The sequence below is a fragment of the Musca vetustissima genome, unplaced genomic scaffold (assembly GCF_032173495.1).
Source record: "Musca vetustissima isolate MV318-11 ecotype Yass unplaced genomic scaffold, APGP_CSIRO_Mvet_v1 utg15310, whole genome shotgun sequence".
NCBI classification, from domain to species: domain Eukaryota; kingdom Metazoa; phylum Arthropoda; class Insecta; order Diptera; family Muscidae; genus Musca; species Musca vetustissima.
In genome coordinates, this window is record NW_026873325.1 from 1 (window position 1) to 61,807 (window position 61,807).

Here is a 61,807-nt window from a genome sequence, read left to right on the forward strand (position 1 = left end):
CCTATTTGATCTGATATGCTTTAAAAATCCACGCCTATTTGATCTGATATGCTTTAAAAATCCACGCCTATTTGATCTGATATGCTTTAAAAATCCACGCCTATTTGATCTGATATGCTTTAAAAATCCACGCCTATTTGATCTGATATCCTTGAAAAAATATTATTTAAAAATCCACGCCTATTTGATCTGATATGCTTTAAAAATCCACGCCTATTTGATCTGATATGCTTTAAAAATCCACGCCTATTTGATCTGATATGCTTTAAAAATCCACGCCTATTTGATCTGATATGCTTTAAAAATCCACGCCTATTTGATCTATGCTTTGATATGCTTTAAAAATCCACGCCTATTTGATCTGATATGCTTTAAAAATCCACGCCTATTTGATCTGATATGCTTTAAAAATCCACGCCTATTTGATCTGATATGCTTTAAAAATCCACGCCTATTTGATCTGATATGCTTTAAAAATCCACGCCTATTTGATCTGATATGCTTTAAAAATCCACGCCTATTTGATCTGATATGCTTTAAAAATCCACGCCTATTTGATCTGATATGCTTTAAAAATCCACGCCTATTTGATCTGATATGCTTTAAAAATCCTTGAAAAATATGCTTTAAAAATCCACGCCTATTTGATCTGATATGCTTTAAAAATCCACGCCTATTTGATCTGATATGCTTTAAAAATCCACGCCTATTTGATCTGATATGCTTTAAAAATCCACGCCTATTTGATCTGATATGCTTTAAAAATCCACGCCTATTTGATCTGATATGCTTTAAAAATCCACGCCTATTTGATCTGATATGCTTTAAAAATCCACGCCTATTTGATCTGATAGTCCTTGAAAAAATATTCTTTAAAAATCCACGCCTATTTGATCTGATAGTCCTTGAAAAAAATATTCTTTAAAAATCCACGCCTATTTGATCTGATATGCTTTAAAAATCCACGCCTATTTGATCTGATATGTTTTAAAAATCCACGCCTATTTGATCTGATAAAATTTTATCCAATGAATTACAGAATGTTGGAACGGCAGTAAAGGTCCACAACCATGCCGACCAAGAGTCACGATCGACCAAAAATGCAAATGTAAAGAGAAATACCAGAGATTCGGATACCGTTGCCACAATTATAAATAATATAATACGATATTTTATGACGCTGTTGTTGCAACGAATACCCTGTTCCCAAAATTCCTCTTCAAGTTCTTGCAGATTTTCAAAGAGTTCTATAAATTTGTCCTGATTTCGTAAGCCAGTTATGCGATCAACCAGAAATATAAAGAGGCTGAAGTAGGTCAAAATGAAACCAATTGCCACCGTTAGGTTATCTGAAAATCAGAAAGGAAGAGGGTGAAGGTTATATGAGGTTCTCCTACAGGTTAGTTATTATTCGTACAATAAATACGGGATCATAAATTAAAAACAAAAAATGGGTCATAAAGGTCCGAACATAAATTTAAATTAGCCCTAGTAATTTGACATTCATTCTTATTTTTTTATTCTGAATTAACTCACCCTTTTCTACCGAATATTCGGGATCATGAAACACCCATACCATTAAATTGAAATTTATCACCACCACGACAATGCAGACTGTGGCATAAAAATCTCCCGTCTGTGATCTTTCTAAACGACGATATTTACGAAATTCTCGCCAATCTTGCGGATTAATGGACAGAATTTTTCCAATATAAAATAAAATGTAAAATTCTTCCAATAAAGGACGAGGTGGATATTGTTGTTGTTGTTGCTGCTGCTTTTGTTGTTTACGGTTAATTGGTTTTAATGTTTCCGTTTTACGTGTCATCCTGCTTACGAATTAAGTACTCAAATGAGAAAGCGTAGTTGTCGTTGTCCGGGAAACAATCAATTAACGACTTAATAGTCAATAAAATAATTTATTGAATTTCACGCCGTGTGCGGGTGAGGGTGACGTGGCGATGGATGAGTGACGCATTGTCCTGATAGAATTGTAACTAACTTGTATGTTGGCTTAATTAAGTAATTAATTTGAATAACTTTTGTTTGATACGTCCCAAATGGTTTGTTGATGAATTATCATTCGCCAGGGTTGTGAAAGTGTTGGACAATTAAATTAGAGTTTAATTAATTTAAATAAATACAATTGAAATGTCCATGAAATACCTAAAATGGGTTGTGACCTTTCTGAAAAATGTTCTTTAAAAACTCCACTCTTACATCTTTTAAAAAATATTCTTAAAAAATCCTCGCTTAAGTGGTCTAATGGTGGCCTTCAAAAACATTCCTAAAAAATCCACGCTTAGGTGGTCTAATGGACCTTCAAAAATATTCTTTAAAAATCCACGCTTAGGTGGTCTAATGGTCCTTCAAAAATATTCTTTAAAAATCCACGCTTAGGTGGTCTAATGGTCCTTCAAAAATATTCTTTAAAAATCCACGCTTAGGTGGTCTAATGGACCTTCAAAACTATTCTTTAAAAATTCACGCTTAGGTGGTGTAATGGTCCTTCAAAAATATTCTTTAAAAATCCACGCTTAGGTGGTCTAATGGTCATTCAAAAACATTCTTTAAAAATCCATGCATAGGTGGTCCAATGGTCTTTCAAAAATATTCTTTAAAAATCCAAGCTTAGGTGGTGTAATGGTCCTTCAAAAATATTCTTTAAAAAAATCCAAGCTTAGGTGGTGTAATGGTCCTTCAAAAATATTCTTTAAAAATCCAAGCTTAGGTGGTGTAATGGTCCTTCAAAAATATTCTTCAAAAATCCACGCTTAGGTGGTGTAATGGTCCTTCAAAAATATTCTTTAAAAATCCAAGCTTAGGTGGTGTAATGGTCCTTCAAAAATATTCTTAAAAATCCACGCCTAGTTGGTCAGATAGTCCTTCAAAAATATTCTTTAAAAATCCACGCTTAGGTGGTCTAATGGTCCTTCAAAAATTTTATTTAAAAAACCAAGCTTAGATGGTGTAATGGCCCCTCAAAAATATTCTTTAAAAATCCACGCTTAGGAGGTGTAATGGTCCTTCAAAAATATTCTTTAAAAATCCACGCCTAGGTGGTGTAATGGTCCTTCAAAAATATTCTTTAAAAATCCACGCTTAGCTGCTGTAATGGTCCTTCAAAAATATTCTTTAAAAATCCACTCTTAGCTGGTCTAATTGTCCTTCACAAATATTCTTTAAAATCCCCGCTTAGGTGGTCTAATGGTCCTTCAAAAATATTCTTTAAAAATTCCCCTTCAAAAATATTGAAAAATACAGCCTCATAGTATGTTTTTTCATCTCAAAATATTTTTTAATTTATTTTTCGCCAAACACTCTCCAAAAACAATTTATTCACCAGATATCAATTTAGTTTAGTCACATGTGGATTTTATCATTGCGTATATCATACAGCCTCTCGTTTCATTTCAAAAACCATTCATTTCCAGCATATTAGAAGAACAACTGCCAAAATTTATTTGGATGAGCGAAGAATATCCCCCAAGCCGCCTCGTGACAACACACGGCATATAATTTGTCAAAAGCAACAGTTTAAAGCCTTAAATACCATCTGACACACAAATATCACACGGGACATATAACAATAACTTACTGATACACATTGTGCAAAGGATTTAAAGGATATTCACGTATGTATGTAAGTAGTAAGTGAGCGCACTTGTACGCTCACACACTCACTTTTTTTGAGAAGAAACGCGACACGGTTTCGCACATAGTCCTCGAGTAAATTCCAAAAGCAATTTTAACGTACAAAAGTGTTAACCTTGAGTAATGATAGAAAACGACAACGACGACGAAGGGAAAAAAATCCTGAAATGTCTTAGGCAAAGACTTGAACGACAATTTTTTATCATAACATTACACTGATGGTTTTGCGTACACCTTTAGACTCGAGAAAAAAATGTGTGTGGGGAATTTTAGTCCTTGTAAAAATATTCTTTAAAAATCCACGCCTAAGTTTGGGATAGTCCTTGTAAAAATATTCTTTAAAAATCCACGCCTAAGAAGGCTTATAGTCCTTGTAAAAATATTCTTTAAAAATCCACGCCTAAGAAGGTTATAGTCCTTGTAAAAATATTCTTTAAAAATCCACGCCTATGTTTGGGATAGTCCTTGTAAAAATATTCTTTAAAAATCCACGCCTAAGAAGGTTATAGTCCTTGTAAAAATATTCTTTAAAAATCCACGCCTATGTTTGGTTATAGTCCTTGTAAAAATATTCTTTAAAAATCCACGCCTTGTAAAAAGGTTAGCTGTTAGTCCTTGAAAAAATATTCTTGGAAAATCCACGCCTCTTTTAGTAGTCCTTGAAAAAATATTGTTTAAAAATCCACGCCTCTTTTAGAAGTCCTTAAAAAAATATTCTTTAAAAAATCCAGGACTACTAAGTCCTTGAAAAAATATTGTTTAAAAATCCACGCCTAAGAAGGTTATAGTCCTTGTAAAAATATTGTTTAAAAAATCCACGCCTTGGAAAAATATTCTTTAAAAAATCCACACCTTGGTTAGTCCTTGTAAAAATATTCTTTAAAAAATCCACGCCTTGGTTAGTCCTTGTAAAAATATTCTTTAAAAATCCACGCCTAAGAAGGTTATAGTCCTTGTAAAAATATTGTTTAAAAATCCACGCCTAAGAAGGTTATAGTCCTTGTAAAAATATTGTTTAAAAATCCACGCCTTAAGAAGGTTATAGTCCTTGTAAAAATATTGTTTAAAAATCCACGCCTAAGAAGTTTATAGTCCTTGTAAAAATATTGTTTAAAAATCCACGCCTAAGAAGGTTATAGTCCTTGTAAAAATATTGTTTAAAAATCCACGCCTAAGAAGGTTATAGTCCTTGTAAAAATATTGTTTAAAAATCCACGCCTAAGAAGGTTATAGTCCTTGTAAAAATATTGTTTAAAAATCCACGCCTAAGAAGGTTATAGTCCTTGTAAAAATATTGTTTAAACATCCAAGCCTAAGTCTATTCAGGTCCTTGGTGAAAATATTGTTTAAAAATCCACGCCTAAGAAAGCTATAGTCCTTGTAAAAATATTGTTTAAAAATCCACGCCTCTGGCTCTGTTGATAGTCCTTGTAAAAATATTGTTTAAAAATCCACGCCTAAGAAGTTTATAGTCCTTGTAAAAATATTGTTTAAAAATCCACGCCTAAGAAGGTTATAGTCCTTGTAAAAATATTGTTTAAAAATCCACGCCTCTTGAGCTGTTAGTCCTTGTAAAAATATTCTTTAAAAATCCACGAAGGCTATAGTCCTTGTAAAAATATTGTTTAAAAATCCACGCCTAAGAAGGTTATAGTCCTTGTAAAAATATTGTTTAAAAATCCACGCCTAAGAAGGTTATAGTCCTTGTAAAAATATTGTTTAAAAATCCACGCCTAAGAAGGCTTATAGTCCTTGTAAAAATATTGTTTAAAAATCCACGCCTCTTGAAGCTGTATAGTCCTTGTAAAAATATTGTTTAAAAATCCACGCCAATGGCTCTGATGATAGTTTAAAAAATATTGTTTAAAAATCCACGCCAGCTGAGGATAGTCCTTGTAAAAATATTGTTTAAAAATCCACGCCTCTTGAGATGTTAGTCCTTTTAAAAATATTATTTAAAAATCCACGCCTCTTGAGCTGTTGATCCTTGAAAAAATATTGTTTAAAAATCCACGCCTATGCCTTGGTTGATCCTTGAAAAAATATTGTTTAAAAATCCACGCCTATGCCTTGGTTGATCCTTGAAAAAATATTGTTTAAAAATCCACGCCTATTGAAGCTGTATAGTCCTTGTAAAAATATTCTTTAAAAATCCACGCCTCTTGAAGCTGTATAGTCCTTGTAAAAATATTCTTTAAAAATCCACGCCTAAGGTTATAGTCCTTGTAAAAATATTCTTTAAAAATCCACGCCTCTTGAGCTGTATAGTCCTTGTAAAAATATTGTTTAAAAATCCACGCCTAAGAAGCTTATAGTCCTTGTAAAAATATTCTTTAAAAATCCAAAAGCTTATAGTCCTTGTAAAAATATTGTTTAAAAATCCACGCCTAAGAAGCTTATAGTCCTTGTAAAAATATTCTTTAAAAATCCACGCCTCTTGAGCTTATAGTCCTTGTAAAAATATTCTTTAAAAATCCACGCCTCTTGAAGCTGAGGATAGTCCTTGTAAAAATATTGTTTAAAAATCCACGTCCTTGTAAAAATAAGAAGGTTATAGTCCTTGTAAAAATATTGTTTAAAAATCCACGCCTCTTGAAGCTTATAGTCCTTGTAAAAATATTCTTTAAAAATCCACGCCCTTGAAGCTGTATAGTCCTTGTAAAAATATTGTTTAAAAATCCACGCCTCTTGAAGCTTATAGTCCTTGTAAAAATATTCTTTAAAAATCCACGCCTAAGAAGTTTATAGTCCTTGTAAAAATATTCTTTCAAAAATCCAGTCCTTTTATGGTCCTTGTAAAAATATTCTTTAAAAAAGCTGTATAGTCCTTGTAAAAATATTCTTTAAAAATCCACGCCTCTTGAAGGCTGTATAGTCCTTGTAAAAATATTCTTTAAAAATCCACGCCTAGCTGTTAGTCCTTGTAAAAATATTCTTTAAAAATCCACGGTTATAGTCCTTGTAAAAATATTCTTTAAAAATCCACGCCCTTATAGTCCTTGTAAAAATATTCTTTAAAAATCCTTTTAAAAATATTATTTAAAAATCCACGCCTCTTGAGCTTTTAGTCCTTGTAAAAATATTCTTTAAAAATCCACGCCTCTTGAGCTGTTAGTCCTTGTAAAAATATTCTTTAAAAATCCACGCCTCTTGAGCTGTTAGTCCTTGTAAAAATATTCTTTAAAAATCCACGCCTCTTGAAGGCTGTATAGTCCTTGTAAAAATATTCTTTAAAAATCCACGCCTAAGAAGGATAGTCCTTGTAAAAATATTCTTTAAAAATCCACGCCTTAAGATAGTCCTTGTAAAAATATTCTTTAAAAATCCACGCCCCACGGTCTAATAGTCCTTGTAAAAATATTCTCTAAATATCCACGCCCCACGGTCTAATAGTCCTTGTAAAAATATTCTCTAAAAATCCACGCCTTTTGGTCTTAAAGTCCTTGTAAAAATATTCTTTAAAAATCCACGCCTAAGTTTGGGATAGTCCTTGTAAAAATATTCTTTAAAAATCCACGCCTAAGTTTGGGATAGTCCTTGTAAAAATATTCTTTAAAAATCCACGCCTAAGTTTGGGATAGTCCTTGTAAAAATATTCTTTAAAAATCCACGCCTAAGTTTGGGATAGTCCTTGTAAAAATATTCTTTAAAAATCCACGCCTAAGTTTGGGATAGTCCTTGTAAAAATATTCTTTAAAAATCCACGCCTAAGTTTGGGATAGTCCTTGTAAAAATATTCTTTAAAAATCCACGCCTAAGTTTGGGATAGTCCTTGTAAAAATATTCTTTAAAAATCCACGCCTAAGTTTGGGATAGTCCTTGTAAAAATATTCTTTAAAAATCCACGGCTAAGTTTGGGATAGTCCTTGTGACTGACAAATTTCCTCGAAAGTAAACAACAATCACACTGGTACTCGCACACGAAGCAACCACTCTAAGGAATTTCTCTAAATTTCTGGCTGTATAAGAAATTTAGATGGTTAGTTTTTTCTGCAACATTCCATTTCCCATACGTTATTTCTTCAGTTAAGGTATCCTACTTAACAAAAGAACATTTTTCTTATTTCGCCAAGTAAGAAATAATCTGGCAAATTTGCCACACAAAAAAGTGGAAACTAGAAAGGACAAAAAGGAAACAAAAACCTGAGAATGGGGAAACCAAACAAGAAGTACTTGTCCTTTTTTTTTGTTGTTGGCCACTACAGGGAAAGTAAAATTCTAAGAAATAAATTGCGTAACGATGTGTATATATGTGTGTGTCCCTTACATGTATGTATATATGCATGTACTTCTAAGGGATTGCAAACAATATAGCCGAGAATAAGAAGAAGGAGATGATGAAAACTACTCGCACTTATTGCCAAAGGAGCAGCCAACGAGTTTTAGTGGCCTTTAAAGTGTCATAAATTTTACGCTCAACAAAAGCTCAGTAAAGCCTTAAATTGGCCAAAAATTGTGTGGACCGCTCATTGCAAAACTGTGTGCCTTTTTGCACAGCCTTTCAATTGGTGTGTGTGTGTGTGAATGTCCACATGTGTGTATTTTCACCCATTTATCCTCCCAATTCCATTTAAGACTATGATATAAGCCCTAGCATGAGACCTTTGCTGTTACAAAGAAAAACTCGTAGAACAACAACAAAGAGGTTTTGATTGTAAATGTCTAGGGGCTGGTCTTCACAGCGTATTTGTGACAAAAAAAGTTTTTTCCCTTTATATCAGTCTATGCAGATGGAGTGTGACCCCTTTTAGTGGAATTAGTTTGTAATCGTTTACTCCTCTTTTGTTAATTTTCCATATATAGGCGGTGGATGGGTGGCATTCTTTAAGGCATCATCAGGTTGTAAAATATGTTAACAAGAAAATAAAATGTTTAACATGATGTTTAGTCATACCAATAAAGAAGCAGGGGAAGAAAAAGTCCTTTTAGTGTGATTTTATTAGTTATGGGTAGCAATGGTTTTCAAAGAAATAAATTAGCATATATCTGACCAGTCATTTGATTGTACATGTATGTCACACACAAGGATCTATTAGTTTTATTCATTAGCTGGTTTGTATTTTAAGATTTTAAATCATTGCGAATGGAAGAAAAGTCGGACTGGAACGGCTGTATGACACCCTAAATCACATTAGGTATATACGAATATTGTTGTTCCGCATAATAAATTATATTTGGGTACCAGTGATGTACGCACACCATTCTAGACCCGATTTTATAAGTCTAAGCTAGATTTCAATTGAATCGGACAAATGTGGAAGAGGTGAACATTGATGCTATACAGGATAAATAAATTAGAACCATGATAAAGGACCATTTACATGGTCCTCTCAATGAGTAAACTATGCAAATTATACCCTCAGCCTTATGGGTAAAGAGGGTATATACACTTTTCTACATCAAAAATGTGTCTCATCGAAATGTTGGGTTTAAACCCATGTTTCTGTGGACTAAATTCGTTTCACATCATTTGGAGTCGGTTTACAAATGTCTGTCTTGCTGGTGCACACGATAACACTTGAAGGAAGTTACCGATTTTATCCAAATTTTGCACATGGGGAATATCGGTCCATTTCTTCTTGTACCTCCCCCACAAAGAATCAACATTTTGAAAATTTGTTGATCAAATGAATGAAATGTCCGTTTAAATCAAGCTGTGCTTATTGTAATATTTTTACTAAACCTAAATCAATTCCGAATATGTGACATCTAACGATGGACCTGTCCAATTAGATCCCCACTTTCCATATCATAATATTTTTACCAAACCCAAATCGAGTCTGAAGATGGACCCGATCGGGGGAGAAACCCCCACAAAGTGTCACAATTTTGTAAATTTCATATAAAGGTTATGGTTAATTCCTGTGGGGTCTAAACATAACAGATCTTGGTATTTATACGAACAGAAAAAAACGAATGTAAAATAAACATTGGAGCCAAATTATAGCCAATTTGATTGCAAAATGTAAATAAAAGATATTACCAGTAAGGATTGTAGTAAAGTAGGACTGGGCCGACTGTATCTTATAGTCGGCCCAGTCCGACTTCCATCGCTTTGGGTATATTCTACATATGTATAATAACAGACGTCGCCTTTTTGAAGGCGACTAACCGGCACATGTCATTCTGTAACCTATGCTAAATTCTGTAAGTCGATTTAAAGGAAATTTGACACATGCTATTTGGTATACTGCACGGTCTAAAATGTAATCTCATTCGGTCATCCATTGATGACTTGGTGTACAATTAACATGAATAGGTCCAAATTATATATGGAAACTATATAATTTGCCAGGGATTAATTTATACTAACTTCAGAACGTTGTGTCAATCGTCCAGGCTATGGATCTTTTGTGCACATTTACTTCAAATCCGACGAAAATATGTATGTAAATCTGAACCAATTTTCACAAAACTTAGCACACATCATTCTAGACTTAATTCAGTACCCTATACCAAAATTCGTGCAAATCGAAAGATATATAGGGACTTTGGTGCACCCTTTACCTAAAATCGAGCGAAACTATATATGGGAGCTATATCTAAATCTGAACCGATTTTCGTCCGATTTAATGTAAACGGTCCCTATATATCTTTCAATTTGCACGAAATTTGGTACAGCGTAATTAATTAGGTCTAGAATGACGTGTGTCAAGTTTCGGTTCAGATTTGGATATAGGATATAGCTCCCATATATATATTTTCGTCCGATTTAAGGTAAATGGTGTACCAAAGTCTCTATATATACTTCGATTTGCTCGAAATTTGGCACAGCGTAATGAATTAGGTCTAGAATGATGTGTGTCAAGTTTCATGAAATTCGGTTCAGATTTGGATATAGCTCCCATATAAACTTTCGTCCGATTTAAGGTAAATGGTGTACCAAAGTCCCTTTATATCCTTCGATTGGCACTGAATTGAGTCTAGAATGATGAGTGGTGAGTTTCGGGAAAATCGGTGTAGATTTCGATATATCTCAAATATATATTTTAGTCCGATGTTATGTAAATGATGCACCAAGGTCCCTATATATATCCTTCGATTTGCACAAAATTTGGCATAGCGTACTGAATTAAGTCTAGAAAGATGTGTGTAAATTTTTGTGAAAATCGGTTCAGATTTAGATATAGCTCACATATAGATTATATTTTTAACAACGCGGCGTACCGAATAGCGTGTATCAATTTTGCTATAAATCGTTTTCCATTTTAAGCAGACGGCTTTAAATCTGCTAGAATGAAATTAAAGTTAGGATAGGTTGGAGAAAGAGGGAACATAGACATGCAGTTGTTAGGATACATATGTACATTATACCCAAAGTGGTATAGTCGGTCCGACTTTACTACTTTCTTTACTGGTTTTAAGTTATCATTGGCTGTCCGATTTTCTTTTCTATACGGAACTCACAAGATTTCAAACAATTTGGATGTAATAATATATTTTTGGCTATCTTGGTTTGCAAATCATGTGTTCCACAATTTGCTAATATCGGTCCATGATCGGATATAATCCTCATATAATATTTTACCTAATGTTGGTTATAGTGAGTTAATTATGAATTAAATATTTTGTGTTCCTATTGAGTGACAAATTGTCCTACGAAAATGTTTAAATATTGTGTAGATCCCATAGATGATTATACTTTAGTAATACGACGTACCTTCTATTTGGCATTTTAAGACCCTGGTGGGTAAACAAAGACCATTGTCCAATTTTCCAACATTAATGTTTGAGTATGATATCTTGTTTTCTCCTGACAGCAATTTACAATGGCATACCACCATAAGTAAGAACCCATATCGATTTTAAATACTTAGAATGTCCACATCATGGTAGAGGGTATTAAAATGTCTCCCCGGCCGAACTTAATGAGTTTTTACTTGTATTGGTAGTATAACAGTTTAGATCACTTCTTCGGATGTTTGATATACCACCCATATAAATTTCCTGTGTGATATTTAGTACTTCGTTTTTAAATGAATAAAATCTCCTCTGTGTCTATGTTTTAACAAAGGTCACATATATGGGTCTCAAACAATTTTATGACTCCTCATTGTTGAGGGCATACATATTCAACCCGGTCAAACTGTAAAATGCTGTTATATTCGTTTTTATAGATATTTTTAATTAGTTAGATCAGTTAACCTCGACGAGGGATAGGGGACCTTCGACACGATTTCGTTTGTATATAAATATCAATCCTCGTTTGCGTATCATGCTTTTGCTAGTATGCTGTTTCAAACTATTATCAAAACTTCAAAAATTGTAAAACTATTCCCGTTTTGCTTACACACATCGTCTAAAACACACACACACACACATAAAGTTTTTCAGAGAAACTGTTGCTTCGTTTCACACATCCTTTTCTGCACACATACATCTCTAAAAACGTATGAAATACACGAAACACCTTCTGTATTATGATAATAATAATAATTGTTATTTTTTATTTATGCGAACAAATATGATTTATGATTTTGAAAATTATTGAACAAACCACAAAGGATATACCCTCAGATATCCTCGCACACTCAAACCAAATGGAATTAGGAAAAACAGGGATTTTTACAAAGCTATCTACACCACAGCTAGGATTTTGTTATCGGTAGCCAAATCATCATCTGCCTGCGTCCTTTTTGTAACAAAAACTTCTTCCAAAACCATTTTACATTCACACACAAAGACAACATTTTATACACAAACGGATGTGCCATATCACTTGAGAATACAACCAACCAACAGTGAAGAAGAACAAGATAAAAAATAACAACAAAACAACTCCACCTCTACCAATGAAGTTAGCAACGGATGATGATATGCAAACATTTTTCTCATTTCCTGTTTTTGGCATGACGTCTTGGAGCATTCCGATCCATTTTGAAGCCACACCGCCAACCACAAATATTTTCTTTCGAAAACTGTTCTTCTCTGTCAGAACGATTTGAAAATATGCTGATAATATTTCGCATTGTCTGAGAGTGTATGTGTGTGTGCGTCTCTGTAGATTCATATTTGTTACCTTATTGTCAGTATCCTGTGGGCGAGCCAAAAGAGGATGTACTTTGGGGGGTTTATTTGTCGCATTCATTTTTGTATTGATATTTATGTTCATATGTCTGTTCTTGTCTCAAAATAAAATGAAATATTGAATAACTGTTGCATTATATACAATATGACATGGATGCGGTGGAGGTGGTGGCTGTCATTTGGGAGCCCTTTTTCTTCGGATGGGATGTTATGCTGCGGTAATGCATAACTCAATAAATCATCAATTTCAATTAGTCTAAACTTTTGACATGTCATTGCTGCTGCGTAACCACAATATCGCTCCATGCCAACCGCAATGCCAATGTAAAATATTTTTTTTAGGTGAAATGAAATACAATTATATATTATAATACATGTAATTTATTTAATATTAGATATGGCTTTTTCTCAACACAATAAAAATGTTGAACACCCAAAATATTTTCATAAAATGCAAATACTTCCCTTCTCCATCTCTGTCTTCGATGAGCAGCGTTTTTATCTGCTTTTTAAGGTATTTATGTGTCAACTTTTTAAAGTGCACTTTTATTCCTCCACCAACAGTTGGACATTCAAAATACCTAAAATATATCGGGACTGGTATATGGGGGCTATGCCATGCTGAATTGCTGCCATAAGAAAACGAAATAACAAACTGCATACACTCAGGTTAGAAAGTTAGGGCTACGTCCTTGAACATACAGAAAAGGGGAGTGACCTTTATAAGAGGCCTTTGTAAAAAATATAAAATTATTTTAGAAATGTTCTGCAAGAAGTTGTTATCCACGATGGTCCCTGACAACCAATTTACAGCCACTTCGTAATGCAATAATATAGCCACTTCTGTTGGAAACTGCCTAGGATTATCAAAACACATATAAAACGAACGGACTTTTACCGATATGTGTAGGTTAGGTTGAAAAGAGGGGCGGTTTACTCCACCACATAACCAATAGCAGGACATACATTTAGGCCATTAAAGGACCCAGTAAGAAGAAATCTTCTTGAGATTGGTCTCCCTTCTAGGAATTCTTTGTTCTTATTGAAGTCCTTCAGCCTTTCACATTCACGTCCCTTAGGCCAGTAAGTTAGTGAATAGTATAATTTTCCAAGAATTGGATTCTAAAGTTTACAAAAGCTGGACAGTAACATAGGAAATGTTCCAATGTCGAATGCCGGAGGCAGAAATGGCTTTAAACACCTCAGAACGGATAGTCGACTTTGGCTTTATAGTCGACAAATATATGGAATGCGTCGATGTGTTTTTCGTGGGTCTTTTCAAGGATTTGGTGCAGAATGAAAATCTGGCCAGTGGAGGATTTGCCAGTCGACTTTGGCTTTATAGTCGACAAATAGATGGAATGCTTCGATGTGTTTTTCGTGGGTCCTTTCCAGGATTTAGCGCAGAGTGAAAATCTGGTCAGTGGAGGATTTGCCAGTTCTGAAGCCGCATTGATATGGTCCAATAATGTCATTAACTTCATTCGTTGATACAGTACGTTGGATAGAACTGTATATGCGATATGAAGGAGACTTATTCCTCTATAGTTGACACATATCACGGGTCACAGGATACTGAGGTTCCAATTATTGAGCATGCATTCCTCTAGCCAAATTGTACTAATCAGCTGGTGCATGCTCCTGACCAGCATAAAAAGAACGGTTAGTTCGGCTGGTAATCGCATTTCATTGTGGCTCCTGTACATTTCGATTTGATCACGCTCACGCTTTCCTTGTTCTTTCGTCTTTTTTCTAAAAATACGTTATTCCCCTTTTCTCCAGATAATTCTCCGTCGCATTGTTGTATATCAACTAACAATAAATAAATAATAGCCAATAAATAAATAGGAATACGCCTAATCCACGCCTTGAATCAAAGGCCTTGCAAAAATATTCATTAAACAATTCACGCCTTGTATTGGTCCTTAAAAAATATTCTTTAAAAAAATCAAGCCCTGAAAAAATATTCTTTAAAAAATTCAAGCCTTGAAAAAATATTCTTTAAAAAAATCACGCGCTAAAAAATTGACAAAATATCCTTAAAAAATCCACTCCTTTATATGCCTTTGAAAAAATACTCCTTAAAAAGTCTACTCCTTGATAGGCCTTAGAAAAATATACTTTAAAAAATCCACGCCTTGATAGGCCTTAGAAAAATATACTTTAAAAAATCCACGCCTTGATAGGCCTTAGAAAAATATACTTTAAAAAATCCACGCCTTGATAGGCCTTAGAAAAATATACTTTAAAAAATCCACGCCTTGATAGGCCTTAGAAAAATATACTTTAAAAAATCCACGCCTTGATAGGCCTTAGAAAAATATACTTTAAAAAATCCACGCCTTTTTATACCTTGAAAAAATATTCTTTAAAAAATCCACGCCTTTTTAGGCCTTGAAAAGTAAAGTAAAGTCGGACTTTGCCGACTATATGGGTATATTCTACATATGTATCCTAACAAACGTCGCGTTTTTGTTATTTCTCTATATCTGAACCGATTTCAGGGAAACTTGCCAGAGACCAATTTGTATTACTTCAATACGTTGTGTCAATCGGCCTAGCTATGGATCTTTTCACGAAGTTTAGCAACATCATTCATGCAAATGAAAAGATTTCCAGGGATTTTGGTGCACCATTTACCTAAAATCGGGCGAATCTATGTATGGGAGCTATATCTAAATCTGAACCGATTTCCATGAGACTTAGCACACATTATAATAGCCGCAATTCAGTACGCTATGCCAAATTTCGTGCAAATCGAAAGATTTGTAGGGTCTTTGGTGCACCAATTACCTTAAATCGGATGAAAATATATATGGGAGCTATATTTAAATCTGAACAGATTTTCACGAAACTTTGCACACTAGACTTAATTCTAGACTTAATTCAGTACAATATGCCAAAATTCGTGCAAATCACAAGATTTCCAGGGACTTAATGGACTGTTTACCTAAAAATCGGGCGAAAGTATATATGGGAGCTATATCTAAATCTGAACCGATTTTCACGAAACTTTGCACACATCATTCTAGACTTCATTCACTACGCTAAGCCAAACTTCGTGCAAATCGAAAGATATATAGGAACTTTGCTACACAATTTACCTTAAATCGGACGAAAATATATATGGGAGCTATATCTAAATCTGAACCGATTTTTCCCAATTTCAATAGGGTTCGTCCTTGGGCCAAACAAATGAGCTGTGCCAAATTTCATACAATTCGGATCATAAATGCGCCCTGTACTTTGTTCACAAAAATACGTGGACGGACGGACGGACAAGCGTAAATCGACTCAGAAAGTGATTGTATACATATTCTCAAAAGGAACCATGTGTCTATCTCGTTTTTCTTTTGCCTGTTACAAACATATGCACAAAGACATAATACCCTGTACCACAGTGTGGTGAAGGTTATAAAAACAGCGCCTTGGAAAGCTTTGGACCTACAATGAACATTTATATGTCTCCGACTAATATTTTGTGTTAGGGTGGAGGGCGTAAAAAACATAACCAAATAATATAGAATTAATTAAGTCCAGATGAATTCAGTTACAGTTAAGGGGACCCCCCATTCTCGGGGTCATTTTTTTTTATTTTTTTTTTTTTTTTTTTTGATTTAATTCGAATCTACACTAATTGTAGAATGTCCCTACAAAATTTCAAGTAAAAATCTCAAGAACTCTTGAAGATATAGCCGATTTATTGTGTCAGCATCAAGTGACGGCTAAAGGGCTTCTCAAAATTTAAACGCGTTTTTCTCTTTTGCGAATGGCGGGCACGATAACTCAAAAACTAATAACCCAATCGATTCCAAATTTTTACATGTTTCTCTGTGAGTGTATAGCTTTCGTATGAACTATAATAAAGCCAATCGGTGAAGATCTTCCTTATTTTTTAACTTGGGTTTTGGACAAAAATCGGCGATTTTCCAAAAAAAAATTTTTAAAGGTCCCCCATTTTGTTAATGTTAATAATGATGTTCCAGTGACGAGTTATCATGCCCGCCATCAAAAATAAGGACTTTTATTTAATCACATAAAACAACAACAAGACAACAACAAAAATTTTTTGTAAATTATTTTTCTTCCTTTTTAAATCTTCAAATATATATGTGCAAAGTTACAAACCTTAACAAGCATTGGTATTCATTTACCAGCCAATTTAAAATCTTAAAAATAAAAAATCGAGAATGGGGGGGTTCCCTTAAATACAATTTATCTTAAAACTCTGCTACTCGGACTTTACCGTACATTTAACAGCGTAAATTAAAAAAGTACAATATAACACTTTATTTTGATTACCATCTATCTCATAGCTCCCATAATAAATTTACATTTCCACATTTTCCAACTCGAGAAATTAATATGGGCTTTTGGGTGACCCCAAGTAGCAGGTCAACTGCTCTCTAAACAATTGCATGGCCCATCACCTATTTAGGTGAACGAGCACACCGTTCGTAAAAGTTCATAGGTAACAGCATCGGCAACAACAAGAACAACATTCTGACTGCACTCAGATACCGGCAACTCACTTCAGATACTGTAGATGTCTGCATTGTTGCTGTTGTTTTTATTTATTTATTTTTTGTTTGTTATGATGACGATGATGTGGCACAATTGCCATTCTCATCGTCGTCGTTGTTGTTCTTGTAGTTTTTACTATTATGTGAGTATTTGAAACATATTTTGAATAAAAATTGAAAAGAAAAATTGAAACCAACGAAGCGCATTTAAATAAAAAACATTTGCATTTAGATGGAATTCTTTATAACCCGGAGAACAATAATAGCAAGAACAACAAAACCAACAACTACTGTAAGAGAACAGTAGTTATTTTTATGGACTGGGAAACCACCTCCCAGCTCAATCCATGTGAGTGTATTACGTATCCATAGCATTCCATTCATGCATTGTTCTTTGGGCATCCCAATGAGCATTTGTTGTGTTAACAAATAAAATAAAAATTAAAAAAATAATATAACCAGTGAGCGGAGCAGTATAGTCGGACGGGGCCGACCATATGATACCCTACACAACTTCCAAGAAACTATAACTTTCTGTGGTTCTTTATTCTGAACTTGGGCAATATTTGGCGATATTTGCACCCTCTTGACCGACTAGAGGTCAACGAATGTTACAAATATTCAGTACAGCCCTTCTAATCACTTGTCCAGATTCCCTTCACCTATTTTGACCTATAGATCGACTCGAAAAACCCCAAAAAAATAAGTAATCGGTCCACTTCATCCCAAAATTATTATCTGATCATCACCGAAAATTATAAGCGTTGTCGGTGACCACAACTTGAACCTCATGAAAATGTTCAAAGCGATCAACGCTATATTTCCGCCCTGTAGTGTGGTAATGGGTTTCTAAATAATATATGAATACGTAAGCCCCGGTAAATATTTATGTGTAAGTCCCGCATTCGAGCGCTGACGACAATATATTGGTATCAATTTAAAGGTCAACCACTCCTCTTGAACATACTACCAACTTCACAGGTCTAGGACCTTCAGGTGCAAATATATACCCCATAGAATACAAATTTTGTAATTTTTCACACAAAAGTCAGGGTCCATTTAACCCGCTAAATATTGACCGATCTTTATCAAAACAGGCATACTTATTCTTTGGCCCGATCCCCTTCTCCGTGCAAAAATTCGCATGTCTAGATCGACTCAGCTAGTCGAGATATGACGATCGGTATACTTAAAGGTGGGTCTAGGACCAATATTTCGCAGCGTTACAAACTTTTGGGGCTGCACAAAGCTATAATACCCTGACAACATAGTTGTGTAGGGTATAAAAATATCCACAAGTTTTTTCATCCACAGTTCAACCTCCATGACAATAATAAAAGTAATGTTTTTCCTATTGTCCAAGAAGGACGCGAAAATGGCTAAGTACCTCTACTCGTTGGTCAGTTAGTTAGTCACTCAGTCAGTAAGTTGAGTAAGGACGCCGCAGTTGTTCGCCATGTCATTATGTTACAATAAATAATTAGCTTCTGACTGGGTTTGTTATTTTCTATTCGAAGTCATTGATGTGACAATAATGTTAACGACTTATTTTAATGGCTTCTTAATTATAATGAAAGGAATGAATAAGAATTGTAGAAAAAAACATACAAATAAGTAACCAGGATGTCATCGAACTTATATATCAACGAAAATTAAATTGCAACCCACGGGGTTTTATATTGAAAACTGAAGAAAAATGTTCTCAATCGAAGGAAAGTCCGGTATATACAACCCCTTTGGTATATACAAGAGATACATCTAAAATTGTAATGGGGGAAAAACGTACCATAAATCTCCAAAATACCGATTATATAGAGGTACGATAATGTGAGGGCTATACCAAAACGTGGCCCGATATATCCCATTTTCAATACCAAACATCCAACACGTAATAACAATGTATGTTGAATATTTCAAAGCTCTGTCGTAAATAATGAGAGCTCTATCCTGATTTCAGCAGACAGATGAACATGCATAAATATAATTTTATTCTGAACAAGAATACATATATGGGCAATATTGCCAATTTTTTAATATTCCATTTTCAAAAAATCAGCTTTTTTGTTTTTGTGGCACATCAATGATTTTCGGTACACATATAGAGAAAAATGTTCTGATTCCGAAACCGTTCGCGATCAAATTTTTGGTTGATGCGCGCAAAAGTTATCGAGGTTTTAATTGTGGGCATAAGAAAAAAATTTTAAAATTACGCCGTTTATTATATTGAGCAAAAACGTTGATATATATTATCCTCCGTAAAATAAGAATACGAATATATTATAATAATCGCGATAAAGTTGCAGATCTTAGCGAAATATGAGAAAAATAAAAAAATATATAGGAGATTACATCAATATTTTCATTATATTAATGACATACACACACCTAAACACTATGGTAAATAAAATGATATCAAAATCACATAAGTCCGTGTAGCGGTTTCTAAATCAAAGCGACAACAAACCAAGATATTGAGAAAAAATATTTGTTTTTGGTTCGAAAAAATAATGTCATCATATTTATTTTTTTAATTGTATACAATAAATTTCAGAAAAAAATGTTGGGGTTATTCTTCTATTTTACCCGAATTTCGCCGAAAAAATTGACATATAATAATAATCACTTTTTGTGTATAAGTATACACCTTGTGGATTGTAGCAAGACCCTTCCGATAAATCTTAGAATTCAATAAATAGGAAAAAATCTTAAAATAAAATAATATTATGAAATATACATTTTAAATTGCGTGTAAATCGCGTAATTCTCAAAATCATTTGATGCGCATGCGGTTTCCAGGAAATACTGAAGTTTATCTTCCAATCCATATATATTTTGCGAAATTTCATTTGACGGCTAAGATGTGCCACACACTACATTGAAGTACCCAAAAAATCGTAAAACGCGAATAATTTGCGAAAATTCCATATGCTATTAACGCGCATCCGATTTCGGTGTGCACCCTAAAAAATACATCGATCTATACCGATTTCAATGTGGTCCATTAAGAACCATGGATGTGCCAGCAAAATCTATTTTTGAGATAAATTGCGTACATCTCTCTTTCGGCTGAAGTTTTAAAAAATTGGCAATATTGCCCATATATACTTTATGGGGTCTCCGGTGAATATATTGCATGAACAGCCAGACGGACCAACTGATATACATAAATCGATTTATCTTAAAGATAGAATTCGTGAGGCTATTGATTAATATGACAGCAAACTTGCGGTTTCGTCCATCCTAATTATAACCAGTGAGCGGAGCAGTATAGTCGGACGGGGCCGACCATGCGATACCCTACACAACTACCACGAACTCTAACTTTCTGAGGATGTTTATTCCGAGTCTGAGTAATATTTCGTGATATTTTCCCCCTCTTGTCCGATTAGAGGTTAACAACACCTCTTCCTTACTTCGAATATTCGAATATTCAGTACAGTCCTTCTAATTACTTGTCCAGATTACCTTCACGGTGGGTTGTGTTGTGATTTTCGGATTATACTCTACTCGAAAACACACAAAAAATTATGTTTTCGGTCCATTTCATCCCAAAATTTTAATCTGATCATCACCGAAAATTATAGGCGTTGTTCTTGACCATAACTGGAACTTCATGAAAAATTTCAAAGCCATCAGCGCGATATTTCTCCCTCTAATGTGGTAATGGGTTACTGAATAATATCTGAATACGTAAGCACCTGTAAATATTTGACTGTAACTCCCACATCTGAGTAGATACATCACTATATTTGGTATCAATTTAAAGGCCAACCACTCCTCTTGGATATGCTATCAACTCCTGGGGTCTACATCCTCCAGGAGTAAATATATATGCCATAGAATACAAATTTTGTCATTTTTCACACAAAAGTCAGGGTCCATTTGACCCGCTAAATACTGACCGATCTTTATCAAAACATGCATGCGTATTCTCTGGCCCGATCCCCTTCTCCATGCAAAAATTCGCGGTGTTTGGGCCATAATTGCGGCCTCTGGAGCGACCAGAAAAACCGACAAAAATTTAGTATTTGGTCCATTTCATCCCCTAAATATTAACCGATCTTTTCCAAAAACAATAGGGTCTTCATTGGCCAGAACCCATCCTACATGCAAAATTTCGTGAAGATTGGTCCATAACTGTGGCCTGTATCGTGTTTACAAATTATAATGGACAGACGGACGGACATCACGGACACACATGTCTAGATCGACTCAGCTAGTCGAGATATGACGATCGGTATACTTAAAAGTGGGTCTAGGAATATTTCGCGGCGTTACAAACATTTGGGGCTGCACAAAGCTATAATACCCTGACAACATAGTTGTGTAGGGTATAAAAATGGATTTTATACCCTAAACAACTATGTTGCCAGGGTATTATAGCTTTGTGCAGCCCCAAAAATTTGTAACGCTGCGAAATATTGGTCCTAGAACCACCTTTAAGTATACCGATCATCATATCTCGACTAGCTGAGTCGATCTAGACATGTGTGTCCGTCCGTCCGTCTGTCCATTATAATTTTTAAACACAATGCAGGCCACAGTTATGGACCAATCTTCACGAAATTTTGCATGTAGGATGGGTTCTGGCCAATGAAGGTCCCTATTGTTTTTGATAAAGATCGGTTAATATTTTGGGGGATGAAATGGACGAAATACTAAATTCTTGTCAGGTTTTCTGGTCGCTCCAGAGGCCGCAATTATTGCCCGAACATCGTGAAATTTTACATGGAGAATGGGATCGAATGGAAACCAAAGAAAAAGCATGCCTGTTTTGATAAAGATCGGTCAATATTTAGCGCGTCAAATGGTCCCTGACTTTTGTGTGAAAAATGACAAAATTTATATTCTATTACGTATATATTTACTCCTGAAGGACATAGAACCGAGAAGTTGATAGTATATCCAAGAGGGCTGGTTGACCTTTAAATTGATACCAATTGTATTGTCGTATGTACTCGGATGTGCGAGTTACACTTAAATGTTTACAGGTGCTTACGTACGCAGATATTATTTAGTAATCCATTACCACATTAGAGGTCGGAAATATAGCGCTGATCGCTTTGAAATATTTCATGAGGTTCCAGTTATGGTCAAGTACAACGCCTATAATTTTCGAAGATGATAAAATAATAATTTTGGGATGAAGTGGACCGAAAACTTATTTGCTTTGTGTTTTTTTAGATTCAGTCTATTATAAGCCGAGCATCACAACACAACCCACGGTGAAGGGAATATGGAGAATATGAAGGGACTGTACTGAATATTGGTAGTATTCGAAAATATGTCAGTGTAAGGAAGAGGTGCTGTTGACCTCTAATCGGGCAAGAGGGTGCAACTATCACGAAATATTACCCAGGCTCGAAAAAAAATCCGCAGTAAAATAGAGTTCTGTGCTAGTTGTGTAGGGTATCGTGTGGTCGGCAGCGTCCGACTATACTGCTCCACTCACTGGTTTAAAAATAGATTTTTTTTAAAATGTCAATATTTTTAAGGAGCATGAGAAAGAGGATTTTTTTTTAATTTTCTATATTTCCTTCCATATTTTTGTATGGGGATTATGTAAAGACATGGATCGATATTGAACCTGATCTACGTAAAAGTTTTTTATTTGGCAGAAACAAGAGGGCAATTTTGAGAGGGCAATGTCATAACATGGGCTTCTAATAAACATTTTTCGGACATTCTAAACAACAAGAATGCCAATTTCCAATCACTTAGATGGGGAATATGTGGATATAATTTTAAAAATACCGAAAACGGGGCGGAACCTTTATACTGGGCCCATAAAAATGAAGAGCATAGATTGTGGACAAAATATTGAAAATCACTTAATATTTTGATTTTTTTTCTTATACTTGTATTTCATTTTTTAAAAATTGAAAATATGATATTGACGATGATGCGGACTCAGGACTTTATGTCGAGAATGACAGATGTATCAAAACGTATAAAACACATTATGGACTAAGAAGCTTTCGACATTTTAAAAGAACAAAAGAATAATGTTAAAGTGGTCATTGAGACAATTTTATTGTGTGGAAGGGAGAACACCGCATTGAGAGGAGGTAAAGATTCCAGAATACTTCATTAAATGTATATAATCCGAACGCAGTTAGAAAAATTAAAAAGAAAATAATTTTCTACCGTCCTAATAAACACAATAATTAGTTTGGGTTTGGATCTAACATTTTTTGAGAGGTCATGGATGACTTAGCTACGCAAGTCATCGGTATCATCGCAAACTGGGAGGGTATCTGCTCTAAGCCTAGCGCTGAAAAATGCTTATTATAAATAATTTCATTTCTGTATATACTTTCCACAAAGGTAGTCCGTGTGCGTCCTCAAAACTTAGATTATAATATTGCTAAAGATGTCTTAAATAATGCGATAAATAAGTACAATCTTCAATGTGAAAAAAAATTTATTTCTGCTTCGGATATTGTATGATTACTATGTTCTAAATCCATCGTGCTCCTTCCTATTTGGCCTCAATAATTTATTTATTTGTATACATAAAATATTGGAACCTTCACCTCTAACCATTTCATGAATATGTCATATTTTTTATAAGGTAATCACAAAAAAAGTTGAATAACACTTAGGGGCGCAAGCCTTAGCAGCTGAATTTTTTATACGTCGAAGAACGTAATTTTCAACACTCAAATAAAAAAGTTGGAGCAAAACTTTTTGAAAACAATTCTTATTCATTTTAAATTGGAGTATTTTCTATCAATTCTTGATTTTGGCCACTTTTGGTCGTGGTCGTGACACATTTTGCGGTGGGTAATTTGATGATATAACATTGAAAATATAATACATAGACCTTTCACATTCTCCAAGAAACCGGTGAGGATTTGTGGCTAAACCATGAAAACACCGAAAATTGGTTTCTCCCTCGATGAACCCGGAATGTTATTACGTTTAAGAAACCAAAAACGTAGACGGGACCTTTATATGTGGCCTATGTGAAAAAATGGACCTATGGGGAGACTGGGCACCTTCGGTATGACGCTCTTGTTGTACATCGCTAGCTTTGATCCATAGCTATAGAATATTAAAATAAATAACTTTCACTAAGTTTGAAATCTCCAGCTAATAAGCCATTTAGATACCAGTTTTTTTTATTTATACCCTTCACCACACTGTGGTACAGGGTATTAAGCCTTTGCGCATATGTTTGTAACAGGCAAAAGGAAACGACATAGACCCATGGTTCCTCTTGAGAATATGCATAGAATCACTTTTGAACACAGTACAGATCGCATTTATGATCTGAGTTAGATGACAGCTAACTTATTTGGCCCAAGGACGAAACCTATTTATATTGGAGAAAATTGCATATAGCTCCCATATATAAATTTCCGTCCGATTTTATCTAAATGGTGCACTGAACACCCAATATTTGTCCGATTGAAAAAAATTTTGTAAACCTTACTGAATTAGGTCTATACTGATATTTAAGTTTTGTGGAAATCGGTTCAGATTTAGATAAACCTCTCATATATAGTTCCGCCCGATTTTTAGTAAATGGTGTACAAAACTCCCAATATTTGTCCGATTTAAACAAAACTTAAACTGACTTAAGTTTGATGTTCTTGAAGTTTTGCTGAAATCGGTTCAGATTTAGATATAGCTCCCATATATTTTTTCGTCCAATTTTACCGGCACCGAAGAGCCTATGTTTATTCGATGTACACGAAATTTGGCAGATGTGGGTTTAAAGTGATATGTATTAAAGTTGCAAAAATCAATTTAGATTTGGATATATCTCCAATATATATTTTCGTCAGATTTTATGTAAATGGCGCACCGAGGAGCCATATACACTAGATAAAATTGGGGACAGTGCACTGTTCAGCAGCATATCAAATGGCTAGATATGGGCAGTGGGTAAATACCCGGTAAATTGGGTAAATAACCAATTGTGGATATTTACTTTATTGAATCGGTAATACAATGTCTTACATCCTATTTCCGGGTTTTGTTATAAAATCGATTTAGAATGGATAGTTTTACGATACTTTAAAGACGTGGGTAAATACGCAAGTATTTACTCATTAACTGCCGAACGACTGGACATAGGCGGCCAAAATTTTGCTTACACGTTTTTAATGTCAAAGCAAATATTGAAATGGAAAAAGGGGTCCCTGGTTCCAAGTTTTGATATAGCCCCACATAACCGTATCTCCCGATTTAAGGTATTTTTTGTCTATTAGACCAATTTTACGACCAAATCGGCTGTAATTTGGCACAAAGTGTTCTCTTTGAGTACCAAATGTCCATGCAGAAATTCATGTATGTAGGTCCACGTGTACAGTAGCCCCCATACAAAGATACCCCTGTTTTAAGTACTTACCCAAAAACTGGGTATAAACTCATTAACTGCCAAACCACTGGGCCAAAATTTGGCCCAGATGGTTTTTACATCAAAGCAAATATTGAAATGCAAAATGGGGTCCCTGAGCCCAAGTTTTGATATAGCCCCCATATAACCGTATCTCCCGATTTAAGGTATTCTTGTCTTTTAGACACATGTTAAACGGCCAACATTTGGCTCAGATGGGTTTTATATCAATACAAGTACTGGAATGAGAAATGGGGTCTCTGAGTCCAAGTTTTTATATGGTCCACATCCACATTAAAAAAAATGTAGAAAGTACCTTCGGAGTAGATGCGGCCTTTTAGAGTCGGGCACATTCCGCCTATATAATTTCCTTAAAAATTGTTTCTGATTCTCCTTTAAGGGAACCCCACCCATTCTCGATTTTAATTTTTCAAAAATTTCAATGGGCTGGTAAATCAATACCAATGCTTGTTAAGGTTTGTAACTTTGCACGTATATAATTGAAGATTTAAAAGAGAAGAAAAATAATTTACAAAAAAAAATTTGTTATTGTTTTGTTGTTTTTTGTAATTAAAGAAAAGTCCTTATTTTTGATGGCGGGCATGATAACTCCTCACTGGAACATCGGAATCCGAAAATTCCAACGGTGTTAGAAAGAGTACATGTCTGGCTCTCGTATGAACTAGGATTATTGACTTCGCTCTAAAATTAACAAAATGGTGGACCTTTGAAAAAATATTTTTGGAAAATCGCCGATTTTTTACCAAAAACCAATTTGAAAAATAAGGAAGATCTTCACCGATTTGCTTTATCCTAGTTCATACACTCCCAGAGAAACGTTGCACAATTTGGAACCGATTGGACTATTAGTTTTTGAGTTATCGTGCCCGCCATTCACAAAAAAATGTTTAGAGAAAAACGCGTTTAAAGTTTGAGAAGCCATTCAGCCGTCACTTGATGCTGACACAATAAATCGGCTATATCTTCAAGAGTTCTTGAGATTTTCCCTTGAAATTTTGTAGAGACATTCTTTAATCAGTGTAGATTCGAATTATATCAACAAAAATTTTGACCCCGAGAATGGGGGGGTCCCCTTAATGGTTTATTAATATGGTTCGAAATTACATATGGCCACTTCCGCAGTCACTTACACGACTTTCAGAGGCAAAATCAAATTTTAAATCTTTAATAAATCGAAAACAATTATATTTTTTACAAATCTCACTTAATATTTTTTTGTAGAACTTTAGGAGTACTATCAGTGGTAAAAAAATTGAGAGCCTCTAGTTTTTAACGTTTGAGATAAAAGCCATAAACGAGCGATCACCCACGCGACTTCAAATGTACATGACTTTAGACATCACTACTAATAATGGAAAAACTCTGCGAATTGTGTGAATATTTTGAACTTTTAATATTCTTTACATGAATAAGAGATACCAACCATTATTATTGCACTTTCAAAATTTGGCATATCCTTTATTTGCGAAGGATTTTTCTCGGTCACTCACGCGACATTTTTGATTTTGCTGTTTTTATTTCTGCATTGTCTACATTTATTGTCATTAAATTAGTATTTATGCTAAGAACAAGAAGAAAAAATGACAAATGTGTCCTTTCTTTGTATTTTTTGCCTTTACGCATTTAATTACAATTAAAAAAAACAAATTCTTCGACTTTGGTTTACCTTTTTGCGGAAGTGCCCATATATAAGACCAAACGTGCTTGTATTGACGAATCTGCGACAGAAAAAAAAACTATTTCCGGTGGCTTGAAAATGTAACTTTAAAAGTCAAAAATTAAGTCGCATATTAAAAAAATAGAAGCTTTGGAGGATCTGAATTTCAACCAGACTTATAGCGGTTACCAGTCTCTGACTATGGTGCTGAGTGTGCCCCATCAAATGCCGAATCTACCACGATATATATGCGAGCTGCATGGTAATTTCAACATGCAGGCACACGGACATGATTAGATCGACATAGATCTGATCAAATATTCGTAGTATAAAAATAACAAATTAATTAAACAGTTCACCTCAGGATGTAGTTTATAAAACCAACTTTACATTCAGGGATCTTGTAATGTTTCCATCGCTTACACTAGTTGGCCATAGTTTTACACATTTTGTCTGACAATTCGTTTCCATATTTACATGTTTTCAATAGCTCAACCTGAAACACAAAAAGAAGTGACGGGTTGGATCTCTTGGCAGTACGGTAAGCAAGTTATAGTCCGACAAATACATTACACTTCTCTTGGCTTCATAAATATAAATAAACACATTTTATTAACTTCGACTTGGTAAACCCAACATGTTTCCATTTGAATGCATTTGTTGCAACCAATGGATTTGTTTTATGCCCAGCAACATGTTTAGCAACACTTAACGAACGAAAACACCTTTTTATAGGAAGAGAAGTGCTTGACACTCTCTCGCTCTCAACACTCATCGACATCAAATTTCAACATGTTGCTCTTTCAAAACAGTATCACGTGTTGAACACCCACTGTCGCGCTCTCTTAACTAAACAATAATAACCGAACAACTTTGTTTTTGTTGTCCGGTAGTGGATGCTATTTAGCATGGCGCATGACTGCAATAACAACTAACGGTTCCTTTTTGTTAATGTCATCACGTTTTTTTTTCGTTCGTTCGTTGCTTTGTTAGAGAAGGCGTAATGTCAAAAGTCATTGCTGTGGAATATTGGTAGAATTCATGTGATGTTTTGTTGTTTGGTTAACAAAGAACAGGTTGAGGGAGAGAAGAAGATGGAATGAAACAACAGTAGATAAAATAGGAACAAGGAATAATAAGAAAGGAATAAGAAAACAGCCGTTCTTTGACAGTTTGCTTTAACATATAAAACAGCTGTGCGAGAATGGACATTCAAAGAAACAAGTTGTCGTAGTGCCAATAGTTGACTGTGTTTTTTTGTGTTTCTCAATGATTTATTGTAAATAAAACGTGTACTCAGTGGTTGAAAATAAAAAATAGTAACTAAAAGTACAAAATCCTAAACTCAAAATCCAAAAAACCTGTTTGTGTAAAGAATTGTTAATCGGTTTGTAAGGGAATTTCCAAAAAAGAAAAAACAAAAAGCACTGCTTGCAGTACAAATAATAATAAGCGGTAAATGCAAATAAAGATATTATCTCAGCTTTTGACAACAATAATAAACAACAACAAAAGACATTTGAAAACTAGTTTCAATCCGACAAAAGGAAAAAAAGAAAATTATGAAATCGTTGTGAGTTCAATTCGCGAATATCGTCGTGTAATCTTTATTTGGTGTTTAACCAACTAGCCAGGCAGCCAGTCTGTCTGTCAGCCAACCAACAAAAAGCAATTACGAGTTTTCCAGTTTTGTTTTGAGTTTGTCATTCGCATCCCAAACGGCAAATGTAAGTATGCGATGTGAAGTGTGTGTGCGTGTGTTTATGTTTGTTGTTATGTTGTGTGCACTCATTGAAGCCAACTTCCTCGTTTGTTTGGTTTTGAGATGTGATGTGTGCATTTTAGAGGCACGGTTTTTTCTATTTGAAAATAAACCATGTTAACTAAATGAGTTCATTATCAGAGAGTGTGTGATAGTTAATTGGATTAGTTAAACGTAATAGCTATTGATTTTATATACTAAAATTGGAAATTGGGTATTTTACATTGTAAAACAAATAAAATTAATTTGTTTAAGACAGTACCATATGGATTATCCCTAAACCGATAATTCCAATTATCCTAAATATATGGGAGAGAGCCACTTTGGACACTTTTTATATTTTTATTTTCTTAACGAATATTTGTATATCAAATAAATAATTTACCTTAGTTATGTTAGAAATTAATGTTGGACACCAAAAAATAGTTTAAAGAAAGAAGACGATCACTGGGAATTCCCGCACTTTTACAACAACAACAAATTTACAATGCCACTGCTAAAACGTGTTCGTTCAACTACATTCGCCCGACAACTGAAGAAGCAAGCCAAAGTTCTTGGCATTGCTAAAAAACAAGGCTGTCAAATAAAAATTAATTACCATTCGGAAACAATTAAACCCCGGGATTTTATCAACATAAGCTAGTCATGTTCAATCGTGGACCCCTCTTCCCTATACAGTGGTGTGCAGAAGCGAGTGGATGTTTGTACTTTCGACACTTTTTACGACATAAAAAATAGTAAAAAATAATTCAAAAATTGTTTTCATTGGAACAAGTTGAGTTTAAGTGCGCATCTCGGATTTTTTATGAGGGAAGTCCATATTTCCCGAAATATGGAGTTTCGAAAATTAATTTCTTATAACTTCGCCAATTAAAGGCCGATGAAGAAAATATAGATATGGTTCTAAATGCTATCACGTTAAACTCATTTTAGTTAAATAATTTTTCCACATAGACGGTCTTCGGCCCGGGTTTTTTTACAAGATTTTCAATGGGCTGGTAAATCAATACCAATGCTTGTTAAGGTTTGTAACTTTGTACATATATAATTGAAGATTTAAAAAAAAAGAAAAATAATTTACAAACAATTTTTGTTATTGTTTTGTTGTTGTTTTTTGTAATTAAAGAAAAGTCCTTATTTTTGATGGCGGGCATGATAACTCCTCACTGGAACATCGGAATCCGAAAATTCCAACGGAGTACATGTCTGGCTCTCATATGAACTAGGATTATTGACTTCGCTCTAATATTAACAAAATAGTGGACCTTTGAAAAAATATTTTTGGAAAATCGCCGATTTTTTACCAAAAACCAAGTTAAAAAATAAGGAAGATCTTCACCGATTGGCTTTATCCCAGTTTATACGATAGCTATACACTCCCAGAGAAACGTTGCAAAATTTGGAACTGATTGGATTATTAGTTTTTGAGTTATCGTGCCCGCCATTCGCAAAAAAATGTTTAGAGAAAAACGCGTTAAAAGTTTGAGAAGCCCTTCAGCCGTCACTTGATGCTGACACAATAAATCAGATATATCTTCAAGAGTTCTTGAGATTTTCACTTGAAATTTTGTAGGGACATTCTTTAATTAGTGTAGATTCGAATTATATCAACAAAAATTTTGACCCCGAGATTGGAGGGTCCCCTTAAGTTAAAAATGTTTGAAGTACCCGGCCTTCGGCCGTGGATTTAAAGCTTTCTCCTATGGACAGGTGCATATTTCGGCTACGCGATCCCAATTACTTTTTAAAACTATATTATTTTGAAATAGTCGGCCTTCGGCCGCGGATTTACAACTTTCTCCTATTGACAGATGGAAATTTCGGCTGCGCGATCCCAATTCCTTTTTAAATTAAATTTTTTTTCCAAATAAACGGCCTTCGGCCGGGGATTTAAGACGTTCTCCTATGGACAGTTACTAAATTCGGTTACGTCAAAAAAATTATTTTTATATTTTTATTTTTTCAAAAATGATTTTATATAAATTCGATTTTTTTATTTATTTTGAAAAACATATTAATAACAAGAAATTTGCACCACCTTAAAAATATAAATTTCTGTATATAACATTTGAAGAAAACTTTTCTACGGTTATATTCAGAAAGAGACTCCTTAAGATGGCGCCACAAACCCTTTATGGTGTTGGTGTGCTCTGCATTTTCGGGATTCACGAAATATTGGGAATGGTTCACATTGTGATGGATATAACTTTCTTGGTCCAATGTCAAATCTGGCATATGGACAGGTGCGATCTATCAAGGAACAATAAACACTCATGAAAAAATACAACTCTACTTACCTACAAATCCCAGGGTACGGAACCAGTTGTGAGTTATAGGGTAGGGATACGTAGTCGATCGTAAAAGTAGACTTTTTGAATTTTCGACTTTTATCTGACCAAAAAGTCGATTTTTAGGCTTATTGATTTTTGCCTTTGACTAAAAATTCGACTTTTCGATTTTGTCAAAACTGTTCTAAATCGATTTTCGACTTTTACTGACTTATGTAAAATTGATTAAAAATTTGATTTTTTTATATGAATTAATGACAAATTAATGAAAGATAAAGTAAAGTTCTGAAAAATGTAATTTATGGGCAATTTGGGATTTGTGATAAAAAACCAAGTATTTATGAAGAAAATCGATTTTTTCATAGATCAAAAGTCGACTTTAAGACTTTTCGATACAAAAAGTCGATTAGTCGAAAGTCGATTTACTTATCCCTATTATAGGGTGTTAAAATGGAAGTGAACGAAGAGAAAATTCGGTACATTTTACAGTTTTTCTTTGACAGAAAATACAAGCCAAGTGGCTGAAATTGTGAATGGTGCTATGGTTGGTGTTTATGGCGATACTGTAACAGCCAATTATGTGCAATTTTGGTTTCGTTATTCAGTTCAGGAATTTTTGATATTAAAGATGCATCTCGCACAGGCCTACCTGTGCGAAAATGTCGATAAAATCGGAGAAATGTTCGAGAAATGCCTTTAAAATGGCAACAAATAATACAACACAACGGTTCATATTTAGACCAAAACGGACATTTCGAAGCATGTTAGATAAAGTCCGATAGTTCCTATAAAAATAATGGATTTCTTTTTCCCCAACCTTATATATAATAACTAAATATATATATAAACGCAGTGATATATTGTGAATAGATGTGTGCACCTGTGCTATAATACGCATATTAAAATTCTCAAAATATTTCTTCCAAACTTAGTTTAAGTTCCTTCTGGTACCTCCCCCACAAAATGGCCAACTTTGTGCGAAACTTTGTACAACTTATTATCTTTACAAAGCCTAGATGAAGTAGGAAGATGGGCCACATTGGTCCACTCATTATGGTATCTCGCCCCACAGACATATCAATATTTATGAATCCATTTTCAATATTTATGAATCCAATATCAGACTAATGGAATGCCCGATTTGCACAACTTATTATCTGAACCAAAAGTAGATTAAGTTTACCCAGTGGTTCACTAATTTTGGTCCTCCGCCACAAAGGGGCCAAATTGTCAATATTTATAAATCCAATATTAGACGAAAGGAATGTCCCATTTTCACCAAACTGTGCACAACCTGTTATCTTTACCAAGTCTAGATCAAGTCAGAAGACGGGACCATTTGTCAACTCCTTCTGATACCTCCCACAGAAATGGTCAACATTTTCAATATTTATATAAATATTAGAGAATCGCTCTCTGTCAATCCTTTTATCTCTGATACAACAGTCATCAACATAAGACCTTTGGAAAACCATATATACAAATTTGCCTGATGGCCCGCTCAACCGAAGGCGAAACATGGTGGATACGCGGGGTTTCCTTTTCACTGCAAACCTTCGATCATTAAGCTCGACTCGAAAGAGAATAATATTTTCTCTAATGTTGCATAATTAGTCCAAGCTCTATATAAGAAATAAAAAGAAATTAACAGAAACTATTTTTCCATATTTGCAAATATAAATACATATTTTGATTTGTTTTCTGCATGAGTTAGTCATGCGCTCAACGTATTTGGAGGCATAACCGACACACATTTCAAATCTACAAAAATGCGTTGCAACTAAAAACACAACTGAGTCACTTATTGGGAAAATCAAACTGCATTGGTGTAAAACCCCATTCGATTACCTAACAACATCTAAACATTTGTATGGCACTATATACTCGTGTTTGGGTTATATTTCATGCATACTTGTCTTATGAATCAATTTCTCAATATTTCGAATAGTTTGGCAATTTGAAGATTTTTGTTGGGAATTTTCTAGAAAAAATTGCAAAATAAAAAAATATAGTGTTGAAAAAGTTGAATGTAATATTGGAAATTTCTAGAGAGTAATATTGGTAATGAAAACAAAATATTACTATCCGATTTCTGTTTGTTTCGATTTTCAAAGAAATATATTTTGTATTTTTTAATAATTTATTTCAAAACCTACGGGAATTTAAACGGAAATTTATCTATTCGTCTATTTTTAAATATTTGTTATTTTACCAATTTTATCCAGTTTTTGAGAGGGGAAACACATACCTACCTTTTCTTGAAAATTGAAACAAATTTTGAATTTTTCTTTTCTTGCCTAATTTATTTATTTAAAAATAAAAAATAACAAAAACAATTATATAATACTTAAGCTACAATGTCAACATGAGTATTTTTTATAAGGATATAATTTATATATATAGTTTTTGGCTTACTCTATTGGGGACTATGCCGAATGGGGATGATCTCACCCCACATCTTCTAAGAGCCTAGTCCCATCACGTCAAATGGTTAGAGTTGTTTTATACAGTCTTCCTCAATATGGATTTTTCTCGTTTGTTGCTCCTCCTCCTCCTTCATGTTCTCCTCTTAGTGATCCGTCCAGCTCAACGGTGCGTGCTTTGTTTCTATTCTGTTTGCATTTTACATTGGTTTGTTGGTGTTGTTGTTGTCGTTTTTGCAAAGAGTTCTTTGAATATTGGTTTTCACTTGTAATCGCGTTCTGTGCTTTGAAACTTTAATAGTGTGCTGAAGGTTGAAGTTTTACTATTACAGATGACTTTGTTGTTCGATTGTTTAACGCCACATATCGGATTTATTTCTTGTGGTAATGGTGACCATGGTATTCTTCATGACCATGATGTTCATGCTTCTCAAAGATGGGTGCTTCTACATGGTATTTTTCGGGTACGGGAATTTCCTTGTGCACAGGCACCTTAACTTCCTTGTAGACGGGGAATGGCTTTTCAATGGGTACCTTAACTTCATAGGGTACTGGTTTCTCTACCTTGTAGGGCACCTTCTTTTCAACAACATAAGGTTGGGGAACGGGTACCTTAACATGTACGGGGTAGGGTTTTTCCACCTCAACCTTGTATGGTTTGTCTACTGGTACTTTAACTTCATATGGCACCTTTTTCTCCACAACAACCTTATATGGTTTTTCAACTTCCACTGGATAGGGTTTGGGCACCTCAACGGGGTAGGGCTTCTCTACGGGTACCTTAACTTCATAGGGCACCTTCTTGATGACTTCATAGGGTTTGGGTACGGGTACTTCAACCTTAACTTCATAGGGTACCTTTTTGATGACTTCGTAGGGTTGTGGTACGGGCACTTTCACTTCATAGGGGATTTTCTTGACAACTTCGTAGGGTTGTGGCACTGGTACCTTTACCTCATAAGGCTTATCGACAGGGTATTTAACTTCATAGGGCACCTTCTTTTCAACGGTATAGGGTACTGGTTTGTGTACTGGGACCTTAACGTATTCCTTAACATGTACTGGAACCTTCTTTTCCACAATATAGGGTTCTGGTACCGGAACCTTCACCTCATAGGGTACCTTCTTTTCCACCGTATAAGGAATGTGCTTAACCACGGTATATGGTACGGGAACTTTCTTTTCAATTGTTATCGTCTTGATGTGCTCATGATGGCCATGATCACCGAAATGTAATCCACGCTTTTCAATTGTTTTATCATCTTTACTATCACTTGCTGCTTTTTCTTCGGCACAGCTTACCAAAGCCAAGCACAAGGCGAGACAAGGAAACACAAACTGAAAAAAATAAAGGAAACAAAGGAGGAAATTATTATTGATAGGTCCATACATTCCAGCCACAAAAACTTTCACTTCCTAGTTTTCACATAAATTTCCTTCAATCGTTTGTTTCTATGGGTGAGCGTGTGTTTTTGGTTAAACCAAACCACTCGACACACTTCCGTTTATGGTGGTGTGGTATAGCTGATCACCAACTTACCAAGCGCATTGTTGAGCTGTTGAGAGGAAACTATGACACTAAACTATCGCTTTGCTTTCAACGAGATCCGAATTGAGACTGATATCGACATTATGCAGTTTGATGTCTTTTATAGCAGCTGGTGGTTTTGCACTGCCGCTGCTACCGTCGCTCAACATTTGCCACTTGCTGCTGCAGTGCAAGCCATTCATACTTGACCAACAGCTAGGTGCTAAAACAAACAAACCAACGAACGGAGAGGCGGGCGGGCGTACAGACGTACAGTACGCTAACGACGTAACATAAAATGTGTAACAAGTCTTACTTCGTAATATCTTCATTGCAGCACTTACCACAAACACACACTCATATGTGTGTGACCGAATTGTAATGTATTTCTGTTATGAAGTTAGGTTAAATTCAAATCACAACGTTCAAATCCACTTCCTGGCATTGTTATAATTTCAAACAATAGGAGGAAATATATATATATATTTTTTTTTTTTGCAAAGGTTTAAACATAATCATCCAGATGTGAGAGTAATAAAAACCACGGTATGTGTGGTGAAGCCGAATATTTCAAACACTGCGACAAAAGAGTAAGATCTAAAATATTCAAGATAAGGATTTTGAACGTTATTATCTTGATATTATTTTGCACAAAATTAGAACAACTATAGGATATAAATTGAAAAAAAGAAAATAAATAAATAGAACAAGTAAAAATGTGGTTATGCTCGACCGGGGTAGCCATTTAAAATAAAAAAAGCGATTTTCCAAAACATAAATTTCCTAGATCCACCATTTCAATGGCCCTAGTTCATACGAAAGTTCATATGTAGTTTTTATACCCTTCAACACACTGTGGTACAGGGTATTATATCTTTGTGCATATGTTTGTAACAGGCATAGAATCACTTTTTAAGTCGATTTATGCATGTCCGTCCGCCTGTCTGTCCATGTTAAAAAGTACATGTCGCATTTATTATCCGATTTGGATGAAATTTGGCACAGCTCACTTAATTGGCCCAAGGACGAACCCTATTGAAATTGGGAAAAATCGGTTCAGATTTAGATATATATATCTAAATCTATATATATATATATATATATATCTAAATCATGTATATCTAAATCATATATATTTTTATCCGATTTAAGGTAAATGGGGTACCAAAGTCCTTATATATGTTTCGATTTGCACGAAATTTGGCATAGCGTACTGAATTAAGTCTAGAATGATGTGTGCTAAGTTTCGTGAAAATCGGTTCAGATTTAGATGTACCTCCCATATATATTTTAGTCAGATTTAATGTAAGTGGAGTACCAAGGTTCCTATATATCTTTCGATTTGCACGAAATTTGGCATATCGTAATGAATTAGGTCTAGAATGATGTGTGTTAAGTTTCCTGAAAATCGGTCCAGATTTAGATATAGCTCCCATATATAATTTCGTCCGATTTAATGTAAATGTTGCACCAAAGTCCCTATATATCTTTAGATTTGCACGAAATTTGGTATAGCGTAATGAATTAGGTCTAGAATTGTGTGTGTTAAGTTTTGTGAATATCGGTTCAGATTTAGATATAGCTCCTATATATGTTTTCTTCCGAGTGAATGTAAATTGCGCACTAAAGACCCATAGTTTGTCTGATTGCCACACAATTTGGTACAATGAACAGTAGTTAACATAAGTTAATCTCTGACATGTCTCATTGAAATCGGTTCAGATTTTGATATAGCTTCTACAAGCATACTTTCGTTCGATTTTACACATAATTGACACCAAATGTTGCACTACGTACTGAAGTTACTATAGCATAACTTGTGGCAAGTTTATTTGAAATCAGTTTAGATAGCTCCTATATATTGTTTCGTCAGATTTTAAGTAAAAGGCGCACCAAAGACCCAAAAGTTGGTCCGTTTGCTACAAACTGTACTGAATTTAGTATAGCGTACCGTGTGCTAAGTATAATAAGAATCGGTTCAGATTTAGATATAGCACCCATATATAGTTTCGTCCAATTTTAAATAAATAGTTCACAAAAGACCCAATGGTAGACCGATTGACACAAAATTGTGCACAACGTACTGAAGTTAATATAACCTAGTGTGTGGAAAGTTTTGAAATCGGTTCAGATTTGGATAGAGCTCCCATATATATTTTCCTCCTATTTTAAGTACATAATGCATTTAACTGAACCTGTGACAAGTTTCAATGAAATCGGTTTAGATTTCGATATATATATATATGGATCCATTTTCATGTTAATGGTCCTTCAAAAATTCGGCGTCTGTTATGATGAAGGGTATCATATAGTCGGCCCCATCCGACTTTACTACTTTCCTTACGGGTTTTAAGTTGAATTATAAGGAGGAGTAAAAACGACAGCAAAATCTTAATAATACTCCGTGTTGTTTTGGCGTTCCGCATAAAAAATGCCAAAATACACAATTTACTTGAGATAATTAAAATATATTTAAATTACTTTTGACCTTCCGAAATTATTTGCTAATAAAATAGTACTTTACTGTTAACGGTAATTAAAGTAAAAGGGCAAAAATGTTTAAATTAGCTCAAATTAAACTAAAATTGGATTGATGGGAATTTCAATAATAATATGTGAATTAAGGTCAGTTTGTCGATATGCATTATTATACGTATTCAGTTGCGATGAAGTTGGACATAAGTTTCCATTAATGGAGGCATATTTATGATATTCAATCCTTTTGAAAGCATGCATTAAAATACCAAAAATAAATTAACATAATATTTATTACTGAATATGAAATTGATAGGTATTTATACCCTTCACCACACTGTCGTACAGGGTATTATGTCTTTGTGTTTGTAACAGGCAAAAGGAAACGAGATAGACACATGGTTCCTATTGAGAATATGCATAGAATCACTTTCTAAGTCGATTTATGTCCGTCCGTCTGTCTGCCCATGTTAAATTGTAAACAAAGTAAAGGTCGCATTTATTATCGGAATTGGATGAAAATTGGCCCAAGGACGAACCCTATTGAAATTGGGAAAAATCGGTTCAGATTTACATATAGCTCCCATATATATTTTCGTCCGATTTAATATAAATGGTGTACAAAAGTCCCTATACATCTTTCGATTTGCACGAAATTTGGCATAACGTAATTAATTAGGTCTAGAATGATTTGTGTTAAGTTTTCTGAAATCGGTCCAGATTTAGATATAGTTCCTATATATATCTTCGTCCGATTTAATGTAAATGGTGTACCAAAGTCCCTATATATCTTTCGATTTGCACGAAATTTGGCTAAGCTTCTTTGTGTTAAGCTTCCTGAAAATCGGTTCAGATTTAGATATAGCTCCCATATATATTTTCGTCCGATTTTATGTAAATGGTGTACCAACGTCCCTATATATCTTTCGTTTTGCACGAAATTTGGCACAGCGTACTGAATAAGGTCTAGAAAGACGTGTGTTAAGTTTCGTGAAAATCAGTTCAGATTTAGATATAGCTCCCATATATATTTTCGTCCGATTTAATGTATTTAATAAAATAGTGCAATGAATCAGGTCTAGAATGATGTGTGTTAAGATTCCTAAAAATCGGTTCAGATTTAGATATAGCTCCTAAATATGTTTTTCCTATTTTATGTAAATTGTGTACTTAAGACCCAAAGTTTGTCCGATTGTCACACAATTTTGTACAATGAACTGTAGTTAATATAAGTAAATGTCTGGCAAGTCTCATTGAAATCGGTTCAGATTTTGATATAGCTTCTTTACTTTCCTTACTGGTTTTAATTTGAAACACATCGAGATATTCACCGAAGACACCATAATGTATGTATATTCGTGATCAAAATACAATTCTATGTCGATGTAGTCATGTTGTCTGTCTGCAGAAACCACGATAGAGCTTACAATATTTAAGATTGAGCTTTGCAACTTTGCACATATATTCAATACGCATAAGATGTTTTGTATTGAAACTGGTACCGCTTCATTTTGGATATTTTGAATTTGTCTGTTCAAAACGAAGTGCTAAAATTTGGCACTGCAAACTCTTAGACGGTAAAAAACCCGTTTCCTCAAAAGTCCTCCTTTTTCATATATTTGTATTAAAAATCAGTATTTCGAACAAAATAAGAAATTTAAAAAAATTAAGTTTCGAACATAATATTAACACCAATATATTATAAATTTCTGTCAGAAGACTACTTTTTTACCCTTCACCATCCGTCATTCGGTTTGCAACACATCGAAACCACATCCGGAGGCCCTATGAAGTATATATATATATATTCCTGATGAATACTATTATATGCCGATTTATGCGTGTCCGTATGTATGTCCGTGCCTCTGTTGAAATAACGATAGAGATCGCAATATTTAAGATAGATTACAAATGCGGTATATAGGTCCACTTTTTTATTGTTCCCATATAACTGTACCCACAAATATTCGGTATTATGGGGTTTATTCCATGTTGTTCAACCGAAATGGCTGTAATTTGCTACGTTTGTTTTTCGTTGGGTATCAAATCTTTCTACTTTAAATAATCAATATTGGTACATATAACGGTACCACCGATTATTCGGTATTTTGGGATTTTAGACACGTTTTCAACAGAATCAGCTGTAAATTGATATTATGGATTCACATCGGCTATTAAATCTGCCCACGATTGGTGGCTACCGTTATCTCAAAAATTCTGTTAACTCGGTCATCAATGGTTCTTAATGAACCGCATTGAAATAGGTATAGATTGATCGCGCGTTAAAGGCATATGGGCTTTTCGGAAATTATTCGCGTTGTACGAGTTTTTGGGTACTTCCATGCAACATGTAGTACATCTTATACGTCAAGTGGAATTTCGCAAAATATACATGGATTGGAAGATAAACTTCAGTACTTCCTGGAAACCACATGCGCATCAAATGAGTTTGAGGATTACGCGATTTAGACTCAATTTAAAATTTATATTTCATTATATATTTTTATTTTAAGATTTATTTCTATTTACATAATCCCATGATTTATCGGAAGTGTCTTGCTATAATCAGCAAAAATAAATATGATGACATTATTTCTTTGAACAAAAAATCGATAATTTTCCTCAATATCTTGTTTTGTTGTCGCTGTATTTTACAAACCGCTACACAGAGTTGTGTATTCATATTGTCTTGCATATCCAGTTTATGATCTTTGGTTTGAAACCATATTTAGGGTCTAGGGTATTCTAAAGTAAGACCAGCATATATGTGGACCTTGTTGATTTGTTGTTGTATGTGGTCTTTCTATTTATGATTCTGCTCTAAGGTGACTCACATTGCTTTGGAAGATGGTTTCTTCACGTTAGGGCCCCTCGGTCTCGCCCAATTAAATACGATACTTCCATTAAGAAGTATGTAAATTTTCTTGTCAAAGGTACCCTCAATATGGAGTACTACATCGTGCAAAGCAGTATATACTGATTTCTTCTTTACCATGCTGTCAATTTTCCGTGCCATTGTTTTAAGTACCATTTAAATAACATTTCAGTGTTTCGGACATGGGTATAAAGACTAGACTCGTTTCCTACCAGACTTTCTGAATATGAGTACGGCTAAGTAAATCATGTCGGAAAACAAAATATATCGGTTTACTCATTCTAGTAGTATCGATATGTTATAGGCCAAACAAATTATTAATATCTTCACATTATAGTGGATTAGGACACCTCTGGTACCAAGATAATTTCTGTCAAAATATTTGAAATATGTCTATCTTTAGGTTACGCAATTTTTGCTGTGAATATACATATATGTGTGTATGTGTGCTGTAATTCAAAACAAAATGATGGAGGCTTACCATGCGCACTGTTTCAAAAAAACTAGGTATTGCTGCAACTAAAATTTCCTTATCAGGACAACCTATTCTGGTTATTTTTAGTTGTTATTTTCAATTCTAGAAATGATAACTGAAAATTATCCTTCAATATATCCCTACTTTGCATATAACAAAGATAAAATAATAATAAAAAAACACACATAGTTTTTCATTTGAGAGTTCATTTCATTTCTAACTAATATGTATTTATATTTAGATAGAAGGAAATATACATACATATATTTTTTGTATGTATTATTATATGTATATCGCTTAAGCTACAATGTCAACATGAGTATTAAATAAGGAAAACAAAATCAAAATAATACATTTGGCTTAATCTAAGTTTAGTTAGTGGCGGAGTTATGCAGGCAGTCAGCCAGCCAATTTGCTGGAACTGCTGCATAGACGTCCGTCCAATCACTAGTGTCTAGTGTTCCATGGTGTTGTTGTTGTTGGTGGGAACTATTTTTCACAGTCTTCTCAATATGGATTGTCTCGTAATATGCTCCTTCGTCGTTTCTTCTTCTTCTCTTCCTTCTCCTCCTCCAATGTCCGTCCAGCTCAACTTTGCGTGCTTGATTTATATTTGCATCTTGGATGTTGAAAGTCGTTGCAAACAATTTAGTGTCGTTTTTCGCTTGTAATCGCTTTCTGTGCTATGGAAAATTTTGTGGCGGTTTTGCTGTTGTTGTTGGAATTAGTTGTTTACGAAATTAGGTTATTGTTGCTGTTGGTTTTTTGTTGTTGTTTAAGTCTTAACGCTATAAAGCCGTTATGAAAGTACATCAATTTATCCTTAGTGATGAGAGTAGTGGGAGTAGTGTCCACCATGTTCGTGCTTCTCGAAAACGGGCACTTCGACATGGTATTTCTCGGGTATGGGAATTTCCTTGTGCAGAGGAACCTTGACCTCAGAATAGACGGGATATGGTTTCTCAATGGGAACCTTAACTTCATAGGGCACTGGTTTCTCTACAGTATAGTGGACCTTCTTTTCAACGGTGTAGGGTTGGGGAACAGGTACCTTGACATGTACGGGATATGGTTTCTCAACCTCCACCTTGTATGGCTTGTCTACGGGTACTTTGACTTCGTATGGCACCTTTTTCTCCACAATGACTTCATAGGGTTTCTCAACCTCAACGGGGTAGGGTTTGGGTACTTCGACGGGATAGGGTTTCTCTACGGGTACCTTCACTTCATAGGGTACTTTCTTGATGACTTCATAGGGTTTGGGTACGGGTACTTCAACCTTAACCTCATAGGGTACTTTCTTGATGACTTCGTAGGGTTGTGGTACGGGAACCTTTACTTCATAGGGTACTTTCTTGATGACTTCGTAGGGTTGTGGCACATGAACCTTAACCTCATAAGGCTTGTCGACAGGGTACTTCACTTCATAGGGTACCTTCTTTTCGACGGTATAGGGTACAGGTTTGTGTACTGGAACCTTAACGTATTCCTTAACGTGAACGGGTACCTTCTTCTCCACAATATAGGGTTCTGGTACAGGGACCTTTACTTCATAGGGCACCTTCTTTTCCACAGTGTAAGGAATGTGTTTGACAACGGTGTAGGGTACAGGAACCTTCTTTTCGATGGTAACCGTCTTAATGTGTTCATGATGGTGACCATATTGATGGCCACCGTAATCACCCAAATATAGACCACGCTTTTCTACGACTTTTTCGTCTTTGCTTTCTTTGGCAGCGGCAGAGGCAACTTCTTCAGCACAGCTGACCATTGCCACGCACAAGGCGAGACAAGGAAAAACAAACTGAAATTAAATGGGAAAAAAAACAAAAGCAAATTAGTAAATGATTTACAAAGTCACAATTTTTGTTGTTGTTGTTATTGTATTTTGTTATTGCATAACATGTAACCACTCTTGGGAAAACCACACAAGCGAATTACGAAAATTGTCTTGCAAAAGCAGCTTGAATTTCATGCTTTATAATTTTCCGGATTGTGTTGTGCAATCCGATATCGATGTTTCTCAACATCCAATTGTTGGTGGGTGATTCCATGTGAACGCTGTGTGTATGTATCTTTGTGTGTGTTGTAATCCAAAAACATAGTGATGGAGCCTAGCTTACCATGCGCATTGTTGAGCTGTTGGAGAGAAACTATTACACTAAACTATTGCTTCGTTTTAAACGAGATCCGTATTGATACTGATTCATACGACTTGCAACGACGGCCTTTTATATCACTTGGCAGCCGTTCAACATTCACCATTGTGTACAACGTAAAAGAAACACCAAAACAAAAAGAAAAAAAAAAACGCTGAAGACTGGCAATCACAAAGCGCAGTGCTGCCCGCCATAGCCACCATTCAACACATTAATCTAGGCTAGCTGTTAGTTAGTAAGCCAAAAACAAAACAGCCATTTAGCCGGTTAGTCAGTCATCTAGCCAGATAGTCAACCAATGTAGCCACTCAGCTTGAAACTTGAAAATGTAACAATCTAAACGTCGCGTCGTCGTAATGCTGTAATTATATTTAGTCATCCATATAGCAGTTGTGTGTGTGTGTCTGTCTGCCTGAGTGTATATTGCCATTTACATACACATATGCATATGAGGCAATGGCTTTGTAAAGAAGTCTTCCCCGGGAAGACACGTAAGTGACTTTCATGTAATGGTACCAACAAATAAATAAAAATATTATTACAAAATGGTACTTTATACCACCATTATGGCACAGTGGATAAGTGACAATTAAAATTAGAGTTCATAAAATATTAGAATTTATTAAAGTCCAAATTTATTTATATTGTACCCTACACAAATATATTTTGAGAGTTTGGAGAGTTTGGGAATATCCACATGAAGAGGAACCTTGACCTCATAATAAATGGGATATGTTTTCTCAATGGAAACCTTAACTTCATAAGGTACTATTTTATCTACGGTATAGCTAAACTTATTTTCAACGGTGCACTATGGGCCAGAGGTCCCATTTTTGGCACAAATTTGAGCTGTGGGTTTATGAAATAAATATATATCACACACAAGATTCTTCAAGAAAAACAACAGTTTAATTAATCAAATTATTTTTGAACACTTTTTGTAGAGCTTTGACCACTAATTACAAATGTGGAATCAGATTTTGAAAATCAAACAAATTGTGGATCAACCATAACAAAAAACTAAATATTTATTTCCTTGGCAATATTTAACATCAGAATAGCATAAAATCATATTTTTTATGTATAATGATGTTAAAATTATGACATAATAAAGCCAATTTCGTTGAAAGCCATGCTCAAAATCCCCAAAGTACCAAATAATAGCAGCCTCTTTTATGAGGGGCCTACCCCGAAACCTAAGGCAATATTGATAATTTTTGGTACGAATATTTCACACCCAATGAGAATTTAAAATACTAAATTACAGCCAATTTGGTTTAAAACGCGATCAAAATCTAAAAAAAAACATTAAGGGGATACCGTTATAAGGGGGTTACCCCCTATTGGAGGAAAATTGATAATTTTTGGTTAGAATATGCGAACTAAAAATACAAAATTACATATATTTAGTTGAAGGTGAGACTCATATCTTCAATTTCTATCACGGAATTGGGCCAAAGAATAAGCATACCTGTTTTGATAAAGATCGGCCAATATATAGCGGACCAAATGGACCCTGACTTTTGTTGGACAAATTACAAAATTTGTATCCTATAGCATATATATTTACTCCTGAAGGACATAGACTCGAGATGTTGATAGAATATCAAAAAGGAGTGGTTGGACTTTAAATTAATACCAATTGTCGGATGTGGAAGTTACACTTAAATATTTACAGGTGCTTACGTATTCAGATATTATTTAGTAACCCATTACCACACTGGAGGACGTAAATATATCGCTGATCGCTTTGAAATGAGGTCCAGTTATGGTGAAGGACAACGTCTATAATTTTCGGTGATGATCAGATAATTTTGGACCGAAAACTTATTTGTATGTTTTTTATACCCTACACAACTATGTTGTCAGGGTATTATAGCTTTGTGCAGCCCCAAATGTTTGTAACGTCGCGAAATATTGGTCCTAGACCCACCTTTAAGTATATCGATAGTCATATCTCGACTAGCTGAGTCGATCTAGACATGTGTGTCCGTCCGTCCGTCTGTCCATTATAATTTGTAAACACGATACAGGCCACAGTTATGGACCAATCTTCACGAAATTTTGCATGTAGGATGGGTTCTGGCCAATTGTTTTTGGAAAAGATCGGTTAATATTTAGGGGATGAAATGGACCAAAAACATTATTTTTGTCGGTTATTCTGGTCGCTCCAGAGGCCGCAATTATGGCCCAAACACCGCGAATTTTTGCATGGAGAAGGGGATCGGGCCAGAGAATAAGCATGCATGTTTTGATAAAGATCGGTCTATATTTAGGCGGTCAAATGGACCCTGACTTTTGTGTGAAAAATGACAAAATTTGTATTCTATGGCATATATATTTACTCCTGGAGTATGTAGACCCAAGGAGTTGATAGCATATCCAAGATGAGTGGTTGGCCTTTAAATTCATACCAAATATAGTGATGTACCTACTCAGATGTGGGAGTTACATCAAATATTTTCAGGTGCTTACGTTTTCAGATATTATTTAGTAACCCATTACTACATTAGAGGGGAAATATCGCGCTGATGGCTTTAAAATTTTTCATGAAGTTCCAGTTATGGTCAGGAACAACGCCTACAATATTCGGTGATGATCAGATTAAAATTTTGGGATGAAATGGACCGAAAACTTAATTTGTGTGTTTTCGAGTCGAGTATAATCCGAAAATCACAAAACAACCCACCTTGAAGGTAATCTGGACAAGTAATTAGAAGGACTGTACTGAATATTCGAAAAAGTAAGGAAGAGAAGTTGTTGACCTCTAAACGGGCATAAGGGGGCAAATATCACGAAATACTCGGACTCGGAATAAACATCCTCAGAAAGTTAGAGTTCGTGGTAGTTGTGTAGGGTATCGTATGATCGGCCCCCTATACTGCTCCGCTCACTGGTTTTTTTTTTGAGTCGATCTATATGCCACAATTATAAGACGAACACAACCCACTGTGAAGGGAATATGGACAAGTAATTCGAATTCAGTACAGTCCGACTATTAGTAATATTCGGAAAATATGTTCGTGTTAGGAAGATGATGACTTCTAATCGGGCAAGAGGGTGCAACTATCACGAAATATTGCCCAGGCTCGAAATAAAAATCCGCAGGAAGTTAGTGTTCCGCGGTAATCATACCACACTGTGGTACAGGGTATTATGACTTTGTGCATATGTTTGTAACAGGCAAAAGGAAACGAGATAGATACATGGTACCTTTTGAGAATATGCATAGAATCACTTTCTGAGTTGATTTATGCATGCCGTCCGTCTGTTGATGTTAAATTGTAAACAAAGTACAGGTCGCATTTATGATCCGATTTAAATGAAATTTGGCACAAGTCCCTTATTTGGCCCAAGGACGAACCCTATTGAAATTGGGAAAAATCGGTTCAGATTTAGATATAGCTCCCATATATATTTTCGTCCGATTTAAGGTAAATAGGGCACCAAAGTCCCTCTATATCGTTCGATTTGCACAAAACTTGGCACAGAGTACTGAATCAGGTGCAGAATGATGTGTGCCAAGTTTCGAGAAAATCGGCTTAGATTTAGATATAGCTCCCATATATAGTTTCGTCCGATTTAAAGTAAATGGTGCACCAAAGTCCCTATATATTATTCGATTTGCACGCAATTAGGCATAGAGTACTGAATTAGGTCCAGAATGATATGTTCAAAGTTTCGTGAAAATCGGTCCAGATTTAGATATAGCTTCCATATGTATTTTCGTCCGATTTAAAGTAAATGGGTCTCCAAAGTCCCTAAATATCTTTCAATTTGCACGAAATTTGGCATAGCGTACTGAATTGAGCCTAGAATGATGTGTGCTAAGTTTTTGTGAAAATCGGTTCAGATTTAGATATAGCTCCCATATATATATAGATATATATATTCGTCCGATTTAAGACAAATTGTGCATCAAAATTCCTATTTATCATTCGATTTGCACCAAAGTCCCTATTTATCACTCGATTTGCAATTTTCACAGCGTACTGAATTAAGTCTAGAACGATATGTGTTAAATTTCGTGAAAATCGGTTTAGATTTAGATATACATCCCATATATATTTTCGTCTGATTTAATGTAAATGGTGTACCAAAGTCCCTATATATCTTTCGATTTTCATGAAATTTGGCATAGCGTAATGAATTAGGTCTAGAATGATGTGTGTTAAGTTTCGTGAAAATATTTTCGTCCGATTTAATGTAAAATGTGTCGTCCGATTTTACACAAAATTGACAAAATTTTAAAATGTGTGTCCAATCGGCACAAAATTTTGTTCAGAAGTTACTATAACATAATGTGTGGCAAGTTCAGTTGAAATCGGTTAAGATTTCAATTGATTTACATAATGTTGTCCCTGGTCCTTTAAAAATTTGACGTCTGTTAGGATTCAATCGTTGGATATACCCAACATGGTGAAGGGTATCATATAGTCGGCCCCGTCCGACTTTACTCTTTCCTTACTGGTTTTTTTATTCTCTCTAAAAAATGTATCCTAATACAAAAGGGGACATGTCAACACATGCCATGTTGTTTTAAATGTTCATTTTTCCAAATACAGTTATTTCCCCAGATAACCGTCAAAATACCGAAAATATGTAGCAGCAAACTCTAAAAAATATTCTGCAAAGTAACCGGAATTTGAAGCTACTACCGCATTACGACCTGTTCGAAATCAAACTAATTAGCCTATAGCTGCTGAAATTACTGAGCCCAATATAGAGTTTAATTGAAAAAACTCTCGAAACTATCGAATAATGGGGGGTATCGTTATTTGGGGACTATCAGATATCGAACATTTTTGGTTATTGTTGTGGTATCCCTATTGCTTTTACACAATAGCCTGCGGTGACAGACGTTGGCCGAGTGAGACTCGAGCCGTTTTGGATCGTAGGCCCCTCTGTCGTGGTAGGGAGATTTGGTTTGGGAATTCAAAGTACCCAATTCGGTTAAGACCCATGTATTGTTATATGGGGCTAAATGCGGACCGCTATAACCCACTTTCAATACTAAACATCCTAAGAGTACTAACATTATATGTGCAAAATTGCAAAACTCAATCATAAATATATCAAGCTTTATCACGATTTCAACTGAAGCATAGACAGACTTACTTAGCTGGCTTGTGACAGAACGCTTGTTCCATAATCCGAGCTTAAACACGATTTCCAACCGCGTCAATCGTGTGTGCATCTCATTCAATTTGAAAGACCATGTTCCGAGATGTTGTCTTCTACTTGATCTTTCCATTAGATTCGTGGCCTTCCCTTTCTGCGTGAACCATCACTTGGCTCCCTTTTATATACTTTTGGAGTGGGGGAATCCACATCCATTCTCACAACGTGACTTAGCTAACGTTGTCACTACAGCTCGATCAATTATGACTATGTGGATGTCCGAGAATAGATGGTTCATTCGACGACGATATTCATCGTCGACGCGGATCGGCCCATAGATCTTCCGGAGAATTTTTCTCTCAAACACTCCAAAAGCTGTCTCATCTGCTTGCGCAAGTACCCATGCTTCAGAACAGATAAACGGACATGCATAAATCGACATAGAATATTGTTCTGATCAAGAATACATACATTGTGAGATGTGCGGTGAATATTTCGAGATGTTGCAAACGGCATGATGAAATGTAACATACACTCCATCCACTGCGGGCGGTTATGACAATTATTAATATGGTCTAGTTGTTAGGAATATAATGGTACCCCAAATTTCGGTATCTTGAGGATTTTAAACACGTTTCTCGAACGAATTGGTCTATTGAGTTCTAATTTGGTTTTCCGTTAAAAATTATCGTTGTTTGTCCTATTTTTTCGATAGACGTAAGGTACCCTTCAAATTGTAATATTTTGAGGATTCTGTTAAACCTTTATAATCGACTAAGATTTATTTTGGTTTCTTATTTGGTAGGAAATTTCTCAGCCTCAAATTTCTGTACGTCTGCCCGAACAATTCGACTTCCAAACGTATAAATTCCGCCTAGTACGGTATACTACAGGCTACCAATCCCAACTATAGCCATACTGGTATGTTTATAATTTGAGCTTATTTTATAATTTTTGTTATATGAGCTGAATTTATTGATATTTGAGTAAATTCATAATGATTTTGTGTAATGCCGCCGCCGACAAACAACGCTAGACATCGATGTGACAGATTTGGTTACGGTCTGGCCAAGGTTTACTGTAATATAAAACTGCGAATGCTGCAAATGAAGAAGTGGCTACGTAAAAAAATGAAGTAATATTTGGAATTAGTGTTTATGTGCGGCACAGATTGATTTGAAAATAACACGCTTAAGGTAAGTGACGATGGAATTGGTGTTATCGTGAATATTAACCAAATAATCTCAAAATTCCTTCCGTAAATAATAGAGGAAGTGTACCAAAAAGTAAGAAATCCATGTAACACCTACATTGTTAATATTAGGATTTAGCTTTTGTTGAACTAATTTGCGATATATTGTTTCTGATATATATATATGAAAGATCGGACGTACGCAGAGAGAGCCCAGGGTAAACGCCTACATCCCCAAATCTATTTATTTCATACAAAAATGTTAGTTTGAAATGCAATTTATCATATTGAGCCAGCGAGCTCCTCGAAATGAAATCCTATGTACATTGGCGTATGATATTAATTATATTTTTACTCTTTCGTTTATTTCAATATATTTCAGAGTGTTCAAATCCATAATTTTTAATTTATTTATTTTTTGAACCCATTTACTGTACTGGATTTAAACACTAATCAACGAATTGATTTCGGCAAAATAACATATAAATATTTGTTAAAAATAAAAATTTACCACCACACCTGTTAACTAATTAGATTTCATAGCTTTTAAATTTCACACCCATTTTATTTAATGTTCGCTGTTGTTGTTGCTGCTATTTTCAATACTTGGAATTTCGATTGTAATTATTGTCTGTTTTACGACATCCTCATTTTATTTTAACTATAATTTACTAGCACAGCTCTAATTACGGCTTTCGGTTGTGCGTTCAAAATTTTTGCGGAGATTGCAAAGTGTGGCGGTGATTAAACAAAATTATGTCGAATTTGAAGGTTGTTTTTGTTATTTTATTTTTTTCTTTTTTTTAAGTGAGCTTGAAAGTGTATTTGACACAATAAACCTTTGGATGTCGAAGGTAAAATTTACAGGCTGTTTGGTAAATTTTGTTGTAGTCTGTAATTAATAAAATTAAATTACAAAAAAAAACATTTATAAAAAAATTATGTTCGAATAATATAAGTGTAATTGACTTGCATAATAAATACAATGACACTGGCTGACTTGTATTGAAGTGTTGAACGAAAATTGCAACAACATATAGTTTTTTTATAGCACGACATGTAAATGAGGTAACAACTGCATTGAGAGTTTTTTGTATCGGGTTAACCAGTAAAAATATAAAAAAAGTCAGGAAGGAGAATACAAATTTATTTACTTGATATAGTATCATATATGCATAACTATTTTGGCAAATCTGGAATAGCAAAATTATTGGTATATGTTGACTGACGTAACTTCTTTATATATGATCATGTCATATCTTCGGTATTTTAAAGGTTTTATTCGTATTTTTCAAACGAAGGGGTTTTAATTTGACATTCAGAGAATATATTGATATAGTCCACATGTAAATGTCCCTCTCTTTTTCTGAATGTAGAAGGGCCCATACGAATTATGCAAACATAGCCTATTATTTGGTATTTCGTTTTCTCAAAAGATAAAACATCCCCTGTACATTTTCTTATCCGTTTGTAAGTCATCGAAATAATTATTTCCGTCTGCAACCAGGTATTGTTGGAAAATGGTCTAAATCTGTCTACGTTTTGGTGTTTTTGAGCGCATTTTTCAAACAACTTTGCTATACATTGAGTTCTTATTGGGTACCCAACCTTCCCACTACAAATTATCCATATGGGTTCACTTTTTCGTGTACTCATAACATTTCGGTATTTTGAAGGGTTTGTGTATGTTTTTCAACCGAAATGGTTGTAATTTGATGTGTTGTATTCCCATTTGGAACCATATCTTCACTAAACATCATTAATATCGGTTCACTGGATGAACCCCTAATACGGTATCCCCCAAATTTGCGGATCTTGACGAATTTGAACAAGTTTTTCAATCTCTAAACATGAGTAATATTAATCCAATTTTTTGGGTACCGTAAATTTTTAGTATTTAGGCGTTTATGAGCCCTGTTTGATGTTTCCAAATGAGTTCGCTGTAATTTTTGATTTCTATTTGTTAACAAATATTCCTACCAAAAATTTGTTGTTGTATTATCCCTGGTTGGTGGTAGTCCCCATATAACCCACTTTTTATAATAAAATAGTTAACTGATTTATTTCGCGTGTAGAGGTTTCCATATAGCAGTATTCCAACATAGTATATTTGGGATTCGAAATTTGTCAGCTTATATCCCAGTAAGTATTGGTTTCTAGGACGCCATTTCGCCATTTAACCGGAGAGTATCGAGATACAAAACTAAATGGTCAGGTTCGAAAAAGGTCCTCATATAGGTCCCCATTTAAGTACCTCTAATGTTTATTTATGGTCGGAAATAAGCTATATCGGCCATCATTTAGGCATCGAAATTAGTAAAAAAGCGGGTTCTTAATTCTTTTCACATGAAAATTACACATTTTCAAAATGTTTACCCTTTGGGGGGAAGTATTTGAAAAAGTGGATCGATCAATACCAACTTCAAATTCCAAGTTACGCCCATTTCGAATTTGTGGGGAAGGTCCAAGAAATAGTGGACCAACGGGTCACATCATATATATGTAAGGTAAATATATTACCATGGATATTTGATATTCCGTTCGCTCCATATGAGATTCATAAGTTTTCAAAATGTTGACCCTTTGTGGGGGAGATCTGACAAAGTTTAGTTCAAATTGGATTTTCCGTTCACTGATATACAATAATTTTTTTTAGCAAGATTTTGATTATTTTATGTGGGAGGTTCCGGAAGGATTGGACCGATGAGTCCCATCATTCAATATAGTCTATGTAAAAATTATGTGCAATGTTTGGATGAAATGAATTTTCTCCATGAAATGAATTTTCTCCATGTGGGCCGATAAGCAACATGTACCAACATATAAAGGCATGATTAAAATAGTAGGCTGTGTAAAGTTTGATTTCTAGCTGATGCTCTGTTCGCATGATTTTATCATATTATAAAACGAGTTACCAAAAGGAGTGGACCGATTGTGCCATTCTCGAAAAGAAGAAAATTTACGATGTGAACAATATGCATCAAATCGGGCATCCATTAGACTAACATTGGGTTCATACATACTGAAATGTAGTGGAGGATGTACTGGAAGGAGCAGACCAATGGATCCCATCATGTCAGCGTCATTTTTACCATTTTATGGTAGAGGTACCAGAAGAAGTGGAACGATAATTTCGAAATCATCTCAATATCACTGAAAATTATACGCGTTGTCTTTGACAAAAACCGAAATTTCTTGTACAATGCCAAAAATATCAACACCACATTTCCGCCCCTAGTGGGGGAAAAGTAATACTAATCAATATAAGAATACGAGTACATACAACAACATAATTGATATCAATTTCACTCCTCTTGGATATAATACCAACTTCTATAATACCAGTATAAAATTTTTGCCATTTTTAACACAAAAGTCTGGGTCCATTTGCCCCACTAAATACGGACCGTCAAAACCGTGCATGTTCGGGTCGTGTTCAGGTCATAATCGTGGAAAAACAGACAAAAATAAATAACAGATCAATAGGGGTCTTCTTTGGCCAGAACATGCAATATTTCGTGGCGATTGATCCATATATGTGGTCTGTATCGCGTTTACAAATTATAATGGAAAGACGGACGGACACACATGTCTAGATCGACTCAGCTCGTCGAGATATGACGATCGGTATACTTAAAGGTGGGTCTAGGACCTGAAAACATAGTTTTGTAGGGTATTATTATAACTAAAATAATACAAATGTAGTGCGTTTAATTGCATATAACGATTTTATAGGGTCATTTGGTATGGTAGGTATTCTGAAATGTGGTCCAACAGCTAAATTGCAGCACTATAAGCCCAAAAAACGAATTTTTCAATACCAAATCTTGGTCCAATTTTTTCAGTTTTTTGGCAGTCGGTTCATAGATCTAAGTAGATGTACATTGTCAATTTTAATTGTATTTGGTTGTATATTATCGACTCTATAGGCCAACAGAATGACATTTGGGTGGGAGGTTCACCAAATCCTATTATTATTAAGTATTTTTCGAATTATGGGCCCTTTTTTCACCCGAAAATATTGAATACACTAATTAGTGTAGAGAATCACTCATATTTCCATACTAGTTTTTGTTTTCAAAATAGCATTATTATCGAAGAACCATGATATTTCCATGATCATAACGATATATATTTCCAAAAACAAAAATGCTCGCCTATATTTTCTTTGTTTATTTTTTATTCGTCATTATTACAACGTCTTTTACAATAGCGCAGCTATAAATATATTAGTTTTATTTAAACAAGCCCATCTTACCGATAGCTGTTTTCTTGTTTGTTGGATTAATGGTCATTGACAATAGTAAACAACTTCTATTTTTTTGTTTTTGTTTGAATGTTAATGGAAAACATTTTAATGCAGGCAAATAATTATATTCCATTATAACAAAGGTCAATATAAAGCTTCATCAAAGAAATCTATAACTTTGTCTAATCAATATTTTTCGATTGTAAATAATTACCATAATAATATTAATTGATAAACATTAACAATAGTTAGCCTACTACAATGATGACCAGCTTTGGGAGTTGACCTTCAAAAGGTCGATTGATGCATTTATACAAATAAAACAGAATTATGTATATGAATTTATTAATACGATCATAATGAAGTTGGTCGATTGATGAATTAAATGAAGAATTATAATTATGAATCTATTGATATAATTATAATGGAGTTTTGAAATCGGTAGAAGCCATATAATATTATTAAGAAATATTTGCCTGTTCATTCTGAGGCCTCTACACTTACTGGGCGTTGTAAAAACCATACAATGTTTTCTAATACGAGATGTTATATTGGTATTCTAAGGCATTAAAATGTCTTAAGGATAAATAACTCCTGCGTTTTCTGAGACCCTCACACTTGTATATCTTTCACAACAATGTTGTGTAGCCCCAAGAGTATGTAACGCCGCAAAATATTGGTCCTAGACCTATCTCGACTAGCTGAGTCGATCTAGACATGTGTGTACGTCCGTCCATCTGACCATTATAAGTTTTTTTGCATGTAGGACGGGTTATGAAAGAAGGCCCCTATTGTTTTTGGTAATGTTCGTATTATTTTTCTCGTAAAATAACGATCAAACAATTTCAGATTTATGCTCGTTGGAAGGGTGAAATTTCGCAGTAAAAAAAATATTGTTTTCCTTTATAAATGCGTTTGGAGCATTCAGTTGTGTGTTACAGGTTGTTAAAAATGGAAGTGAACAAAGAGGAAATTCGGTACATTTTACAGTTTTTTGCAGTAACAGCCAATTTTATGCAATATTGGTTTCGTAGATCCGTTCAGGAATTTTTGACTTTAAAGATGCACATGTCGTCGTCGAAAATGTTGATAAAATCGGAGAAATGATAGAAGTTGACCAGCATGTTAGCAGTCGTATCATCGCCCAGGTGCTAAAAATCGACCATAAAACCTTTTTAAACCATTTACAATTGACCAGAAACGACCAAAATTGGCCAACAGGAGAGGTTTCCTGTTCCACCAGGACAACTCTGAGCAACACACATCTGCAGTGACTCGCCAGAAACTTCGGGAGATTGGTTGGGAAGTATTAATCCATCCGTCATACAGTCCGGACTTGACACCAAGCGATTATCATATTTTTCTTGCATTGCAGAATTTGTTTAATGATAAAAAATTGTTATCTAGGGAAGCTTGTGAAAATCGACTACTGGAGTTTTTTTTTCAAATAGAGAGCAGGACTTCTATGAGAGAGACATTATGAAGTTATCTTTAAAATGGTAACAAATCTTACAACTAAACGGTGCATAGTTGGCCCAAATCGGGAATTCTGAAGCATGTTAAATAAAGTCCTATAGTTCAAATAAAAATAATTTCTTTTTTCCCAACCTACTATATTGAAGATAAAATGGACCAAAAACTTGTTTGTTTTCCTAGATGCTCTAGAGTCTACAATTATGAACCGAAATTTGCACGAAATTGTACGAAGAAAGGGGTTTGACCATGGAATAAGCATGACTATTTGATAAAGATCGCTCAATATTTAGCTGGTCAAATCGACCCAGACTTTTGTGTAAAATATTAAAATTCTATTCTATTGAATTCTGGTTATTGTCAAAGCCGACGACTATAATTTTCGATGATGATCGGATGATATATATTAATTAATTTTGTCTGTTTTTTAGACACTGTAGACTAAAATTATAAGTCGAAAATCGCAATTTTTCCTTGGGGAAGGGAATCTGACCAACTAATTAGTAAGGCTGTTTTGATAATGATTGGGCAATATTTAGCAGGTCAAAGCAACCAAGACCTTTATGTGGAAAATAAAAATGTTCATTTTATGGCGTAAATTTTCACTACGAGAAAACGAAACGAAAAGGGGTTCAAAAATATCACGAAATATCGCCATGCCTCGGGATATAGATCCGCAGACAGGTTGGTCCCATTCCGACTATAATGCTCCGCTTACTAGTTTTTAACAATATTTTCCAAAGAATTATTATAGGTGTGCACTTTTTCAATACTTTTATCAACCAGCTATTGTTTTTTCAAACAACTTTTATTGTATTGAGGGTTTCATAATTATTTTTTAAATAATTATTATGTGTGTGTGGATTTTTTTAGTATTTTTTAAAGAAATATTATGGGCTTGGATTTTTAAAAAAATATTTTTTCAAGCAGCTATTATCAGATTTGATTGTTTTATATGTACAAAATAGCACCTATTCTTAGAAAACCCTATACCAGTTGGATTAATTTGAACCCCTTTGGAAAACCACTTAAAATTGTTTTACCCATTGACATACCATTTCAATGGAATGCATTTGAAAAAGTAATTATGTACATTTGTTAACCTTTTTTGCTGTTATTCACTTTTGATTTTTTTAATTTATATCTCACCATTTTATTGATGTACCACTTTGTTTAATAATATAGACATTACGCTAATTAATCTTAATCTAACCAAAGTGTGAGTGCTTCAAAAATATCTCACACTCTTGTAAATTTATTCGGATGTAAACTTCACTTGACACACATACATACTTGTGTGCAAACTATAATTATTAACAAGCACAAATATTGACATAATCATTAATCATCTCACTCAACCTATTTGGCATTAACGAGGAACATCATTGCCTTCCGAACTACACAGAGTTGTTGAATTTTTAATCATTAGCAAGATTTTTCAATTATCACTTCAAAATCCTAAATAAATACTATTAACATATAATTCTTCGACACAAATATGACTGACGCCAGTATGTCGTCATACGCAAAAAGGATAACCATATGTGGCAACACTTCACAATAGGGTTCATTCGCAAAGTATACTCAAGGATATTAAGTATGTAGATATTAGAGGGGGTAGAGAAAACTAAGTCCTAGTTAACTTTACTTGCTTAGCTGGCTTGTTACAGAACGGTTGTTCCATAAGCCGAGCTTAAAAAAGATTTCCAAGTGCGTCGGTCTTGTGCGCATCTCCTCCAATTTAAAGAACCACGTTTTAAGATGTTGTTTTCGACTGGGTCTTTCCATCTGCCCAATCTGCTTGCGCAAGTACCCATGCTTCAGATCCATATAACAGCACGGGTAGTATCATCGTCTTGTAGAGTGTGAGTTTGGTCTGGCGGGAGGTGGCCTTGTTTCGAAACTGCTTACTTAGACCATAGTAGCATTTCTGTTCCCCTTTGCGTCTCGTATGACCTTTTCCAGCAGGATCTTAAAGAGATCACACGACAAACTGTCACCTTGTCTGAATCCTCGTTCGGTATTAAAGGGCTCCGATAGGTCCTTTCCTACTTTAACTGCTGATCTTGTGCCTGTTAAAGTTATCCTGCATGGTCGAATTAATTTTGCAGGAATGCCAAACACAGACATGGCTTTATACACCTCTGAACAGATAGGGCTGTCGAATGCGGCTTTATAGTCGACGAATAGGTGGAAAGTGTCGATGTGTTTTTCGTGTGTCTTTTCCAGGATTTGTTGCAGAGTGAAAATGTGGTCAATGGTGGATTTTCCAGGTTTGAAGCCGCATTTTTGGTATGGTCCAATAATGTCATTGGCCATTGGCTTCAGTCGTTCACACAGCACACTGGATAGCACTTTATATGCGACGGGAAGAAGGCTAATTCGTCTATAATTTGCACATATCGTCTTGTCTCCTTTTTTGTGCACGGGACACAGGATGCTGAGGTTCCAATCATTGGACATGCATTCCTCTAGCCAAATTGCACTAATCAGCTGGTGAATGCTCCTGACCGGCATCTGACCACCAGTCTTGAATTGTTCGGCTGGTAATCCATCGACACCTGTTGATTTATAGTTCTTCAGCCGATTAATTGTTACTATGACCTCATCTTGGCTAGGTGGTATGCACTCATTGGTTCTGGGGTATCTTCTTCATTGGACATGCATTCCTCTAGCAAAATTGCACTAATCAGCTGGTGCATGCTCCTGATCAGCATCTAACCACCAGTCTTGAATAGTTCGGCTGGTGCATGTCCACCTGCTGCTTTATTGTTCTTCAGCCGATTGATTGGTACTATGACCTCATCTTGGCTAGGTGGTATGCACTCATTGGTTCTGGGGTATCTTCTTCACCGCCACTATTTGATACCAGAAGTTTTCAAAATGCTCCTTCCAGATCCTCAACACGCTGTCTGTATCTGTCACCAGGTTTCCTTCTTCATCTGTACAGGAGGATGTGTCTGCACCAAAACCTTCGGTTTGGTGTTTTATTTATTGGTAAAATTTGCGGACTTCATTCTGACTCACGTACATTTTGATTTGCAGGGTTGCCCTATACGCTGTGTTTTTCACATCAGTAGCATTACGACATTCCTGATCGTACAATGCTGTTGCTGCAATTTGTAGGGAGTTGACAATTCTTTGCCATTGTGCTTCTATACTATTATCGAAACAAGAAGTACTTTCGTTAAACAGGTGGATAAGTTGAGCGGAGTTGACATCGACTACCTGTTGTGTTTGCAGCTTTTCGATGTCGAGTTTCCGTGTTGTGTTAGATCGCACATTTGCTGCAACATTAAGACGAGTGCGAACCTTGGCTGCTACAATGTAGAAATCCGAAGCGATATTCGCTCCTCGGATCGATCGGACGTCTAAAACACTGGATGAATGCCTTCCGTCTATCACAATATGATCAATTTGATTTCTCGTTGCTTGATCAGGAGAGTCCAGGTGGCCTTGTGTATATCGAGATGCTTGAATCTGGTGCTGCTAACCACCATGTTTTTGCTGCCGAGAAGTCAATCAACCTCATGCCGTTGTCGGATGTTTCTTCATGAAGGCTGAATTTTCCGACGGTGGGGCCAAAGATATTCTCCCTTCCGATTTTTGCATTAAAATCTCCTAGCAGAATTTTAATATCATGGCCAGAGCAGCGATTATATGCTGTTTCTAGGTGCTCGTAAAATACATCTTTGGTCTGCTCATCTTTGCCTTCGGTCGGAGGATGGGCGAAAATAAGACTGATGTAGAAGAACTTCGCTTTTATGCGGATTATAGTAATTCGCTCATCTACTGGAGTGAATCTGGTGATTATGTTAACCATAAATCCATCGCATTTCCTGTAAGGTAATAATATCGGCTTTGTAGTTCTTGAGTACATCCACCAAAGCGAAAACTGCTCCTGTTCTGTACAACGTGCACACATTCCAAGTGCAGATTCGCAGAACGTGGGGGGTCGTTAACATTAGGGGCGTTTGGTCTTCTATTTCTTTGTTTTTTCATAGTATGATTGGTTTTCCGAGTGTGGGCAACTAACCCAACGCCTCAACCCATTTTTTTATAGTTCTTATAGGTGAACTAGCGTCACATATCAGCTCACTATTTCAACAGGTGATAAAAATAGCTACCCCGGGTGTCACCGCTGGGAGGTCAGTGTCCACAATTGAGATGAAAGAGGGGCCAAGATAAGCCTGGACTTCGCCATGTTAAAGCCAATCAGAGCCGTTGCTTGGTATTTATTATCCCCTTCGCCACCGCTCTAGTTTAGTCCTTAAAAAATTATATTAAAAAATTCACGCCAATTATAGTCCTTAAAAAAGGTTTAAAAAAACATTAAAAAAATTAGCCCCTATTATAGCCCTTAAAACAGATAAAAAACCTTGGAAAAATATTCTTTAAAAAATCCAAGCTTGTTATAGGCCTTGAAAAAATATTCTTTAAAAAATCCACGCCTGTTGCAGACATTGAAAAAAATATTCTTTAAAAAATCCACGCCTGTTACAGACATTGAAAAAATATTCTTTAAAAAATCTACGCCTTGTGTTGGTAATTGAAAAAATATTCTTTTTTGTATAATATATTTATTCGACTTTATCCTTGACCCCCTCTATTACACCACATTCCTTTTGTCACCATTGTCAATACATGATGTCGTATGATATTTAATTTTTAATTACATGCTCCCAACTGGCTGTGGCTCTATGATGATGGAATTCAATGATTTCAGTTCAGTACACACACATACACACAGTAAGGAATAATTTTATCATTAATATTCTCTAAAATAAACTAAGCTACTGCCACATAACAAAGGATAATATAAATCCCTTGGTGGTAGTCACAGAGACACAGAGAGAAAGTAATTATTATTACCTAACCCTATGTGTCAACAATTACTGCTTAATTATACATTATTGAAATCTGTTCTGGCGATAAAGACACAAAATATGTTAATTTGTATTTAGACCAATTTACATAACAATTGTTAATGTTTGCTTCCACGGCAGCAAACATTGAATGGATCAATTAATTTTTGTAATTTTCGTTGTATTGTTAATTGATATTTTGTGGTTAATTTTCGAAAATTGTTAATTAAATATATTTTAATATTATATTCCAAGTAACGGCGAGGATTTGTTTAAATATAGGCGTGGATTTAAAAAAAAGAAAAAAATGTTCATGCTATTAATATAGGCGTAGATTTTTTTATACCTTTCACCACACTGTGGTACATGGTATTATGACTTTGTGCATATGTTTGTAACAGCCAAGAGGAAACGAGATAGACAATGGTTCCTTTTGAGAATATGCATTGAATCACTTTCTGCGTCGATTTACGTATGTCCGTCTGTCCATGTTAAATTGTGAAAAAAGTACAGGTCGCATTTATTATTCGAATCGGATGAAATTTGGCACAGTTCACTTATTTGGCCCAAGGACGAACCCTATTGAAATTGGGAAAAATCAATTCAGATTTAGATATAGCTCCCATATATATTTTCGCCGGATTTTAGGTAAATAGTGCACCAAAGTCCCTATATATCCTTCGATTTGCACGAAATTTGGCACAGTGTACTGAATTGAGCCTAGAATGATGTGTGCTAAGTTTCGTGAAAATCGGTTCAGATTTAGATATAGCTCCCATATATATTTTCGTCCCATTTAAGGTAAATGGAGAAACAAAGTCCCTAAATATCTTTCGATTTGCACGAAATTTGCTATAGCTTACTGAAATAAGCCTAGAATAATGTGTGCTAAGTTTCCTGAAAATTGGTTCAGATTTAGATATAGCTCTCATTCGTCCGATTTAAGGTAAATGGTGCACTAAAGTTTGGCATAACGTACTGAATTGAGTGTAGAATAATGTCTGCCGTGTTTCGTGAAAATTGGTTCAGATTTAGATATAGTTTCCATATATATTTTCGTCCGATGTAATGTAAATGGTGCACCCAAGACCCTATATATCTTTCGATTCGCACGAAATTTGGCACAGCGTTCTGAATTGGGTCTGGAGTCATGTCTGCCTAGTTTCGTGGAAATCGGTTCACATTTCGATATAGCTCACATACATATTCTCGTCCGATTTTGTGTAAAAGGTGTACCAAAGCCTCTACATTTCTTTCGATTTGCATGAAATTTGTATTGCGTACTGAAATAAGTCTAGAATGATGTGTGTTAAATTTGGTTATTGGTTAAGATTTAGATATAGTTCCCATATATATTTTCTTAAATGGTGCACCAAACTCCTCCGATTGACACGAAATTTTGCTCAACTTAGTCAATTGAAACTAGATTGATAGCGTTTTCTTTTGTAATGGGTGCAGATGCAGCATAGCTTCCATATATATTTCGAACGGGTGTCTGATTGATATTATCGAATAGTGTTTATCAAGTGTGCTTTAAATCGATTTACCCAAATTTGTCCCATTGAAATTTAGCATAGGTTACAGAAAAGCATGTATATAGATTGGTTCATTTATTGAAAATGGAATTAACAAAAAGAGAATACCCATATGTAGAATATATCCAAAGTGGTGAAGGGTATCATATAGTCGGCCC

The 61,807-nt window shown here is 34.9% G+C and overlaps 2 protein-coding genes across 2 annotated transcripts; both read right to left on the reverse strand.

Annotated features, from left to right (window-relative positions):
• Positions 1 to 34,060: 34,060 nt before the first annotated feature.
• Positions 34,061 to 35,344, reverse strand: LOC133324303 (uncharacterized). Its single transcript, XM_061533152.1, has 2 exons — positions 35,243 to 35,344; positions 34,061 to 35,040 (listed from the first exon to the last, which is right to left on the reverse strand). Exons 1-2 carry the CDS (start codon positions 35,249 to 35,251, stop codon positions 34,075 to 34,077), a joined length of 975 nt encoding a protein of 324 aa, XP_061389136.1. The 5' UTR covers positions 35,252 to 35,344; the 3' UTR covers positions 34,061 to 34,074.
• A 6,534-nt stretch (positions 35,345 to 41,878) lies between these two features.
• Positions 41,879 to 43,257, reverse strand: LOC133324292 (uncharacterized). Its single transcript, XM_061533141.1, has 2 exons — positions 43,179 to 43,257; positions 41,879 to 42,859 (listed from the first exon to the last, which is right to left on the reverse strand). The coding sequence occupies exons 1-2, from the start codon at positions 43,185 to 43,187 to the stop codon at positions 41,879 to 41,881; spliced, it is 990 nt and encodes a 329-aa protein (XP_061389125.1). The 5' UTR covers positions 43,188 to 43,257.
• Between the last annotated feature and the right edge of the window lie 18,550 nt (positions 43,258 to 61,807).